This window comes from Solanum stenotomum, chromosome 7 (assembly GCF_019186545.1).
Source record: "Solanum stenotomum isolate F172 chromosome 7, ASM1918654v1, whole genome shotgun sequence".
Taxonomy (NCBI): Eukaryota; Viridiplantae; Streptophyta; class Magnoliopsida; order Solanales; family Solanaceae; genus Solanum; species Solanum stenotomum.
The window spans coordinates 61,522,154-61,594,242 of record NC_064288.1 but is presented as its reverse complement, the minus strand read 5'-3'; the positions used below and the strand labels follow the sequence as shown (position 1 = coordinate 61,594,242).

Genomic DNA, 72,089 nt, shown 5'->3' with positions numbered 1-72,089 from the left:
AAACAAGTTTAAAAGTTTTGCAAAAAGACTTTTCAATTGACTCAAAGAACTTCCTCGAACTTTACTATTAACTCCATCTTAAATTTGAATTATGAATTCAAAAGTTATGACTTGGATATGCATGATCTCTCAAGGATTAATGAAGATTTTAAGCATGGATATCAAGTAGATAGCATAGGTACGATTCGAGGAAACACACACGGAAAGAAGTATAGAAGTGTAGGGGACCTGGCGAACCTGGCTGTAACACCCAACTACTAGAAAGACATAGAATTAAAAAGAAGACATTTTTGGAAATTATCAAATTTGGAAAGTTTGACAAAGTTAAGCCCAGTATGAGTTTTGGGTCAACTTTAAATGACCATAAATCCTAGCTCATGATGAGTTAGGTATTCTACAAGATACCGTAGGAAAGATCTTTGAAGTATCTTTCCAATGCCGCTGAGTTTGCTCAATTTTGAGTTCGTATAAAGGAAATATGCCCATTTGAAGTCGGGCTATCTAGATAAGGAAAGTCTAAACCAGATTTTGGAAGGGTATTATGGTCTTTTCCATACCCCAAGTAATTTATTTCGTTTTTAGATGTTTCAGTGGGGTGTAAACTGACTTATTTCAGTCCACTCATTTACCAAAATATGCTAGGGTTTTTGGAGAAAGAATTCAAGAGGAGAAAGGAGAAGGAAAGTTCAAGATTCGTCAAGTTCTTGCGATTTTGGTTGTGGATTTCACAAAGGATTCAATCCTACGAGGTATGTGAGACTTTCATAATGTTGAGTTCGTTCACCCACGAGCCAAACATGTTTATTTCAGTGTGAAGTCGTCCTAAAAGATTGGAAGTTTGAATGTTCATGATGTTTGTTCTTGAATTGCTTTTGTTCTTGAATTTGGATTGAGATTGAGGAGTTTCTTGAAGTTATAATGTTGTTTCCTTGAGTTGTTTGAGTTAGATTCCTGTGCATATATATTGGGTATCAGAATCTAAAGAGAATTTGAGAAAAAAAATTGAGTTTAGGCGAATTAGGGTTAGAAAACGATGAAGGAAAAAGTCGGATGAATCTGGGTACTAGGTTCGTGTCACGCACCTCTTCCTCAGGATAGGAAATTTTCTCTCTACATCGTGGAGCGTTCACGGACCCTTCTACCTCAATATTTATTTCGCGACCAAATATTTAAATGCATCTCCACGCCGCGGACTTGCTTTCAGACAATGATTTCTTGATCGTTTCTCATGTTTAAATATCTAAAAACACTCCTAAACATCACAAGATCTTTCCTATCACAAATCACAATCCTTGAATCCATAAATTCAAATTCAAGGAAAGTTAAGAGCCAAGTCTAGAAAGTTCATAGAGTCTTTCCAAGAAGTCGTTTGCAAATGTTTTAAACTTGTTTTAAGACTTGAGTTGAGTTGAGTTGAGTAAGAGAAACAAATGAAGTTCTTGTCTTCAAAAGAGTATTTGGGGACTAAGTATTCCCAAATGAGTAAATGTTTTCACATTTTAAACAAGAAAGGAAACACCGATTTCCAAGAGAGACTTTGAGCTAGTTTTTGAGTAATTATCTCTAACCGCAGAAAGAGTTCTTGTCTTTAAACATATGAGTTGAGTATTTTGGGAGTAATATTGAGCACCTATGTGGGGACGAGTTCATAAAAACTCAATGTCTCCATAAACCATGTAGCCAATGTAGGTATAAAGGGTCATACTTTTTAGATGATTCATTAGTGCCTTTTAGCATAGATTAGTGAATCCACATAGTTGAGGCATTCTATATCCCGACAAGTTATAGGATAGTTTTGGCAGCGTGCACGAGACACTGTATCATCACAAAGCTCATACTGGTGGTGGTTGGTTAGAGAAACTCCCACAGGATTATATTACTTTTAATATATGTATATTGAGTTGTTCCTTACTATTTTAAATGCTTTATATAAATTGCGCCTTCACTGTTGTTTAATTCTGTATTTGAGTTGAGTATCTATGAGTTGAGTAAAGATGAGGTAAGGTGTAACATCTCGCTATTTGAAAGAACTAGAAAGAGTTAGAATTTGAAAGAGTCATTTTAGGAAAAGATGAAAATTTTGTAAAATTTGTTAAGTAAAGTTTGAGTTTTTGGTCAACTTCAAACGACCATAACTCCTAGCTCAGGATGAGTAAGGTGTTCTTCTAGATATTGTATGAAATATCTTTGAGTTATCTTTCCAATGCTGCCGAGTTTAAGTGATTCTGAGTTCGTATGAGTTAGTTATGCCCATTGGAAGTTGAGATGTTCAAATAAGGAAAGTTTAATCCGGATTTTTGAAGGGTAGTTTAGTCTTTTCCTTACCCAATTATTTTAATTTCATTTTTTGATAATTATTTGGGGTCTAAACTGAACTTGGTAAGTTTACGCTTTTCAAAAAGAGTTAGGGTTTTGAGAGAAGAGAAGAGAAGAGAAGAGAAAAGAAGAGGAGAAGAAGCAAGGATTCGTTGATTTCTTGGAGATTATCGTTTGGATTTTGCCAAGGGTTAATCCCTACGAGGTATGTGAGTTCACATAGCGTTGGGTTTGTTCACCCACGCGCCAAACATGTTTATTTCAGTATGATTTTCGTCCTAAAAGATTGAGACATTGATGTTCTTGAGTTGTATTCTTGAATTTGGGATGAGATGGAGGAGTTCTTGATAGTTTAAGGTCGACTTTAGAGTTGTGCTTGATTAGTTTTTTGTGTAAATATGTTGGGTATCTATATCTAAAGAGAAATTGAGAAAAAGAATCGAATTTAGGTGAATTGGGGTTAGAAAACAAAAAAGGAACAAGTCGGGCAAATCTGGGTACCAGGTCTGCGTCGCGGACCTGTTCCTCAGGATTGACAAAATTTTCTCTGTGTCACAGAGTGGTCACGGACCATTTTACCTCAATAATTATTTCGCGACCAAACAATTAAATGCATCTCTGCATCATGGACTTGCTTCCAGACAGTGATTTCTTGATCTTTTCTCATGTTTAACTATCTAAAAACACTCCTAAACATCATGAGATATTTCCTATCACAATCCTTGAATCCATAATTAAATTCAAGAAAAGTTAAGAGTCAAGTAAAGAGAAGTTAAAAGCCAAGTCAAGAGAAGTTCATAGAATTTTCCAAAAGTCTTTTACAAACATTTTAACTTTGTTTTAAGACTTAAACTTTTAGTTTAGTAAAGACTAGGATTAAAGTTCATTTCTTCAAAGACTATATGGGAACTAAGTACTCCCAAGAGTTAAAATGTTTTCACATTTGAGCAAGAAAGGAAATACTGATTTCCAAGAGAGCTTTTAAGCTAAATTTTGAGTAATTATCTCAAACCAAAGAAAGAGTTTTGTTTGAAAAACATATGAGCTGAGTATATTTTGGGAGTAGTATTGAGCACCGATATGGGGACGCGAGTTCATAATAACTCAAGTCTCCATAAACCATGTAGCCATCTTGGGTAAAAAAAGATCATACTTTTAGATAATTTCTTAGTGCTTTTTAGGATAGACTAATGGATCCACTTAGTCTATGCATTCCATATGACGGCAAAGTATAGGACAGTTCTGGCAGCGTGAGAAAGATGATGTATTATCACTTAGGCTCATAGTAGTGGTTGGCGGTTAGAGAAACTTCCACAATATTATATTACTTTAATATATGAGTAAATTGAGTTGTTATTGAATTTCGTTAACACATTGAGTTACTACCTCTTGTTTTAAATGCTTTGTATAACTCCACCCTTATTGTTGTTTTACTTTGCATTTCAGTTGAGTTATTCATAAGTTGAGTAAAGCCAAGGTAAGTGTTCTTTTCACATTCCTTTCAAGCTTATGTCTTGTTTAGTATTCCCATCGCATACTCATATATTCAATGTACTGATGCCATATGGTCTGCATCATTTTATGATGGAGACATAGGTAACCAGGATCAGCATCCAGCGCCTTGTTGATCCAGTTGAGCACTCAGAGTCAGTTGATAAGCCTCCTTTCTTTTCAGAGAGCTCCTTTTACATTGATTTACTACTTTAGTTGTTAGGATGATCGGGGGTCTTGTCCCGACATCCATAATTGTTTTAGAGGCTTCAGAGACGGTTAGTAGTTAAGTTGTCTTTACATTGTTGTTTCTTATGTTAAGACTTGAGTTGCCATCTATGACTAGTTGAATGTTTAATCCTTAAACGTTCTGAGTCTAATTTGAGACAGCTGTTTTATAAGTGTAACATTTCACTACTGCAAATGACTAGAAAGAGTTAGAATGGGAAAGAGACATTTTAGGAAAGAATGAATAATCTAGAAAAAATTGTTAAGTTAAGTTTGAGTTTTTGGGTCTACTTCAAACAATTATAACTCCTAGCTCAGAATGATTTAGGTGTTCTTCCAGATACCGTAGGAAAGATCTTGGAATTATCTTTCCAATACCACCGAGTTTGGTAAATTCCGAGTTTGTATGAGTGAGATATGCCAATTTGAAGTTGGGTTGTTTGGATAAGGAAAGTCTAAATCGAATTTTAGAAGGGCATTATTGTCTTTTCTATACCCTATTATTCTAATTTTCATTTTTGGTAATTAGTTAGGGTCTAAACTGAACTTTGTCAGTTTACGCTTTTGCAAAAGAGTTAGGGCTTTGAGAGAAGAGAAAAGGAGAGGAGAAGAAGCAAGGATTCATCGATTTCTTGGAGAATTGCGTGTGGATTCGCCAAGGGTTAATCCCCACAAGGTATGTGAGTCTTTCATAGCGTTGGGTTCGTTCACCCACGCACCAATCATGTTTATTTCAGCGAAGTTCATTCTAGAAATTTGAAAGTTTATGAATCTTGAATGGTGTTCTTGAAATTGGCCTTCATTCTTGAGTTAGGTTGAGATTTAGGATTCCTTGAGGTTAAAATGTTGTTTCCTTGAGTTTTTGGAGTTAGATTCTTGTGTTTACATGCTGGGTATCTGAATCTAAAGGGAATTTGAGAAAAAGAATCGAGTTTAGGTGAATTGGGGTTAGAAAATGAAGAAGGAATAAGTCGGGCAAATCTGGGTACCAGGTCCGCGATCCTCAAAATTCACAAAATTTTCTTTGCGTTGCAGAGGGGTCACAGACCGTTCTGCCTCAAAATTTATTTCGCGACCAAATAATTAAATACATCTCCGCGTTGCGGACTTGCTTCCAGACAGTGATTTCTTGATCTTTTCTCATGTTTAACTATCTAAAAACACTCCTAAATATCATGAGATCTTTCCTATCACAAATCACAATCCTTGAATCCATAATTCAATTCAAGGATCAGTTAATAGTCAAGTCAAGCGAAGTTCATAGAGTCTTCCAAACGTCTTTTACAAATATTTTAACTTTGTTTTAAAACTTGAGTTTTGAGTTGAGTAAAGAGTAAAGTTTGAAGTTCATTTATTCAAAGATTATACGGGAACTAAGTATTCCCAAGAATTAAAATATTTTCACATTTGAGCAAGAAAGGGAACACCGATTTCCAAGAGAGCCTTTGAGCTAGTTCTTGAGTAATTATCTCAAATCACAGAAAGAGTTTTGTTTTTAAAACATATGAGCATAGCATATTTTGGGAGTAGTATTGAGCAGCGATATGGGGACACGAGTTCATAATAACTCAAGTCTTCATAAACCATGTAGCCATCATGGGTAGAAAGGATCATACTTTTTAGATGAATTCTTAGTGCTTTTTAGCATAGACTAGTGGATCCACTTAGTTAAGACTTTCTATATGACAGCGAAGTATAGGATAGGTCTGGCAGTGTGGGTAAGATGTTATATCATCACTTAGGCTCATAGTGGTGCTTGTTGGTTAGAGAAACTCCCACAATATTATATTAATTTATATGCAATTGAGTTGTTATTGTATTTTCTTTAATACATTTAGTTGTCACCTACTGTTTTAAATGCTTTGTATAAACTGCACTATTATTGTTGTTTTTACCTTGCAATTGAGTTGAGTCATTTATGAATTGAGTAAAGCCAAGGTAAGTGTTCCTTTCATATTGATTTCAAGCTTATGTCATGTTTAGTTTTCCCCTCACATACTCGTACATTCAATGTACTGATGCCATTTGGCCTGCATCATCTTATGATACAAACACAGTTAACCAGGATCAACATCCAATGCCTCATTGATCGAAATGAGCACTCAGAGTTAGTTGGTGAGCCTCCTTGCTTTCCGGAGGACCCCTTTATCATTTGCTTTAGTATTTTAGTTGTTAGGATGATTGGGGGTCTTGTCCCGACATCCATACTTCTTTTAGAGGCTTCATAGACAGTTAGTAGATTTTGAGTAATTATCTCAAATCACAGAAAGATTTGTGTTTTAAAATATATGAGTTGAGTATATTTTGGGAGTAGTATTGAGCACCGATATGAAGACACGAGTTCATAATAACTCAAGTCTTCATAAACCATGTAGCCATCATGGGTGGAAAGGATCATACTTTTTAGATGAATCCTTAGTGCCTTTTTGCATAGACTAGCGAATCCACTTAGTTAAGGTGTTCTCTATGAAGGCAAAGTATATGACAGTTCTTGCAGCGTGGGAAAGACGTTGTATCATCAGTTAGGCTCATAGTGGTGGTTGTTGGTTAGAGAAACTCCCATAGTATTTTATTACTTTATATGTAATAGAGTTGTTACTGTATTTGTTTAACACATTGAGTTGTCACCTACTATTTTAAATGCTTTGTATAAACTACAATATTATTGTTGTTTTTACCTTGCATTTGAGTTGAGTAAAGCCAAGGTAAGTGTTCCTTTCATATTGATTCCAAGCTTATGTCATATTTAGTTTTCCCCTCGCATACTCGTACATTCAATGTACTGATGGTATTTAGCCTGCATTATTTTATGATGCAGACATGGGTAACCAAGATTATCATCCAGCGCCTCGTTGGTCCAGTTGAGCACTCAGAGTTAGTTGGTGAGCCTCCTTGCTTTCCGGAGGACCCCTTTATCATTTTCTTTAGTATTTTAGTTGTTAGGATGATCGGGGGTCTTGTCCCGACATCCATCCTTATTTTCGAGGCTTCATAGACAGTTAGTAGTTCATTTGTCTTTACATTGTTATTTTTTATGTTAAGACTTGAGTTGCCACTCTGACCAAATTGAATGTTTGACCTTTAAACGTTCTAAATTATTTTATTAAACAGTTGAGTAGAGATGCATTGAACCTTTGTATTAATACTATAAGTCTTCCGCTATAAGTTAAGCCAGGACAAGGGTCCGCTTGGAGCTAGAAATAGTTCTCGATTGCCAATCCCACTCAGGGTGTAGGCTCTAGGCATGACAATAAGTGAATTTGATCATTGTAATAATGCTTAGAGTCTTCCGCTGGGAGTTTAGCCAGGCCAAGGGTTCACTTGGGGCCAGAAATGGTTCTCGAGTGCAAGTCCCACCCAAGGTGTAGGCTTGGGGCGTGACATAAGTGTTCTTTCAGAATTCAGTTCAAGCTTATGTCGTGTTCAGCTTTCCCCTCACATGCTCGTACATTCAATGTACTGATGCCCTTTGGCCTGCATCGTTTTATGATGTAGATACAGGTAACCTGGATCAGCATCCAGTGCCTCGTTGATCCAGTCGAGCACTGAGAGTCAGTTAGTGAGCCTCATTGCTTTCCGGAGGATCCCTTTGGTTATGTTTTGTTTTATTGCTTTTGGCTATTTCAGTTGTTAGGATGAACGGTGGTCTTGTACCGACATCCCTCTTAGTGTCAAGAGGCTTCATAGACAGTTAGATATGAGTTCCTTAGTCTTGGTATTTCAGTTGTTTGATTTAAAGACTTGAATTGCCATTTTGGTTAAGTTGAACTGTTATTTTCTACACATTCTCAATTTATCTATTCATACAGTTTATTTAAGAGTGTATTGAAGTACATTTTCTGTGAGTAGGTCTTTCGTTGAGAGTCTAGCCAGGACAAGGGTCCGCTTGGGGCTAGAAATGGTTCTCGAGTGGTAGTCCCTCCCAGGGTGTAGGCTCGGGGCGTGACAATAAGTGAATTTGATCATTGTAATGTTGTTTATATTCTTCCGCTGAGAGTCTAGCCAGGCCAAGGGTTCGCTTGGGGCCAAAAATGGTTCTCTAGTGCCAGTCCCACCTAGGGTGTAGGCTCGGGGCGTGACATAAGTGTTCTTTCAGAATTCAGTTCAAGCTTATGTTGTGTTTATCTTTCCCCTCGCATGCTCGTACATTTAATGTATTGATGCCATTTGGCCTGCATCATTTTATGATGCGGATACAGGTAACATGGATCAGCTTCCAGTGCCTCATTAATCCAGTCGAGCACTCAGAGTCAGTTAGTGAGCCTTCTTGCTTTTCGGAGGATCCCTTTGGTTATTTCAGTTGTTAGGATGATTGAGGGTCTTTTCACGACATCCCTCTTAGTATCAAAAGGCTTCATAGACAATTAGATATGAGTTCTTTAGTCTTGATATTTTAGTTGTTTGATTTAAAGACTTGAGTGCCATTTTGGCTAAGTTGAATGTTATTTTCTAAACATTCTCAATTTATCTATTCATCAGTTTATTTAAGATTGTACTTAAGTACATTTTCAGTGAGTAAGTCTTCCGTTGAGAGTCTAACCAGGCCAAGGGTTCTCTTGGGGCCAGCAATAGTTCTCGAATGCCAATCCTGCCCAGGGTGTAGGCTCGGGGCTTGACAAACTTGGTATCAGAGCAAAGAGTTCAATAGTCCTATGGAGTCTATGAAGCCGTGTCTGTAGATTCCTAGTTATCAGTGTGAAGCGAGCCACATCTATAGTTAGGAGGCTTCAACATTTAGGAATTTCCTTCACTTCTTTCATACTCATTTCATGCGATAGAGTTCTTCTCTATAAAGTCTCTTTCTAACGTGTGCTTGTGCGTGTCTTTCAGTTGATCATGCCTCCACGAAGAGTTGTCTGAGGTCGTCCTACAAGGAGGAATGTGGAGGAACAAGGGGTACCTAATGCACCTGAAGTGCAACCCCAAGGAGAGATCACCAATGATGAATTTCGAGAAGCTATCCGAATGCTGAGTTAAGTTGTGACCAACCAAGTGGGACATAGAGGGGTTCAACAAGATGTAGCTAATACGTCTAGGATTCCAAGAGTTTCTAAGTATGAATCCTCCGAGCTTCACTGGTTCAAGCATCACTGAGGATCCGAAGAACTTTGTTGAGGAGCTTCAGAAGGTTTTTGAGATTATGCATGTCACCGATGTTGAGAGAGTGGAATTAGTTGCATACCAACTAAAGGGTGTTGCTAGAATTTGGTTCGATAAATGGAAGAAGGGTAGAGCTGAGGGTGCACCGAATGTGAGCTGGGCTATGTTTGAGAAGGCTTTCTTGGGGCGTTACTTTCCCCAGGAATTGAGAGAATCTAAGGTACGAGAATTCCTCACCTTTAAGCAGGAAATAATGAGTGTTAATGAGTACAGTTTGAAGTTCACTCAACTGTCCCATTATTCCCCAGAGATGGTTGTGGATATGTGAGTAGAATGAATCTGTTTGTTGCTGGATTGTCTCGTTTTTCGAGTAAGAAAGGTAAGGCTGTGATGCTAATAGGTGATATGGGCATAGGGAGGTTGATGATTCATGTGCAGCATGTTAAGGAGGATAAGTTGAGGGATAGAGAAGAGTTCAAAAATAAAAAGGCTAAGACATCTGGGAATGAGTCCGAGAAGCAGAAAAGAAATGCCAACCGGGCATCCTTCCAACAAAAACAAAAGGGACCAACTCCATCATTTGCTAGTGCACCTGCACCCAGAAACAAAGGTGAGTACAATAGTTAGAATTCACAGCACTTTAGAGCTAGACCTACACAGTCTCAAGGTAGTGTGGCACAAAGAGGTAACTGGGCTCCTACATGTGCTAAGTGTGGTAGAAACCACCCAGGTGCTTGTCGTGATGGCTCTACTGGTTGTTTCAAGTGTGTTTAAGAGGGTCACTTCATGAAACAGTGTCCCAAGAGCATGAAAGGTAATGGGAATAGGGACAATAGAGTCCAATCTTCTTCAGTTGCTCCACCAGACAGGGCTGCACCTAGAGAAACTATTTCAGGTACTAGAAGAGGAACAAATTGCCTATATGCGATCACTAGTCATCAAGAGCAAGAGACTTCTCCAGATGTTGTCACTGGTGTGATCAAAGTCTTTACTTTTGATGTTTATACTTTGCTAGATCCAGGAGAGAGTCTATCTTTTGTGACTCCTTATGTTGCGATAAATTTTGATGTTCTTCTTAAGAAACTTTGTGAGCCCTTTTGTGTTTCTACACCTGTTGGGGAGTCTATTCTAGCTGAGAGAGTCTATCGTGATTGTACTATTTTCGTTAATCATTAGAGCACCATGGCTGATTTAGCCAAGTTAGACATGGTAGATTTTGATGTTATTCTGGGTATGGACTGGCTTCATGCCTGTTATGCCTCCATTGATTGTAGAACTCGAGTCGTCAAGTTCAAGTTTCCTAATGAGCCAGTCTTTGAGTGGAGTAGTTCTGTAGTGCCTAAGGGTCAGTTGATTTCGTACCTTAAGGCGAGAAAGTTAGTTTCCAAGGGTTGTGTCTATCACTTAGTCCAAGTTAATGACACCAGTGTTGAGACACCTTCCATTGAGTTAGTTCCTGTTATGAGTGAGTTTCCAGAGGTCTTTCCAGATGATCTTCCTGGAGTCCCTGCTGTGAGAGAAATGGACTTCGGTATAGATACTATTCCTGATACTTGTCCAATATCTATTGTGCCATATAGAATAGCTCCAGCAGATTTGAAAAAGCTAAAAGAACAGTTGAAAGATCTCCCTGATAAGGGTTTTATTCGACCAAGTGTCTCACCTTGGGGCGCACCGATCTTATTTGTGAGAAAGAAAGATAGTTCCCTTAGAATGTGAATCGATTACTGTCAGTTGAACAAGGTTACTATCAAGAATAAGTATCCTCTTCCAAAAATTGATGATCTCTTCGATCAGATTCAGGATGCCACTTGTTTTTCTAAGACAGACCTCAAATCTGTCTACCATTAGTTAAGAGTAAGGGAATGCGATATTCCCAACACAACTTTCAGGACCCGTTATGGCCATTATTAGTTTCTGGTCATGTCGTTTGGTTTAACTAGTGTGCCTTCAGCGTTCATGGACCTTATCAATAAAGTATTCAAGCCTTATTATATATGTTTGTTATCGTGTCCATTGATGATATTCTAATCTATTCGAGGAATAAGGAAGATCATGCTAGACATCTCAGAATAGCCCTCCAAACTCTAAAGGATAGAAAGTTGTATGCTAAGTTCTCTAAATGTGAGTTTTTTCTTGAGTCTGTGACATTCTTAGGTCGCATTATTTCCGGTGATGGAATTAGAGGTGATACCCAGAAAATAGAGGCTGTGCAGAATTGGCCTAGACCCACATCTCCAACTGATATTAGGAGTTTCTTAGGGTTGGATGGATATTATAGAAGGTTCATAGAGGGGTTCTCATCTATTTCGTCCCTTTTGACCAAGTTGACTCAGAAAACAGTGAAGTTTCAATAGTCTGAAGCTTTTGAGAAAAACTTTCAGGAATTGAAAAAGAGGTTGACTACTGCCTCAGTATTGACCTTACCAGAAGGTACACAAGGCTTTGTTGTATATTGTGATGCATCTAGAGTTGGTTTGGGTTGTGTGTTAATGCAGAATGGTAAAATTATAGCTTATGCATCCAGACAGCTGAAAGTTCACGAGAAGAATTACTCAACCCATGATCTAGAGTTGGCTGACATAGTATTTTCTTTGAAAATATGGCGTCATTATTTTGTATGGTGTTTATGTAGATACATTCACTGATCACAGGTCTTCAGTATGTGTTAGTCAGTAAGGGCTTAATCTCTGATAGAGAAGGTGGTTAGAGTAACTCAAAGATTATAACATGAGTATTCTTTATCACCCAGGTAAGGCTAATGTTGTTGTTGATGCCTTGAGTAGATTATTTTTAAGGAAGATAAGAAAGAGTTAGCAAAAGAGGTGCATAGACTTGCACTATTGGGATTTCTACTAATGGATTCCATAGAAGAAGGAGTGGTGGTGATGAATGGGGCTGAATCATCATTAGTGTATGAAGTTAACAAGACCAAGATCCTATTTTACTTGAATTGAAGGTAAATGTTCATAAGCAAAAAAGTAATGGCTTTTTGAACAAGGGGGAGATGGTGTATTGAGGTATCAAGGTAGGTTATGTTTACCAAGGGTGGGTGAACTCCAAGAGAGGATCATGGAGGAAAATCATAGCTCAAGATATTCCATTCATCTGGGTTCCACAAAGATGTATCGTGACTTGAGAGAAATATATTGGTGGAATAGTATGAAGAAAGGTATTGTTGGGTTCATTGCTAAATGCCCGAATTGTCAACAAGTTAAAGTAGAGCACCAAAGACCTAGTGGTATGGCTTAGAATATAGAACTTCCAGAATGGAAGTGGGAGATGATCAATATGGATTTTATCACGGGTTTACCAAGGTCTCGTAGGAAACGTAATGCTATTTGTGTGATTCTTGATAGAATGACCAAAATCAACCCACTTTTTACTGGTAAAGACTACCAATTTAGCATAATATTATGCTAAGTTGTATATTCAAGAGGTAGTCAGACTTCATGGGGTTCCGATATCGATTATTTCAGATAGAGGAACACAATTTACTGCACAATTTTAGAAGTCATTCTAGAAAGTCTTGGGTTCAAAGGTGAACTTGAGTACTTCTATTCATCCTTAGACATATGGTCAAGCAGCGCGCACTATTCAGACTTTAGAAGATATGTTGAGGGTCAGTGTGATTGATTTCAAGGGTAATTGGGGTAATCACCTACCTTTCATTGAGTTTGCTTATAACAATAGTTACCACTCTAGCATCTAAATGGCTCCTTATGAAGCTCTTTATGGGAGAAGATGCAAATCTCTTATTTGATGATTTAAAATTGGTGAAGTAGGGTAGATAGGACCAGACCTAGTTCATCAAGATATGGAGAAAGTGAAAGTCATTCAAGAGAGGTTTAAAACAGTGCAGAGTCGTTAGAAATCCTACACTTATGTTAAGAGAAGGGAGTTAGAGTTTGAAGTAGATGATTGGGTATACTTGAAAGTTTCACCCATGAAGGGTGTTATGAGATTTGGTAAGAAGTGGAATCTTATTCCCCGGTATATTGGTCCTTACAAAATATCCAAGAGAATTGGCAGTGTAACTTACGAGTTATAGCTACCACAAGAGTTAGGAGCGGTCCATCCGGTATTTTACATTTCCACGTTGAAAAAGTGCATGGGATATCCTTCACTTATCATACCTACTGAAGATATTGGTATGAAGGATAGCTTATCTTATGAGGAGATTCCTGTTGAGATACTGGATCGCCAAATTTGCGAGTTGAGAATGAAAGAGGTAGCATTGGTCAAAGTTCTGTGGAGAAATTAGTTTGTTGAGGAAGCTACTTGGGAAGCTGAAGAGGATATGAAGAAGAGATACCCACTTCTCTTCGAATTCGGAGAAGTTTCAAATTAAGGTACTAATCCTTTTCTTGGCTTTTATTTTAAGTTGGCATGTTGTATTTACATTTTTGGTTGTTGGGTGTTTGAGCTAGGTGCTAGATGTTACACCTTAGCCTACTAAGAGTAATCTCATTCGAGGACAAATATTCATAAGGGGGAGATATTGTACCACCCCGCTACTATAAAGATTTAGAATTAGAAAGAAACCGTTTTTGGAAATAATCAAATTTGGAAAGTTTGACAATGTTAAGTCAAGTATGAGTTTTGGGCCAACTTTTAATGACCATAACTCCTAGATCAGGATGAGTTAGGTGTGCTACAAGATACCGTAGGAAAGCTATTTTAATTATCTTTCCAACGCCACTGAGTTTTCTCAATTTCAAGTTACTGTGAAGGAGATATGCCCATTTGAAGTCGGGTTGTCTAGATAAGGAAAGTCTAAATTGAATTTTCGAAGGGTATTATGGTCTTTTCCATACCATTTAATTTATTTAGTTTTTAGAAGTTTAATTAAGGTCTATACTGAGTTAGTTTAGTTTACGCATTTACCAAAACACGCTAAGGTATTTGGGGAAAGAACTCAAGAGGAGAAAGGAGAAGAAAAGTTCAAGATTCGTCAAGTTCTTGCGAATTTGTTTGTGGATTTCGCCAAGGATTCAATCCTACGAGGTATGTGAGACTTTCATAACGTTGGGTTCGTTCGCCCATGTGCCAAACATGTTTATTTCAGCGTGAATTCTTCATAAAAGATCGGAATTTGAATGTTCTTGATGTGTATTCTTGAATTGCTTTGTTCTTGAATTTGGGTTGAGATTAAGGAGTTTCTTGAAGTTATAGTGTTGTTTCCTTGAGTTGTTTGAGTTTGATTCTTGTGCATATATACTGGGTATCTGAATCAAAAGAGAATTTGATAAAAAGAATCGAGTTTAGGTGAATTGGGGTTAGAAAATGAAGAAGGAAAAAGTTGGGTAAATCTGGGTACCAGGTCCGCCATGCGGACGTGTTCCATACGATAGGAAATTTTCTCTCCATGTCGCGGAGTGGTCACGGACCCTTCTGCCTCAAAATTTATTTCATGACCAAATATTTAAATGCATCTCTATGTTGTGGACTTTCTTCCAGACAGTGATTTCTTGATCGTTTCTCATGTTTAACTATCTAAAAACACTCTTAAACATCATGAGATATTTCCTATCACAAATCACAATCCTTGAATCCATAAATTCAAATTCAAGGAAAGTTGAGAGCCAAGTCTAGAAAGTTCATAGAGTCTTTCCAAGAAGTCTTTCGCAAATGTTTTAAAATTGTTTTACGACTAGAGTTGAGTTGAGAGTAGTAACAAATGAAGTTCTTGTCTTCAAAAGAGTATATGGGGACTAAGTATTACCAAATGAGTAAATGTTTTCACATTTTAAACAAGAGAGGAAACACCGATTTCCAAGAGAGCCTTTGATCTAATTTTTGAGTAATTATCTCAAACCACAGAAAGATTTTTTGTTTTTAAACATTTTAGCTGAGTATTTTGGGAGCAGTATTGAGCACTGATGTAGGGACGAGTTCATAACAACTCAATGTCTCTATAAACCATGTAGCCAATGTGGGTATAAAAGGTCATACTTTTTAGATGATTCCTTAATGTTTTTTAGCATAGACTAGTAGATCCACATAGTTGAGGCGTTCTATATCCCGACAAGTTATAGGACAATTCTGGCAGCGTGGGTGAGAGGCTATATCATCACATAGCTCATAGTGGTGGTTGTCGCTTAGAGAAACTCCCATAGAATTATATTACTTTTTATATATGTATAATGAGTTGTTTCTTACTATTTTAAATGTTTTATATAAACTGCACCTTCACTGTTGTTTAATTCTGCATTTGAGTTGAGTATCTATGACTTGAGTAAAGTTGAGGTAACTGTTCTTTCAGAATTCAGTTCAATATTATGTCGTGTTTAGCTTTCCCCTCGCATGCTCGTACATTCAATATACTGATGCCATTTGGCCTGTATCATTTTATGATGTAGATACAGGTAACCAAGATCAATATCCAGCGCCTTGTTGATCAAGTCGAGCACTTAGAGTCAGTTGGTGAGCCTCCTTGCTTTCCGGAGGATCCCTTTGGTTATGTTTTGTTTTATTGCTTTTGGTTATTTCAGTTGTTAGGATGATTGGGGGTCTTGTCCCGACATCGCTCTTAGTATCTAGAGGCGTTATAGATAGTTAGTTATGAGTTCTTTAGTCTTGATATTTCAGTTGTTTGATTTAAAGACTTGAGTTGCTATTTTGGCTAAGTTGAGTGTTATTTTCTAAACATTCTTAGTTTATCTATTCAGACAGTTTATTTAAGATTGTATTTAAGTACATTTTCTGTGAGTGAGTCTAGCCAGCCTAAGGGTTCACTTGGGGCCAATAATGGTTCTCAAGTGCCAATCCCGTCCATGGTGTAGGCTTTGGGCGTGACATTGGCGCACTGAGTGGCGCAGAGCGCCAACCCCTAAGCTACATAAAATGGTTTGGGGTGCATTGAGTGGTGCAGCGCCCCACCCTATACCCAGGTTTTGATGAATTTTCTTGCTTCAATTTCATCTCTAACTCCCCTAGAATCGAACGGTTTACCTCAAGATCTTTTAGATTCTTAGACTTAACATAGTTACAATGAAATCCACTCATAATTACTCAAGAAAAATACTTAACCACAAGATCCTCATCGCAAGATCTCAACAAAACCTCATATGAAAAAATTAAACACAAACTTCAAAAGACTTATCAAGAACTCAATATACCCAATCTTATGGATGAAATTCGTAAAAGAAACTCATGATTGACTTGTGTGTGAATGAACCCATCACTATGAAAACTTAAATACCTCATTAGGATCAAATCCTTTGCAAAATCCCTCGACGATTTGTAAGAAACCTTGATTACTCGAATATTCTCCTTTCTTCCTCCTCTTGAACCTTTTTCTAAGATCCTAAGCGTATTTTAGAATTGTGAAAAATGATCTAAGTTATTTAAAACCCCTAAAATATTACTAAAAATGTTTAAAGCTAATGGGGTTAGGAAAAGACCAAAATACCCCTCTTTAATTTGGATGAACTTTCCTTAATCGGACAGGCTGAGCTCGAATGGGCATATCTCCCTCATCTGGATTCAAAATTTAGAAAACTTGGTGGTGTTGGAAAGAGGACTCAGAGACCTTTCATTTGATTCCTTATGGGCCACCTAGCTCATCATGTACCGAAAGTTATGGTCGTTTGAAGTTGACCCAAAACTTAAATTGGCTCTTTCCAATTTAGTTCTTTCTAAAAATAGCTCTTTCTAAGATCGAGGTGTTACAATATCTCCCCTTTGGGAATATTCGTCCTCGAATGAGATCACTCTAAGTAGAAATAAGGGTGGCAACATCTAACACCAAGGTCAAACACCAACATGCAATTTAACACAACATAGCATATCAACTTAAATAGTGTTTTACAAAAAGTTATTAACTTGGTCTGGAATTTCTCGGAAAGAGAAGATATGTGGGTGTCTCTTCTTCATATCCTCATCAGCCTCCCAAGTAGCTTCTTCAATGAATTGATTCCTCCATAGGAGCTTGACTGATGCAGCCTCCTTGGTTCTCAACTTGCAAACCTGACGGTCAAGTATTTCAATGGGTATCTCCTAATAAAATAGGTTGTCCTTAATACCAATATTTCCAGTAGGTAGAATAATTGAAGGATCGCTTATATACTTCTTCAACATTGAAATGTGAAACACCGGATGGACTGCTGCTAACTCTAATGGTAGCTCCAACTCATAGGCTACATTGTCAATCCTCTTAGATATCTTGTAAGGACCAATATACCGGGGACTAAGCTTCTCCTTCTTATCGCATCTCATAACACCCGGGTGTCGTTAACTCAATCATCTACCTCAAACTCCAAGTCTCTTCTCCTAACATCGATATAGGATGGCGACTTTGCACGGTTTTCAACCCTTCTTGAATGATCTTCACTTTCTCCATAGCTTGATGAACCAAGTCTGGTCCTATCAACCCAGCTTCACCAACCTCAAACCAACCAATAGGAGATCTACATCTTCTCTCATAGAGAGCCTCATAAGGAGCCATCTGGATTCTAGAGTGATAACTATTGTTGTAAGAAAACTCAATGACAGGTAAGTGATCATCCCAATTACACTTGAAATTGATAACACAAGCCCTCAACATATCCTCTAGAGCCTCAATATAATACTTGATAATAATTCTAAGATTATGTCAGGATAAAAAATTTATACGGTAATTTAATCTTACATATCTCACCTTATCTTGAGTAGCAAAATAAATTGATAAAAGGAATTTTATACTTGGATTATGAAAAGTGTATATATGGTCTAATTGTGTAATGATGGGGGTATATATGAGTTATTTTTATAATAAGGGGTATATCAGTTATAAATTGCAAAGTTTAGGGTACATCAAAAACTGTGTTCATATGCAGGACGTTTTAGATTTAAATATAATGTCGTCCAGGTATTGCCAAATGTTTGTGAATTCTATTGCATTCAATTTGTAAAGGTCCCCTGTTTTCAGCTCCCCGCTTATGAGTTCCACAAGTTGCCAGCTCTCATTCTTCCCATCAAATTTGCAAGCTTTTACTTCTTTTAATTGACTAAGTTGAAGCTTGCTTCCATGAGAAGTAGAATGAATCAAACTCTTCATATACAGTAATCGATCGATGAAACATATAATCATTTTGATTGTTGATGATATGTTGAGTATCCTAGGATGAAGAAAGCTTTCTCAAAGAACGACAATTCGCCACATGACTAGCAGTTAATGAAAGATCACACTGAGTCAGGACCAGTTCTCTTAAAGAGTTTGAAGCCTGAAATTTAAAAATAGGGAAGGGGTATGATGAAAGATATGTATAATTTTTATAAATTATGAAGAGCAATACCAAGGCACTTATCAATCTTGCTAACTTGAGAAATTCAAACTTGTCAATTGAGTAGAACGGACTGCGAATTTCAAGTTGATGTGTTATCTACTATATTGATGTTTTGATGAGTAGAACGAACTGCGAATTTCAAGTTGGGATTAGTCAACTATGCCTGTAGCCATATTTTGGAGAGAATACTCATATGTGCTGCTTCTATATAATTAAGATAACAGAGTATTTTGTGAATCACAGGTTCAGGCAATATGTCAACTCTTGTTGTTTCACTTTTACTCTAATGTTGTTTCATTGATCGATTAATGTATATGAAGAATTCGAGTCATTCTACTTCTCATGGAAGCAACTCTTGGCTTAGTCAACTACAATAAGTAAAAGTAAAAAAGCCTACAAATTTAATCGGGATAGCAAGAGATATACCCCTCTAGTTCTACTTTTGGTTCAAATATACCGTTTTCATTATACTGTCGGTTCAAATTAGATTGGAAGTGATTTTGTTCGACTTATTAAATTTTGGTGAAGGGACAGGATGAAAAAGCCACTAGGTGTGTTCGAATTTTGCACATGTTGTTGATCTTGTTATGGAAGAAAAGAGCATTGATCTCACAAAGCTCCTCAACTGATAGGTCTTAGGTTCAAAACTCAACGGAGACAAAAAATTCTACATCTGTCTTAGCTTTGGTGGACAGAGTTACTTAGAATCTGTTGCTGGTGGGAGGTGGAAGGTATCCCATGGAATTAGTCGAGGTGCTCAAAACGAACACCACGGTCTTAAAAAAATAAAGAACCTCCCCACGAACTTTGTTGTATGCTTTTTCTAGGTCAATGAACATCATATGTAAGTCCCTCTTCCTCTCACTATATTGCTCCATCAATCTACTTATGGGATGAATGGCTTATGTAGTTGACCTTCGCGGCAGGAATCCAAATTGGTTCTCGGTAATAGACACACCGTCCTCAACCTTATCTTCACCACCTTCTCTCGAACTCCCCGAGTGTGGGTTAGTAGCAAAATACCGCTATAGTTGTTGTAATTTTGAATGTCACCCACATGAATGAACATCATAAATTGCATTTCCAAAGTGTTCTTTATTACTATTGAGGTCATCAGTTGTCTAGTCATGATTCCATCTTGCATGTTATTTTGTCTTTTACTCCCTTAACAGACCTGACGGCTTCATTATCAAGAAAAAATACAATTCTTCTTAATAGAAGCCATACTTTATATGTCATCAAGTATTCAAAACCATCTGACTTGAATTTTGTTCACTGTTCTTTTAACAATTTCTTTGGTATCCGTTCTGTTTTTATTAAACAATTATATCAATGAGCATTTAATTGAAGCCAGATATATTTTATGAATATGTTTCCTCTAAATTGCCAAGCATCTTAAATCATATGCATAGCAGGTCATATTGCTCTTTCACCTATCTATTAAGCACATCATATCGCTACTCGTGAAATATCCATAGCAACTTGACAGATGCATAACATGATTCGATTGAATAGGTCAGCCTAAAGCACTAAGCTCCCGCTATGCATGGGTTCGGGGGAAGGGCATGCAACCCAGAATACCTAGCTTGTTAAATTCTTGTTATTACTTGACCGCAACTGAAACAATATACATTAGTCTCAGAAAAGAGCGTATTAGCGACAAAGCCCACTCAAAACTACAAGCATTAAGATATAAGAAATTACCTCCTTTTGGACCCAGTTCTCTCTTTACTTCTCCGTCTCTTTTACTTTTTCCTCCAAGCTCACCTGATATTCATGCCAAAGTTATTCTCAGTCTTTATTTTGACCAGGAAAATTATCAAAGAGAAACACAAATAAATTGCTTATCAGCATGAATGTAAACAGGTATGAGACTGAAGTCAAAAGCAAGACAAAACTCCACTATCAAGTGAAAGAATAGAAGTGATCAAAAATTTACTAACAGTGATATTAAATTTTTTACCCTCGTTGAATTCAAATTTTTCACTTCATCCACCAACAGACTGATTCTTTCCTCCAAGCTAACCTGCAAGGACGAAGGTATTAGACCAAAATCTATACCATCTCATAAATCCTGCTCTACAAAGCATGCTAGCTTCTAGTTATTTCTTTTCCCCACATGGAACCAACAACAAAAATAAGGAGAAACAAAGGACAAAACAAAAACGAAAAGTATCAGTGCAGTCGATATTAGGAACAGCTGAGCATTGGAGGAACGATAGGATGCAGGAACGGTAGGCACAAAGGTATTCAATTACAAGTGGCTATTTTGCACTGTTTGGTAACCAAGCTAAACCGGATGTGTAACACTAGAGGTATATATGAGTTATTTTTATAATACGGTGTATATTAGTTATAAATCTCAAAGTTTAGGGTACATTAGAGACCCTTTTTCCCTAGAATAAGTGTCAATCGGAAAAGTCAGGGAACATATGCAAGCAATTAAGAAAAAGAGAAAAAATTATGCAAACACGTTTGAATTATGTTTTAACGGAGCTTTAAATTCAAGAATCATGTAATAGGACAAACCCTAATAATTTTTCCATAGAGATCAACCAACTAATCGTGATGAAAGCCACATCTGACATATTGTCTGATTGTCTCATTCACAAAATACGCTGTTTTCTCAGTTTTAAAGAAGCAACCAAGATGAGCATTCTCTCCAAAACATGGCTACGAGCCTGGTCGACTCATCCCAATTTGGAATCCAGAGTTGATTATCTTAATGGTAATATGAAAAAAGTGGATAATATCATAGAGAGATATCGGGATGGAAAAATTCCTATAGAAAAGTTTGAATTATCAGACTCTAGTTATTATGATGAAATTTTCCCTTTGTTTGATGAGTGGCTTCACATTGCACTTCAGAACGGTGCGTATTTGGTGTAAAAGATATCGTATTTGGAGTTCCTCGGTATACATCATACACCTTACCTATTTTCACAATCTTGGCAGCGAAATCTTGAAGAGAATTGGTTCTGAGGGGTTTTAATTTGAAGCATGTTTCGTTATCTAGTGGTGGTGTGGCGAACTACAATTCATTGAGAAAGCTTTCTCTTTCTTCTATAAGTTTAGACGATAACATGCTTCAGACACTACTTAATAGATGTTCTTTGATTGTCAATCTCGTCCTTGAGTATTGTTATGGGTTGGAAAAGATTGAGTTGTTGAATCTTCAAAGGATCAAGTCAGCTACTATTAAGACATTTAGAAACCAGCGTGTTAAAATTGACACCCCAACTCTTGAACACCTATACTATTTAGACGTTGGGGAAGCGTATCCTATGTTGGATATTATCAATGCTCCAAATTTGGTATCACTGCAGTATATAGGAGATCAAATTCCTAAGACTTTTGTGGATGCGAATTTGCAATGGAATTGCCATCCTAGAAAAGTCATCCTTTTCACAACTAATAAAATGATTTCATGTTTTATGGATCGTTTAATGAATATGAGGAGTTCGAGTCATGAAAGCAAGCCTTTGCGTGATAAATTACAAGAAGTAACAACCTACAAATTTGATTGAGAAAATCAAAACTGGTATCTGGTAGAGTTCGAAAGTGGAAAGCTGGCTCTTTCTGGGATAAATTTTATTTTTTATTGGATTGGTGATGCAGTCACTTTACTCGAAATGCACTGTTTCATTTCCAGGCTTGATTCTAGATATTTAAGAACTTTGTCAAATATGTTCAAATTTGGAATATCATTGCACGGAGACACTACAGTCGGTGTTCTGTTTTTCTCTTCAGTTCATGTGACTTTACTATTCTAGTTTCATTTTAAGGCCTTAAAGTAGGTATGTTGTGTGTCGAAAAGGGAAGTTAAGTTGCATATAGAACCATAAAGCATCCTTTTACAAGATCTCTTGATCAGTCCATTGCTTTTATTAACTTCAAAAGCTCTGTTTTTCTTGTATTAACTTCAGGATGTTCACAGATCATTAACTTCAGAAATATAGCTCTCCTTTTCACGCATTCCCATTTTCCGTTTCATTTTCTAATAATTCCACTCATAATATATTCAAAATGAGCATAGCTTCTCTGTATCACCGCAAAATTAGCCAGTTGATAGCCACCATATTGCCTTCCCAATAAATATGAACAAAAGAGAATTGATAAATAATGTCCTTAATCTGCCAAGGGCCATGCATTTTGTTGTTAATCAGGTTAACCATCAGTTTAGGAGTTACTATATATACTGATGATACAGTCAAGTCCCTTGAGCATACATCACTTCAAAGTTACCATGTATACGATGACATGAATCGTGGTTGCTATATATATAATTTAAGGCCTCAAAGTAGGTATGTAGGATTGTCGTAACGGAAGGTTTCCTTCCCTTGATTGCCTGCTGTGTATAATCAATCTGAGGTTGATCTTCTAATTACAGATGAAGTAAATGCTAGTAGTTCCTTTTGTTCTATTTCTCCCTTTTAATCGTTCATGTTTCAGTTTCTTTTTTATGGTTTCTGCAAATTTATTAAACTAAACATCCTTGTAGGGGTGCATCAGAAAGATGCATAACCCTTGTTTCAAGAGATCAAGCATATTCAAAAAGTTATTCTGAAGCTAGCACATTGCAGGAATTAGAAGATGTCGAGAACAACTTGATCAAAGAATCTCCATTTTATACTCAATGAATTACTCCAAAGTTTAATAAGTTTGTGTCTGGCAATTTACTCAATGAATTACTCCATTATATTTAAATTGGTTTAATTTTAATATTTTAAAAATTGATTAAATTGGTTTGGTTGTGATTTCAATCAATAATCAATCCCAATCGATGTGGAGGGTGATCAGTTTTTTCTTCATGAATTTTATTCTTTTATTTTGTTGATGTCTTTAACTTGGCCATGCTGTTCCTTGATGTTTTCTTCTATGTTTGACAGGATTTTGAGTCCTGCTCCGGCAGTCGGAGACTCCATGAAATATGCCTGCTTTGAGAAACTCGAAGAATAACATATGTATGAAGGCAGATAGACATACATAAATAAAGTTTCCTTGAACATTTCATTGTATTTTGATTATTATCGATTCACTCCAAAAAAGCATTTTATTCCCCACACAAATTCAAACTAAAGAGAAAAGTAACAAAGTATCAATGTCTGCATTTGTTGGTTCATAAATCATATTATCTATTCAGTTGATCTACATCTTCCTTCAGTTTATTGGCGAGACTCTATATGCATCATCTTGAACAACATTTTTCTCATTAGCACCTTTATCTTGATCATTAGCGCCTCCATCTTGACCATTAGTGCCTACATCTTGTTCATTAACACCCCAATCTTGATCAGCAATTTGTTCATTCGCACCTCCAACTTTTTCCTCGTAATGCTTAAGCAACGTTACCTCATTCCAGTAAGGCAAATCAGCATATCTCTGCCACAAAATACTCATTCATATCAACACCTTACAAGTTTCAATTCACAAATTTAATTTGTTAATTAGAACCTTACAATTTCATCAAAAATCATCCTACTTTGTATCGTCTCTTCCTGTACATTGCGCGATGCAATCTGGAGATCATAGATTTTTGTATTTCAAAAAAAAAAAAAAAAACATAACAAAATTGTCTTGTTCAAAAGAATCATACACTTCTTACAATTTCATAAAAAATCTTTCTACTTTATCTTGTTTCTTCTGTACTTTGGGGGCAAAATCATATACTTCTTACAATTTCGCACTCCACATCATATACTTCTTACAATTTCGCACTCCACATTGGGCACAATAAGCATCGACTAGAACACCTAACCGCACGCGGGCCGGGCTTAGAGCGCGTCAAATAGGGACCATGATCCGTAGTAACCTAACGGTTGTCCTGTTAAGAAGGCAATCTCACTCACCCTCTTGACCATCGGAGGGACGATCAAGAAAGTGTTGAGACCCAAGAAACTGTTGACTATTGATGATGCCAGTGTACTCCCCCACATGCAGGGCATGAAGGTATATATGACACTCAATGGCCAACGGTCCATTGCCGATTGTGATTCAGGAAGACTAAAGAGCAGTCCCAGTTGGCAGCGACGGTCATCTACAACATATGGTGCATGAACATTAAACCTGCATATGCATACACAAACCGCGTAATCATCTGTAAAACTCAATTTCCAAATATATATATGAGACTTACGCGCCAATAAAGAGACCTTCCTAAATGTTTGGCTCCAGAAAGATGTACAAGACATAAAGATTAAGTATAGAGAATTCAGACTATTACTAGTTTTCTGGAAAAATGGAAGCAGAGAGTGATGAGAATATCCGTACAAGGCAAAAAAAAAATCCTCGATGAATCCAACAGATGCAATAATGAACAGGGAGATCACTGCATTCAAGTGTATTCTATCAACTTTGTTGATTGAATCAAGAAGTTGTTGTTGGGTTTAGAAGACAAGAATGGAAAATGATGTGATTTTTTTTTGGATGAGTTGTGATTTTACCACATTACCCCTAGTAACTATAGTAAGTATTTTCTTTAATTATCATTATTATTTTAGTCTATTGAATTTAGAAGTAACTAATAGAGAAATAAATAAATGAATGTGGGAAATAAATATAGATGACTCTCATAAATATTAGGGTTTTCAATATTGTAAGGAACTCTCAACTCTCAAAATAAATATAAAGAAGACTTTTTTGAATTTTACGGTTACCACAATCGCAGTAAAACTCTTGTATTTCATGCAGAAGTAAAACTCTCAAAATATTTGCAACAACTAAATTTCATTCTCTCGATTTTCATCAATTCCAATGCTAGAATCGATCTTGGGAATCCCTACTCTTCCATCAGAGCTCATCACGGAAATCCTCTCTAGGCTTCCGGTGAAATCCCTCTTAAAATTCACTTCCGTTTCAAAATCTTGGCTTGATTTGATATCTAGTCCCGAGTTTATCAAGTCTCAACTTAACTTATCAGCTAATAACAAGGACAACACTCACCATAGGCTCATGTGGTGTGATTATGATGATGATAATCTTAAGGATTGGTCTCTTAGGCCTGTACTTTATGAGTCTAATGCGACGGAAGCATCTTACTTTAATTTTCCCATGAAAAAACAGCAACAGATTCGTTATATAAATCATGTCAATGGGTTATTTTTTGTTGATTGGTCAAACAATTTGTTTCTATGGAATCCATCCATTAGAAAGTACAAGAAAGTACCCCATTGTACAACTAATTCGAGGGATGCTATATGTGTCATATATGGTTTTGGATATGATAAATTTTGTGATGATTATAAAGTAGTGGCATGTACTTACTATAATGGACAATATTCGTATGATACTCAGGTCCATATATATAGTCTAAAGACCGATTCTCGGAGAAACATTCATTGTCTTGATCAGAAAAGGGATTTTATAGAAAATTCAGGTAAGTTTGTTAATGGGAAGATTTATTGGGTTAATGATGACTCTAGTGATCCTAACATATTTTATATTGATTTGGTCAATGAGAAATTGGAAAAGATGGAGCAACCACCTCACGGAGAAGGAAACTACGATTTGCAATTGGGACTATTGTAACATCCGGCAATTTGAAATAGCTATGAAGAAGCTTAGAATTGGAAATAGTCAATTTTTGGAAAGAATTCAAAAATCTGGAAATTTAGTCAAGTATGGAAACAAAATGAGTTTTTGGTCAACTTCAGACAGTCATAACTCCTAGCTCAGGATGATTTAGGTGTATTTCAAGTTATGTTTGGAAAGCTCTTGGACTGATCTTTCCAATGCCGCTGACTTTGCTCGATTCTGAGTTCGTATGAGTGAGTTATGCCCTTTGGAAGTTGGGTTGTTGGCACCTGGAAGTTCATCCGAATTTGTAAGGGTATTTTGGTGTTTTCCCTAACCATTTCTTTTGGTTATATTAAGGATCTAGACTGATTTTAAATCAGTTTTCCCTTTTAAAAAGTGAGGGTTAGGGCTTTGAGAGAGAAGAGGAGAAGGAGAACAAGAAGCAAGGTTCGTAGAGATTGTCGTGGATTTCGTCAGGGGTGATCCCTATTAAGGTATGTGAGATCATAGTGTTGGGTTGGTTCATTCCCCCACGTGCCAAACTTGTTTAATTCCGAGAAAAGATTGGTTGTGTTTGTTGAAGTTTGTGGTTGTGATTGTTGAAGTTGTGGTTGTGTTGTTGAAGTTTCTTGTTGATTTGGTGCATGTTTCCGATTGTGATTTTAAGTTGAATCCATTGTATATTAAGGGGTTTTATGATTGTAAGTGTTTGGGGCTGGAACCTTTGAAGTTAAGGAGATTTAGAGTTGGAAAAACTAAGGAGAAAAGTCGGATTTTTTTGGGGAAAAGGTTGGGGCGTCGCGCCAGCCAACGCACCCCAAAAGGGGCTCTGAAGTTCCAACCTTGGGGCAGCACGCCTTGCAAAGCGCCCAGCAGGCCCCTCTAAAGTCTGAAGGCTGGCGCCCCGCGCCACTCAGAGCGCCAAGGACGCCAATCTTTCCCATTCCTTCCCCACTTTTTCGTACATGTTCCTTGGTAATGTACCTATGTTTTCTAGTTGTTTTCAACACTCTAAGGTACATCTAAAAATCACAAACTGATCCATAAACATGAGATCATTACCCTTGAATTCCATAATTCAATTCGAGGAAAGTTAGGATCAAGGTCAAGTGAAGTTAGAGTCAAGCTTAGAAGTTAAGCAGTAAGTCAAAGCAAGTCTTTAAAGTTTTTCAAAAGTCTTCATTGAATGTTTTAACTTCATTTATAGGCTCAAGTTTCAAGTTAAGTAAAAAGTATAGAGTTTCAAGTTAAGTAAAGAGTATAGAGTCAAGTTCATTTCTCAAAAGTTATTAGGGAACTAAGTATTCCCAAAGAAGTTTATAAATGTTTTCACATTTAAGATGAGAGGAAACTTAGATTTCCAAAAGATTTTTGAGCAGTTTGAGTACTATTTGTTTTAAGAAAAAGATGAGTTTTGCGAAAGAGTTTCTAAAACATGATTAGTATGACAACCGAGTATGTCAATAATGTTTAAACAGTATGGTCTCTAGATATATCATCAATGTTTATGCAGTATGACTTCCCGAGTCATCAATGATCATATTAAAATATGGTTTTGATATGTTCTTTTTAGAAAGAGTTTTCAAGAGCTATTACCTCTTTTAAGAGGGTAGTTTGAGCAATTAATTCAAACTAGAGAAAGAAGTTTGTTTTTAAAAACATATGAGCTAAAGTATATTTTGCGAGTACTTTTGAGCACTAAAATGGGGACGCGAGTTCATATTAACTCAACTCTCCATAAGAACCATGTAGCCAAACATAGGATTTAACAGGTCATACTTTTTAGATGATCACGTAAGTTAAGCTAGTGGATCCACTAAGTTAAAGTTAAAGCGTTCTATATGACGGCAAAGTATATGACAATTCTGGCAGCGTGGGCAAGACGCTGTATCACCACTTAGGCTTATAGTGGTGGCTGTCGGTTAGAGAAACTCCCACAGTAGAAATTGCATGGTTCCTCAAGGGGTTTTGCTTAGTATGGATGGGGGTATGAGACTTCATTCATGCATTGCACAAGTAGACTTTGAGAGGGAGCATGGTATTTTTATGATATTATAAATATGATTTTTGACATCATGTTTTAAATAGTTTTACAAGCTTTATATATTGCATGTATCTTATTACATTATATTGAGTTCAGTTACTCATGAGTTGAATAGAGCCAAGGTAAGTTCTCTTTTGTACCCCTTTCAAGATTAATTTGTTGTTTAGTTGTCCAGCTCGCATACTCGTACATTCCATGTACTGATGCCAGTTGGCCTGCATCTTATTATGATGCAGACGCAGGTACCCAGGATCATCGTCCAGCACACCGTTGATCTAGTTGAGCACTCCAGAGTCAGTGGTAAGCCTCCTTGCTTTTAGGAGGACTCTGTTATTTCGTTTTTCCAAGTTTTGTTTTATTAGGATGTTGTAGGGTCTGTTCCAACATCCATCTCAGTATTATAGAGGCTTCATAGACAGTCAGTCAGCTAGTATTGAGTCTCTCATCTATGTATATATATAAATATTCTATTTTGAAACTCGAGTTGCCTTTTTGGCTAGATTTTATCAGTTAGGTTATTTTATGACCTTTTGTTGCATGGCGTTATTCTGTTGAGTTAAGGTTTCCGCTGAGTTAAGTAAGCCAGGCCAAGGGTTCACTTGGGAGCCAGCAATCGTCTTCGAGTGCCGGCTATGTCCAGGGTGTAGGCTCGGGGCGTGACAACTATATGGAAGTGATCTTTGTGGCTATGCTAATAATTGGGGAAAATGTGTGTCTCTTTGGGTTATGAAAAACTCTTGGACAAAGATATTAACCATCAAGTATGATTATTCCCTATTTTTGCAAGTTCTTCCATTATTTTCACACATTCTTCCATCTTTCATGTCAAATAAAGGTGAAATTGTGGTTGGTTTTGAATCAACTAATATAATTATATATGAAGAAACCTAACCTCTATACAAGAACCAGGTTTTGGTACTTTTGTTGCAGCACAATAAAACAAAGATTTTATCGTGGAAACCTTCCTACCTCAAGAAAGGTAAAACCCAAACCACAATCTTATTAACTTCAAGATTCACGTCCGTTTTCAGGATTACAATTTAAAAGGAACTAACTCTAGTAGTGACTTCTACTTTGCTTTCCCAAGACTTTAGAAGAACACTCAAAAGTTTTTTGATTGCCTTCCCATTGGGAACTATTTCTCCTAGAGAGTAGATTTCATTAATGAGAGCAGTGAACCTGGTGTGCATCTCTTGGATTGTTTCACCTTCTGCCATTTGAAATATTTCGTATTGTCTATTCAAATTATCAATTTTAGACTTCTTTACCTGAGTTGTTCCTTCATGCGCAGTTTGTAGAGTTTCTCATATTGCTTTTACATCTTGACATGATGAGATTCAATTGAATTCATCTGGACCTATTCCGCATATCAAGATCTTTTTTGCTTTAGCATTGTTCTGAATTGCAAGTTTATCCGCAACATTCCATTCTTTCCTATCCTTTGGTACTTGAGTGGTTCCATCAGTTCCATTCTTCATGGGTATGGTTAGATCGTCCAACACAACTTCCCATAGGTCTGGGTTTTCTCCTAGTAAGTGATCCATCATGCGGTTCTTCCACCATCCATAATACTTTCCATTAAACAATGGTGGTCGAGTTTGAGAAACTCATTCTTGTGGTGTAGGTGGTGTAACCATTGATCCTTTTCAATATGTGAGTCCTTTAATGAAAAGACATGCTCTGATACCAATTGAAGAAATCTAACCCCAATACAAGAACTAGGTTCTTGTACTTTTGTCGCAGCACAATAAAACAAAGATTTTATCATGGAAACCTTTCTAACTCAAGGAAGGTAAAAACCACACCACAGTCTTATTAACTTCAAGATTCACGTCCTTTTCAGGATTACAACTCAAAAGGAACTAACTCTAGTACCTTTAACTCTCCAACGATTAACTATAATCGAACATTCAACTCTCCAAGAAGTCAAACTCACTTCTTGTTACAATTCTCTCACAGCTCTCTCTTAACTCTACCCCCAAGAAGTCAAACCCACTTCTTGTTACAATTCTCTCAAGAAGTTAAACCCACTTCTTGTTACAATTCTCTCAAGACTCTACTCCCCAAGAAGTCAAACCCACTTCTTGTTAAACAATCTAGGAATTATTACTACTCAATAATAAACCTAGAAAAAATCAACAAACACTAATAACCCTAGACTTTAATCGACCGGACTTCCACATTAAATAGTTCAGAGAGGAACAAAACTCATGAACCTGGTCCCTACGTTTCTGTGATGAAGCCCTGTATTTTTTCTCCAATAACTATTGCTCTCAAGATGATAAATTTCATGAATATGCAATAGGTATCGTTCTGGCTTTGCTGGAAAATTCTCTCAATTTGTGTTTATGCAAAGACAACTTTTTCCTTCAATGTCTTGAACCTTTTATAGAATTTGATTTGCCTTCATCAACTTCTACAAGGAAAGGAATAACAAATCCTTTTCCTTGTTGAATTTGTGTATATATACTTCTTTCCTTTGACTTGAATTGTTACTTTTTTATTTCTTTCCTTATTTGACTTGAATTGCTACTTCTTTATTTCTTTCCCTATTTATTTCTTTCCATATTTGTTTCCTTCTTTTCCTTCTTTATTTTTGCTCTTTTTCTTCTTTGCCGCAATCTCTCATAATTGTGCAGGTCGTCTGCAGTCACGTCTAAGAACCTGGTTCACCTGGTAGAGTACACATAAGACAACAAGTAGTGAACCATGGTCACTTTATCAATCATCAAAACTACTTTATATGTTCTCCTACTTCCCAACATTTCCCCCCTTTTTGATGTTGACAAACAATGATTTGTTACACATCAAGACTCTCTGTCAGTCATCACAACTACAATCCATCATGACTCTTTGCCAATCATCAAAACTACAGACTTCATGTTCTCTCATTCCCCAGCAATATACAATCCAAAGGATGATTCACTCCGTCTTGCCGCTATTGACTTTAATAACTCTGAAAATGACTGCTGCTACGCAGAAATTTGCTGCGCGAAAATTTACATTGAAAGCCTAGTGTCTCATTTTTCTATCGGAAGGACTACTGATGCAACAATTTTGGGATCCTGTTAGGGATTCTTCTCTTAATTTTATTTTTCTTCAATGTAACTATAGATAAACACAAAATTATCATGCTCCAGGGCTTTGATATCTATATAATTTGTTAATATCTTGTTCCTAAGTAGAGTTGTAAATTGTATGTAAGTTGAACTTCGAACTAGGTACAATTGTTATGTATCACCAAGTGAGATGAAAAACCTCGTCTTATGTCGTTTCAATTGAAACTCTAGTTCGGTTGTTATATGTGAATATTGGATGCTTTCAAGTTACATAGGATTTTAGGATTTGTTTATTTTATTTCAATTACAAAAGTGTTTCTAAGATGAATTACTTGCTCCCTTACATGGATTGACTATAACTTTTCTGCATAGTTTACAGCCCATGAAGTAGTTAAGTTACTTTATAACGCTAACTTTTCAGTTTTGGCTAATTGCAGGTGCCTCTTCCAGAGGCTGAGTATTCCAAAGGTTATCCATATCTACGGAGAATAGAACAGACAAGTTGATAGCTTAGCAACAATGGCCACCACCATGTAGGAAGCTCCTTTCTAAGGCCTTTTTACAGGACACTCGTACATCCTCAGAAGATATTTTGAGCGGGTTAATGCACTGACAATCAGCCCTACTTAATTCTGTGTAATATTAGCAGAAATGGTGGCACAACCACAAATGGACATAGCATAATATCTTAGATGTGGATTCGTACTGTTACTGCTCATAAATATTATGTTCTATATTTCAAATATTAGCTGTTAAAATCTATAGGTATGGTTGTGTTTCACCGAGGGAAAGATGAAAACCATTGTTTAATGCATTTCAAGTGTTGATCAATTCATCATGCTATCAAATATCTATTGTGATATTATGAAAAAGTGACCATAGCCAAGACAAATGCATGGTATTTATCTAGGGAGGAAGGACCATTATTCGTCCTATCAACCATGGGGATTTCTCGATAATCAAATAAAATAAAATCTAGCTTCTTAAATCCACACATAGTATGTATTTTTTTCCCTATACTGCTAATAAATGATTGTATATTTTGTGTCGAACTTGTTTTGATGTTTTCCTTCTATCAAGTGATAAACAAATATTCTTCAGTTTGACAGTAACATTGACATTTTCAGCAAGGCTGAAAATTTTCTTTTTCTCTAGTTTCGAGCGTGTTTTAAGAGGACATGTCCTGTCTTTTGAAAAAAAAATATATTGTAAAGTTACTTTCATCATTTTTCCCTATAAATTCAAAGTGCTGAAATAGAGAAAGAGAAAATCAAAGTGCTTTTTCAATGATTCAACTTTTGGGTAATGATTTCTACACCTCTTAACTCACTTCCCCACTTATTAGATAAAAGATATTGTAGAAAATATGCACAAGTTGTCCGTCTATGGATGGATAAATTTATGAAATATAACTTGAGAGCATGAATTTCCAAAGCATAAGCAAGTAAATTTCTATAAGTGAATGAAAATAAGACGAGAACAAAATTTGCGCATCAAGCCTCATGAAACCTATTAATACACATTATTGCTACTCACTAATCATGAATTTCCTTAAAATGGTTGAACTTCAAATTTACTTTATCTGATTTGTGTCTCGTATCTGATGATGCATCTTCGGAGCTAGGTGGGGTCACATTGTGGTGTCAATCTCTTAGTCAGGCCTGACTTGTTGCTTATGCCATATGTCACTTTATGATTTATCTATCTATCAATCTTGATTAGTTTTACCCTATATAGATTGTCATGCCTCTATCCTACACCCCGGACATTGCCGACACTCAGAAACCATTGTTGGTCCCAAGCGAACCCTTGGCCTGGCTGACTACTGAGCGGAAGACTAAACATACAAGCAGAAGCCTTATAAAATGAACATTTAAAATCAATTAAATATATTTCATACTAAAGTCTGAAATAAATTTGAATATGAATAATGATAATAATGTTTAAACTTCTGAATACAAAAGACTGAATTGACTAATTGACTTTGTCTATCTATTAAGCCTCTACTAACTAAAGATAGGTGTTGGGACAAGACTAGTGACTACCTGACTATTCAACTAACAATGACTGAAAAATTAAATAAACTATACTAACTAAATTAGAGCCCCTCGGAAGTGAGGAGGTCTCACCAAATGCTAGTGGAAAGTGGTCTTACTGAACGTTTGCTATCAAGAGTACCTGAGACTGCATCATAAAATGATGCAACATTAAATGGCGTCAGTAAATGAAATGTACGGTATGTAATAAGACTGAATGAAATAAATTATTAAACTGAAAAGAAAGCATGAACATGAGGAGAAATCATTAAATCTTTACAACGAGATATGCAATAATAGCAAAATACTAAAATAATATACTTTACTTTTCTTGGAGAGTTTTTTTAACCGAAAACCATCACTATGAGTCTCATGATAATACAATGTCTAGCCCATGTTTCCAGTCATCCTATACCTTGCCGGAGTATAGGACAACAAAATTTAACCTATGGATCCATCTGAAAAGCAATAAACAAGGTTGTGAGGATTCGCACGAATCAACGACAGGATACTATTGTCATGACCCGAGAGCACTCCCTAGTCGTTACACGGTGTACTCGACCCCCGAAGGGGTCTTATACAAGCCTCATTGAATTCATTCATTACATAGGTAATAGAAATAGTACGTAATTAAAACCTTTTTCAATAAAACCATACGATTCAAAACATTCATTAAACAATCTTTCAAAAGACACAGCGGAAGACTAAGTCTCACATGGCCGTCTTAGACACAATCACAAAACATAGTAGGGACGCGGCCCTTTACAATCGAAATGACTACTAAAGGTGTATTACATGAATAAAAGGAAACATAAACGTCTTGTCCTCAAATTATGAGGACATATCGAAAGATGTCATGGAAGGAACTCTATTCCAAGCTTCACTAGAGAGAACGATCACTTGCCGGAACCTACACTTGTAGTAAAACATGAAGAATATAGGTTAGCACATAGAAATGTACCAAGTATGATGACCATGCAAAAACATGCTTAAAACGGACATTTCATTTGGATGTCATGCTTCTATGCCATTTTTGTAAAACTTCATGAACATTGATACAAGAGGTATAATATAAGTCACAACAAATATACAGTCACATAATTCACATTTGAACTAAAATCACATACAACCCTTTACCTTTATCTTGAGCCTCCACCTTAAGTAACCCTCCAGTTATACCTTGTACAATGTATGAGTAGCGTCCCATACCACCACCCACACTAAGGTACCACCTTAAGATCACCAAAGGTGAACTTACCATTTATCAATCTTCACATTACAAGTAGTCATGCTCAACTAGTACCAACATATAACATCTAAACATGAAGTGGTAGCCCATACTACCTCTTTATACAACACCTAGGTATTCCTCAAGGCTACAATAGATAAGAACCTTTACACAATAAAGCATTCAAGAGATATAAACCTTACATGAATCACATCATCATATTAGGATCAATATCTAAGACCACCCTAAGTCATACTTGTGCAATCTGCAAGTAGCATCCCATACTACTACTCAAACTAAGTACCCCTTTGAAGTCACCATAGACAAGGCACATATATATACAATAAGACATGACAAGGAAGTAACTCATAATAAAATCCAAGTATAGCATGCGTCTTTACATTTAAGCATTTAGAGGTCTTTCATGCATTTAGACATTAGCTCAACATTCTTCATTAATACATCATCACAAGAGCCCATTCATTCATTAACATCATAAGAAACACACCGTGAGCTCTCTCAAATGCCTAATTGTGCAATGCATGAATGGCGTCCCATTCCACCACCTACACTAAGTAGTACATCCTTAAGAAGCCATGGTTCATCAACATTCTTCGTGGGGGTAAGCCTTAATCGACATAGACCATGTGAGCTTGACATGGAATCCCGGTGTCACCCTCACCGAATAAAGGGATTCCTACTTGCCTAAGGTAGAACCATCGTTTGTTTAGCCTTAAATGGATCCACTAGCTAGATCTATGTGGGTACATAGTTTAAGGGATAATGTGATTGCTTCTAGATGCCCTGCCTCAACTCAGATGATCATCCATCTCAAGAGATTGCTACTAGGTGCCTCGCCTCAACTGAGATGAGCACCCATCCCAATCCATATTCACTCGGTGCTTGGCATTATTCTCAACGGAGTACATTTCATTCATCACATTTGTTTATTATGGGATAAGGGATTGCTACTAGATGCCCCGCCTCAACTCAGATGAGCATCCATCCCAAACCCAACATTCATTCATTCAATGGAAATCTCATAGATTCAAAGATGACAATAGCCTTTCACCTAGGAATCTCCTTATTGTGAGAAAGTCCTTTCACAACAAGTCTTTTCATTCATTAGAGTACAATAGAGAATAGTCTTTCAAATAGTACTCAACATTCATTAACATTATACTTCTTTCATTTATCCATGTGTGTGTGTATGTGAGAATAGCCTTACACATACTCACCATCATTTACAAGTGTCAAAAGAGAGATATTATTCAATCCTAACATAATTAGCTTCTAAACAAGATCATCTTCCATTCATTTAGATCACACGCATGCTTCACATCACATTTATATATACAACATTATGAACATCGTTCAATTACTCACAATATGCCTTCGAGGCCATAAATCACAATAAGCATAGTAAGTAAACACCTCCACCTCTCAAGTGGATCAACAATTCAAACACAATTCTATTTCACAAGTAATATAACCATAACTTGCCCTTTCATGGCCATGCTTAGAAGTCGTTAACAAACCTTCAATTTAATATAACCAAAACATACATAATGATGCAAATCTATATCCTAAAGCATTTTTGACAAGTTTCATTCATAAACCTTCATAATCATCAAAACCCACTTCATAAAAGTACATTTTAGGAGTTGAAGGAAAATCATGGATTCATGGAGTATTTTCATCATAAAACATCAAGTTAACATCAACACAATCAATATATGCCATTAGAAACCATTTGAAATCATTTGGGGAAAGAACCCATGAGATTGAGTAAAACCCTAGATTTTTCATACTTTGAAATCACTTTGGATTTGGCTCCTTGAATGGAAAATTAGACAAGGATCAAAACCACCATACCTTTACTAAGATTCTCCAAGAAATTTGAGGAACAACCACCTTGAAGTCACCAAACCCTAGCTTTCACCTCTTCTTCTTCTTCCTTGAGCGAGAGACAGAACTATTGAGAGAGGAAGACTTTCTTTTGATACTATTTGGAATGACTTAAATAAGAGGAGTTTAGGTCTTAAGAACGTTATATTGTTGCTAGGAAAAGAATGGAATAGTTTAGGGTCAATTCTGGAAAAGAGCCAAGGACCCCCAAAGTCTTAACTTAAAATTTCAACCCTTGCCCGTTTTAGTTCGCCCATTGGACGCTTGGGCTTGCCAAGTGAACCCTTGGTCCGCCCTTTATTCCAGTGAGCTCACTAAGTGGACTGATTATTGGGCGATAGGAGGGGAGAAGGGCGACACACCAAGCTAGTTGGCTATCATGCACCTAGTTCGCCCTTTGGAACCTTGGGCTTGTCAAGTGCACTAGGCGATTCGCCAAATGCACACTTGGTTCGTCCAATTTTCCAGTAGGCTCACTAAGTGGGAAGTCCAATAGGCGAAGTGGGGGGGGGGGGCATTGGGCGACTCGCCCATCCCATTGGGTGACCAAACAGCCCCATCGCCAAAAGGCCTACCAAAGAACAAGACTTCTTTCACTCTATCTTGCTAGTCTAGATCCTTGCTTGTACCCTAGGCTATTTCCTTGCTAAAATAAGTTGTAAAACAGTCTACACATCCTCCTAAAGTCACACTAACCCAAACATCAAGGCTCTAGTTCAACCTATCATTTTCCGGGTCGTTACATTATCCCCCACTGAGGAACATTCGTCCTCAAATGACACTTAAAACACATTAAGGGAGAACGAGTCGAGACTAACAACCTATTAATCATGCATGCAACATCAATATAAATGCATAAGCATAGGAGGAAATATCAACTCCACATCAACAAGCTCAAAACACGACAAGAAAGTAGGTACTACGTCTACAAATGCATTTTGCAATCAAAACTTCACATTCTTCATTTCATTGGAGGTACTTCCTCCCCCAAATTTCAACATGCTAATTACAACATCATTAAGCACAACAAGCAATTTTTTTCTCATAAAGCACATTATGCAACTTTTCAATAAAGCATATTTAGGGATGTTCAACAAGTCAACTCATGAAATAATTAAGCAACTCATTATAGATGCATATCAACATGAGGAACACATTTATGAAAAATCATTTTCTCATTTAACAAGAATTCAAATAGAACATGCATAAAATAGGGAGACCATGGAAACTCATTTTCACAAAAGACTCCAACACATGAAACAAGCTACTAGGAACTCTTGGTCTCAAGCTTGAATAGGAATAGAAGGAAAGGTATAAGGATATCAACACTCTCATCAACCTTACTATTCAACATACCATCCCCCACTAAGGAGAAAACCTAACTAAGGCTAACACAAAAACAACATAAGGACCTCATCACAATAAAAAGGGTCTATATCTTACCGGTACCTTCATCCGGATTGGCTCATTTGTCCTTGTTTTCTTGAAGAACATATAAACGATTCTTCCTTGGAGCATTAAGATCCGGGCTCTAGAGAAGTTGGTTTGGCCTCTCTCCATTTTACCGAAATTGTTGGACAGTCTCTCATCTTATGACCCTTCTTTCCACACCCAAAGTACCCATCCGTGCCGGCAAGGCACTTACCCAAATGTGGCTTCCCACACTTGTCACATCTAGGCCTCTAAAAAGAAAAACCACTTCCATTGGGGTTAGACATCCTATCATTGTTATCCATTGGGGACTCTTGGTTGTAGAAACTCTTTTTGGACCTTGGTTAACTTTGTTCCTCGGGTTTTGCCCTTTTTGCCTCTCTATTCTTCTTCCTAGGCTCAACTTGTTGAGCATGTACCATCAAATTTGAGATATCCATGTTGTCATGGAGCATTGCCGCTCGACACCCTTGTTCAATAACATCCGAAACACCGGTGACAAAGCGGCTCATCTCCTCCCTCAGATCAGAAACCAAAGAGGGGGCATATTTGGACAACTTAGTAAATTTCAAGGGGTATTCTTGGACACTCATACCTCCTTGGCGAAGGTTGATGAACTCCTCGACTTTGGCTTCCCTCTTCTTATGGGGAAAGAACCTATCAAGGAAGGTCTTCTTAAATACTTCCCAACTTATGGGACCTTCCCTTAAAGGCCTATTGTCTTTCCATTGCGTGTACCACACTTCGGCCACATTTTTCAATTGATACCCGGCCAACTCGGCTTTCTCAATAGCAGTGACCCCCATAGATTGCACTATCTTATAAACCTCATCCAAAAACTCTTGTGGGTCTTTATTCATTTTGGAACCCAACAAGATAGGAGGGTTCATCCTAGTGAAATCTCTCAACCGTGAGGCCATGGTACTCACATTGGGCTCTACACGGAGTCTAACTTCTTGGTTGGCTTGGGCCATCAATGCTTGAGCTTGATTTGTGACGGTTTGACTTTGAACCGTCATGAGTTAGGTCAAAGTTTGGTAATCCGCCCTTATCTCCTCATTAGTCATGGCCCCTTCATCATTAGGAGCTTGAGGGTCTTGCGGAGCTTGAGGGGGAACCTCCACATTCACATTCTCCTTTTGTGCCCTCTTTTCGTTAGCCCTTCTTATATGCATATCCTATAAACACAAGAGAAGGATTAGGAAGAGGACACTTATAAAACCACACTCTAAGGCACGACTTCAAGAATATGAAAGAAGGGTAACTTTCTATCGTCCTATAGCCTCTCGCTCATAGATGTGTCGCGACTCACACTGATGAAAAAGACTCTACTAGATGTGGCTTATGATACATCAACCCTAAAACCATTCCCAAAACCTTGTGCTCTGATACCATGTTTGTCACGACCCGAGAGCACCCCTAGTCATAACACGACGTACTCGACCCTGAAGGGGTCTTATACAAGCCTCATAGCATTCATTCATCGCATAGGTAATAGAAATAGTGCAGAATTAATAAAACCATACGATTCAAAACATTCATTAAACAATCTTTCAGAAGACACAGCACAAGACTAAGTCTCACATGGCCATCTTAGAGACAATCAAAAAACATAGTTGGGATGCGGCCCTTTACAATCGAAATGACTACTAATAGTCTATTACATGAATAAAAGGAAACATAAACGTGTTGTTCTCGAACTATGAGGACATACCAAAAGATGTCTTGGAAGGAACTCTATTCCAAGCTTCACTAGAGAGAACGGTCACTTGACGGAACCTACACTTGTAGTAAAGCATGAAGAATATCGGTTAGCACACATAAATGTACTAAGTATGATGACCATGCAAAAACATGCTTAAAATAGACATTTCATTTGGAAGTCATGCTTCAATGCCATTTTTGTAAAACTTTATGAACATTAATACAAGAGGTATAATATAAGTCACAACCAATATACAAAGTCACATAATTCACATTTGAACAGAAATCACATACATCCCTTTACCTTTATCTTGAGTTCCACCTTAAGTAACCCTCCAATTATAGCTTGTACAATGTATGGGTAGCGTCTTATACCACTACCCACACTAAGGTACCACCTTAAGATTACCAAAGGTAAACTTACCATTTATCCTGCTTCACATTACAAGCAATCATGCTCAACTAGTACCAACATACAACATCTAAACATATTCGTCAAGTGAGTCATTTCATCATCTTAGGACCTCTATCTAAAGTTACCCTAAGATACACCTAAGTAAGACATGAAGTGGCAGCCGTACTACCTTTTCATATCACACCTAGGTATTCCTCAAAGCTACAATAGATAAGAACCTTTACACAATAAAGCATTTAAGAGACATAAACCTTACATGAATCACATCATCACATTAGGACAAACATCTATGACAACCCTAAGTCATACTTGTGCAATGTGCAAGTAGCATCCCATATTACTACTCACACTAAGTACCCCTTTGAAGTCACCATAGATAAGGTAGATACGTATACAATAAGACATGGCAAGGTAGTAGCTCATAATACAATCCAAGTATAACATGCATCTTTACATTTAAGCATTTAGAGGTCTTTCATTCATTTATACATTAGCTCAACATTCTTCATTAACACATCATCACAAGAGCCCATTCATTCATTAACATCATAAGAAACACACCATGAGCTCTCTCAAATGCCTACTTGCGCAATGCATAAATGGCGTCCCATTCCACCACCTATACTAAGTAGTACATCCTTAAGAAGCCATGGTTCAACAACATTCTTTGTGGGGGTATGCCTTCACCGACATAGACCATGTGAGCTTGAAATGGAATCCCGGTGTCACCCTCACCGGATAAAGGGATTCCTACTTGCCTAAGGTAGGACCATCATTTGTTTAGCCTTAAATGGATCTACTAGCTAGACCTATGTGGGGACATAGTTTAAGAGATAATGAGATTGTTTCTAGATACCCCGCCTCAACTCAGATGAGCATCCATCTCAAGAGATTGCTACTAGGTGCCCCGCCTTAATTGAGATGAGCACCCATCCCAATCCATATCCACTCGATGCTTGGGATTAATCCCCACGGAGTACATCTCATTCACCACATTATTTTATTATGGGATAAGGGATTGCTACTAGATACCCCACCTTAACTCATATGAGTATCCATCCCAAACCCAACATTCATTCATTCATTGGAAAGCTCATAGATTCAAAGATGACAATAGCCTTTCAACTAAGAATCCCCTTATTGTGAGAAAGTCCTTTCACAACAAGTCTTTTCATTCATTAGAGTACAATAGAGAATAGCCTTTCAAATAGTACTCAACATTCATTAACATTATACTTCATTCATTTATTCATGTGTGTGTGCGTATGTGAGAATATCCTTTCACATGATTACCATCATTTACAAGTGTCAAAAGACATATAATATTCAATCCTAACACAATTAGCTTCTAAAAATGATCATCTTCCATCCATTTAGATCACACACATGCTTCACATCACATTCATATATACAACATTATGAACATAGTTCAATTACTCACTATATGCCTTCGAGGCCATAATCACAATATGCATAGTAAGTAAACACCTCCACCTCTCAAGTGGATCAACAATTCAAACACAATTCTATTTCACAAGTAATATAACCATAAATTGCCCTTTCAAGGCCATTCTCAGAAGTCAGCAACAAACCTTCAATCTAAAATAAGAAGAACATACATAATGTTGCAAATCAATATCCCAAAGCATTTTAGACAAGTTTCATTTATAAACCTTCATAATCATCAAAACCCACTTCATAAAAGTACATTTTAGGAGTTGAAGGAAAATCATGGGTTCATGGAGTACTTTCATCATAAAACATCAATTAAACATCAACACAATCAATATATGCTATTAGAAACCATTTGAAATCGTTTGGGGAAAGAGCCCATGAGATTGAGTAAAACCCTAGATTTTTCATACTTTGAAATAACTTTGGATTTGGCTCCTTTAATGGAAAATTAGACAAGGATTAAGACCACCTTACCTTTACTAATATTCTCCAAAAAAATTGAGGAAGAACCACCTTGAAATTACCAAACCCTAGCTTTCACCTCTTCTTCTTCTTCTTTGAGCTAGAGAGAGAACTATTGAGAGAGGAAGACTTTCATTTGATTCTATTTGGAATGACTTAAATGAAAGGAATTTATGTCTTAAGAATGTTATATAGTTCCAAGGAAAAGAATAGTGTATGGTCAATTTTTGAAAAGAGCTAAGGACCCCCAAAGTCTTAACTTAAAATTTCAGCCCTTGCCCGTTTTAGTTCTCCCATTGGACACTTGGGCTTGCCAAGTTCACTAGGCGACTCGCCAAGTGAACCCTTGGTTCTCCCTTTGTTCCAGTGAGCTCACTAAGTAGACTGGTCATTAGGTGATAGGAGGGGAGAAGAGCGACAAGCCAAGCTAGTTGGTGATCATCCACCTTGTTCGCCCTTTGGAACCTTCGGCTTGCCAAGTGCACTAGGCGATTCACCAAATGCACACTTGGTTCGTCCAATTTTCCAGTAGGCTCACTACGTGGGAAGTCCACTAGGCGAAAGTGGGGAGGGGGTCATTGAGCGACTCTCCCATCCCATTGGGTGACCAAACAGCCCCATCGTCAAAAGGCGCACCAAAGAACAAGACTTCTTTCACCCTATCTTTCTAGTCTAGGTGCTTGCTTGCACCCTAGGCTTCTTCCTTGCTCAAACAAGTTCTAAAACAGTATACACATCCTCCTAAAGTCACACTAACCCAAACGTCAAGGCTCTAGTTCAACCTATCATTTTCCGGGTCGTTACACCTATCTACGCTAGCGACACAATTTATGGGTTTTGAGTTGTTAACTCTTACCCAAATCGGTGCTCAATACTGTTGACCATGTCATCTATGATTCCAAATCACATCTGATATGATTCCAAATCATATCTGATATGATTCAAAATTATATCTGTTATGATTCCAAATCATATCTGTTATGATTCCAAATATCTGATATGATTCTAAAATATTCGGGACAAATTATGTACATGCAAGATAAGATATGATATTGTGATAGAATCATGCTTGTACCTTTGTATATAAAAAGTGGATAGTTTATCAATTGTAAAGGATAGAAATACAAAATAGTTTTCTACTCTTTTTGGTCTCTAATTTCTGAATTGTTATCATGGTATCAAGAGCCTAATTTTTTTTCTTCAGAAACTAGTTTAATTTGATCCTTATTGTTGTTTGATTTCTATCATCAGATATCTCCTGTCTTTCTATTCGAGTCACATTCTCACGACATTTTGTCTACCAAATTTGATGGGAAAAATTATCCGATGTGGGAATTTCATTTTCGGATCTATGTTCAAGGGACAAGCTTGTTTGGAATCCTGGATGGATCAACAACTGAGCCAAATGAAGACAAGGAAAAACAAGTTTGGCACTCTAACAATGCTCGTGTAATTTTTTGGATCCTCAATTATGTACATGCAGATGTTGCACTCAGTCTACGTCCGTTCAACTTGGACGTAGAGATGTGGAAGCATCTCAAAAAAGTATATTCTCAATGTAATCATGCTTGGGATTATGAGTTGGAGCATACACTTTCATAATACAAACAGGGAGATAAAGACATTCAGATTTATTATTCGAGACTTATGACAATTTGGTCAGAACAAGACCAAAGCGTTGGAGGAAACCTTTCTTCCACAGGCTCAAGGAAGTTAAGTTCGAGAAGAAGAAGACTCGAGTTGTCCAATTTCTCATGAAATTGAGACTTGACTTTGAGCCTATTAGAGCTAACATATTTAATAGAGAAACTCTTCCGGACATCGATGTAGTTTTTGGAGAACTCATTCGTGAGGAGACGCGCATCAATACTTTGGCATCCATGGATTCGTCCTACACAATTGACGCGGCTATGTATACATCAAAATGTACTCATAAATCATATACTTAGAGCTCATTTCAAAAGTCTGGACCATAATGCTTTGAGTGCAAATAGTATGGCCATATTACGTCACATTGCAAGAAAAGAAACATATGCAACTATTGTAAGAAGCCTGGCCATATAATTTTGGAGTGCAATCGACGGCCAAACACGCGTCAAAGAGAGGACAATGTGTATCAAGTGTCTGAAGCTTAAGTGAGTCAAGTAGAGATCACACCATCTTCTTTGGATCCGAAAGCACTTCAAAAGATGATACAAGATTTAGTTGCAGCTGCTCTCCCCAGGGTTATTTCCAGTGCTCTCAATGCTGCCTATCCTGGTAAGAAATTAATTAAGAATTCAAAGGTTTGGCATATAGATTCGGTCACATCTAACCATATGACAAGAGATATCCATAATTTACACTCTTTATCAATTCCATCAGAAAATCCAATGGTGATACTTTACCTACCTCTAAGATTGGAAAATCATCTTGCTTCACTAATGTCCTTTTTGTCCCTAAACTTACTGTTAATCTTATTTTGGTTGGACAGTTGGTGGAACAAAATTGCCTTGTTGTTTGCTCACATATTGGTTGTGTTGTTTAGAATCTGGAGACAGAGAAGGTGATCATCTCACCATGCATGCTATCTATCTACCAATAAAGTTGGGAGAATGTTCCAGTTGTACATGTCTTAAACACCTCACCATGCATGTTATCTATCTACCAGTAAAGGAGACATCGCTAACTTAAATAAAATGTGGTACTTGTGGCATCATCGTCTTGGACATCCACATGCTCAAAAATTTTCTTCCATGTTACAATATTATCTTCATTTGAATAAGAAATCATGGGTTTGTTAATCAAAATTTCCTTGTGAAAATTGTGCTAAATCCAAAAGTTATAAACTGCCTTTTCCTTGTAATACTACTGCATACAACTCTACTTTTGATTTGATTCATGTGATGTATGGGGTCCTGCACCAATTTCACCTAGATTGGGTATCGATACTTTATCTTGTTTATTGATCATGTTTCTCAATATACATGGGTGTTCTTTTTTAAAACAAAAGTGATGTTCCTAAAATCATACAACAATTTGTCACCTATGTTGAGACTCAGTTCAATAAACGAATTAAAAAATTTCGATCTGATTAAGATGGGGAATACATAAAGTCAAAATTCATAGATTTTTTTAAAGAGAGAGGCATTACTTCGCAACACTCTTAGTCCATACACACCTGAGCAAAATGGGGTTGTAGAAAGAAAAAATAGACATGTTCTGGAAACCACATTAGCTCTTTTTGATACATCAAATGTTCCTAAAATATTTTGGGTTGAAGCCATCCAAACTTCTGTCTATTAAATAAATAGACACACCATTACCATTAACAAATATGATAGTCCATATTCTGTTCTTTTTGATAAACTCCCTGATTATTCTCATCTAAAAGTTCTTGGTTGTGTTTTTTTTGTCCATTTACCTAGGCATGAACATCATAAATTATCTGCTAAAGCTGTGAGGTGTGTTTTTTTTGGGTTATTATGATGTTCAAAAGGACTATCTTTGTCATGATTCTTCGAGACGACAATTGCTTGTTTCCAGACATGTAATTTTCTTTGAGCATCTGTTTGCTTACCCTATTACCTCTTTAACAAAATCAGGCTCTGTCTCCTTTCTGTACAAGTTTGAGAATCAGTAGGTACAAAATCCGACATCTCCCAATGAAGACCCTAATGGCATTACTGATGATCCTAAGTGAATCAAATACATTTCCTACGGATAATTCAGGTAATAGTACTTTGTCACATAATTTATTGAATACCACTTTCATTGACTCATTTGACAACAATGATTATTCTGATGGTGAACCTGTACCAAGTGACCAAATAAATTTTTCCATTCCTTCTCTCCGTCACTCTGAACGTAAAATATCTGCCCTAGATCGATATGGATACTCTTCCAGGTAGATACAGTCGATCGTATGCCTTACTTGCTACTTTGAATTCTATTTTTGTCCCAACTACTTACCAACATGCATCAAGTCATGAATGCCGAATAAAGGCAATGGAAGAGGAACTTTAGACTTTAGAAGGAAATCATACATGGGATTTGATATCTACACCGGCTGAAGTTTTTGTTATTAGGAGCAAATGGATTTATTCTGTGAAAATGAAGTCTAATGGCACATTGGAGAGGGAGAAAGCTTGACTAATAGCTCAAGGATATAAATAAGAATATGGTTTGGACTATGAGGAGACTTTTGCTCCTATTGTAAAGATGACTACAATTCGTGTGTTGCTCACTATAACATCCATCAAATGGTGGAAACTTTATCAAATGGATGTGAAAAATGCATTTTTGCATGGTGAAATACATGAGGTTATATACATGAGGCCTCCCCCAGGGTACAACCAAGCTCAACCTGATATGGTTTGTCATCTTCGGAAATCTCTTTATGGTCTCAAGCAAGCACCACGTGCACGGTTTGAGAAGCTTCGATCTACCATCATGAATGCTAGATTTTCTCAATGTGTTTCTGATTATTCATTATTCATCCGGCACTTTAATACTAGTATGACAATTTTACATTTGTATGTGGATGATATGATTATAACTGGCAAAGATGAGAATGGAATTGTACAACTCAAGAATCTTCTTAATGTAACTTTCAAAATGAAGGACCTTGGCAAGTTAACTTATTTTTTTGGGGTTGGAGGTTGAATATTTGCAGGATGGTATCATGCTAAACCAAAGGAAGTACGCAAAGGATATTGTCACACAAGCATGTCTAAGTGATCAGAAGGTAGCTCACAAACCTATGAAGATCAATGTGAAGTACAAAAATGACTTGTAGAACCAACATTGTACAGGAGGCTCATTGGTTGTCTAATTTATTTGATAATAACAAGACCTGACGTCTCTTATCCAGTTCAAGTCTTGAGCCAATTTGTTACAAATCCTTGCCAGCATCATTTTTCTTCCCTCCTCAGAATCATTCTCTATGTTCGGAGTACAATTAATCGAGGTCTTTTCTTTCATTCAACATCATCTCAAAATCTCAAAGGGTATGCAGATGCAGATTGGGTAGGTTATCCAAATTCACGAAAGTCTATGACATGATGGTGTATGTTAATCGGATCATCACTTGTCTCATGGAAGTGCAAGAAGCTACCAAGAATTTCAAAATCATCATCGGAGGCAAAATATAGATCAATGTCAGCTACTTGCTCTGAAATTATATGGATACATTGATTGATGGCAGAACTTCATATCTCAGTTGATGGCTCCACTACATTACATGTTGACAATACTGGTGCACTACAAATAACAACAAATCCGGTCCACCATGAGAACACAAATCACATTGAAGTGGATTGCCATTATATTCGAGAACTTGTTGTTGATCAAGTCATTAATCATCGACATATCACGTCGCATGATCAATTGGTAGACTTGTTTACAAAAGCGATGACAAGGAGCAGACACCAATTATAATTATCCAAATTAATGCTTCTTGACAAGTAGCATCAATTTGAGAGGGGATGTTAACCATATCAAATATGATTCCGAATCATATATGTTATGATTCCAAATATTTGATATGATTCTTAAATATACAGACCAATATTCTAATTGAACTAAGCACAATCACACCACTGATATTGTGCAAGATATGATATGATATTGTTTTAGAATTATGCTTGTACCTTTGTATATAAATAGTGGATAGTGTATCAATTGTAAAGGATAGAAATACAGAATAGTTTTGAACTCTTTTTGGTCTCAGATTTATCAATTGTTATCAAATATTACTCCCAAAACATGCAATAATGTTCATACTATAAAGATGTCCCCCTTTAGGGGAAAACTAAAAATTTGATACTTTGAGTCTATGCTCAATAATATTTCTTTAAAACTAAACTGAACTGAACTTAAATGACTGGACTATGCTTTTCTGAAAATCTTATTTTGACTTATTGTTCTGCATACTCTTTTATCAATGCATTGAAATTACTTTAAAGATTGATTGAAAATCCTTTCTCTAAAACTGATTATGTTTTCTTGAAACTAGCCTTGTTTTCTTCATGAAGGTAATGCATAAGAACTGATATATCAAGGCTTTCATAAAATTCATAATAAAATATGGTTAATGGGGTGAAATAAACATGATCAATGATTAAGAATTGTCCAATCAATTAATATGCTGAAATAGACACAACAAAATCAATAATTCATGATAAGAAAGTAAGTAGAACCCTCGAATGTAGTAAGCCTTGGGTTTGAAACCCTAGTTGAACCTTGCTAACTGAAATTTAGATGTAGGGCATTAACTCATTATAATAGCCTTACATACCTTTAATCACTCTAATTGAAACTCTATGTTCGAAGAGGAGCCCTAAAAGTCTCTTCTTGAATTTTAGGATGAGTTCTTGTTTTGGCTAGATATGAGAAAAATATTTGATGTAGAATCTTATTAAGAATTTTTTATTAGAGATTGAAATTTTTTAGAACTAATTTAGATACATGAGAGTAACATAGTTTGGTATTAAAGATGCAGGAGATTAGAGAATTTGAGAGAAAATAAGCCCCAGGTCGTCCAAGATGAATTTTATAATGACCCACCAACTTAACTTAATAAATAGAGCATTTTGAAATCTAGACTCTCGAAAATTTGTTTGGTGCGGTGCGCCCAACCGGGCTGCTGGAAAAATGGCCTAGCGTGGTGCGCCCACGCTACCAAGCACGCGAACCACACGGTCAATTTGACATCTCTCTAGTCAAATCAGATAACGTTTTACTCGAGAGTAGAGTTGACGAGAAGTCCGTGACGTTGGAAATAATTATTATAGACCTTTAATTCGATAGGTCACGGGTCACCTAAATTTTACTATTTGAGAGGTATGGTCGTTTGAAGTTGACCCTTGTAGGAACTCATGTGAAAACATAGCTGATAGAAATGTTTTCAACTTGGCTTGGTGTTTGAGATTCCTTACGACCCTAAACCATATCTAATGTACTTACTACACTTTGTTAAGGACCTTAATATATATGAAAAACTTAGAATTCATTGAGTTCAGACCTATACACATACAAAGGATGATTCAAATCATTGTTTAGAAGTTGTTGGACGTTACATAGATTGTCCCACATTTTTTTGGGTACTCAAAGAATTGTGATATAAAGATGGAAAAATCTTCAATTCTTGGCCGAAAGAAAATGAAAAGTCCTTTGACATTTCTTGATGTGACACATGTCCCTCCACTTTTAATGGTCCGAGTAGGTGTGTTCCTGTGATTGGTTAAAACCCCTGGCCGACCATCCAGGCAATGCTAGTGTTTCTTTTCCAAAATCTATATATGTTCTTCCATTTTCAATTTACTTCCTTCACACCTTCTCCTTAGAAATTTCTTTTCATTCTTTCGACTTTCAAGTTTTACCTGAGTTTCATCAAAGATTACCACCTTCATAACTATCCTTTAACTTGATTTGTCTAGAATCTACGATATAATTAAAACCTAATAGGGGAGGGTGGAGGGATAATATCGACAATAGCAATTTGAAGGCACAAACCACAATTGAGGATGAGGATCATTGTTGGAGAATATAGATGTTGGGTGAATCATTTTACAAATGACCCATGACTTTTTACAAATGATCCGATTTATATATTTATCCAAAAATATTAACCCCTTAAGTTTTAAACTAAAAATTATTTTAGTTGTGCATAAATGGAAATATTTATTCATGTGGACTATTACTTGACATCTTTTTTTTAATACAATTAGAGAGTGCACACTACATACAATCATCTATTAAATGATGTGTGTTTTAAAACATATATGGTTATAGTTTAGGTAGAAAAAAAGAACAACTTTTAATGGAAGTGTGACTTTGACCATTTAACTTTATTTTTTAAAAATGTCTACTTTCACTTGTCGAATTTAAAAATCAAGAGATATTTTATCAATTAGTTCTTGATAAATTGGATTTTGACAAAAACTTGTTGCTCCCAATTGCACACGCAAGTGTATGCAGTCGCGCAAGTAATATAGTGGCTCTTAAAAGAACCAGATTATCGAATCCAAAGGACTTGTCAATTAACTATTTTTACTAAATTATACTGATCTAATTTATTTAGTTAACAGAACCAAAAGAGAAGAATGCAAGAACAAAATAATAAAATTTCTTACAATAGTTGGAAAATCCCAGGGATGCAGCATGTATAGGATTTCATGTATCATATTTTTTGCTTAGAATTAATTTCAATTGTCAAGTTACTGGTTTATAGGGTTGATAGTATGATCCGGGTGGTTCGCCTCTCGCTGCCTACCCCAATTAGCCATCTAACTACATCGTTGAGCGAGGATAGATAATCTAACTAGCGAGCATTTATATTTCATCCTATTTCATAACCAAGCAAGGTGTTCGTCTGGGCGTCACTCCTGAACACTAATCACCTCAATCTAATGGGTGGACCGAGCTCTCTATATCCTCTGGTCTATCTAATCCCTCCTCGTTCGATTTTAAGATTAGACAATATATTTATCTCATGGTGATCAAGCACAAAATACTAAAACAAGAATATAGAAGTAACTTATAATGACAACCAAGAATTAATTCGAAAACCTTAAATAATCAACATTGAATCCGTAGCTACAGCCCAAGAACAAGGGCTTTAGCTACTAATCTCTAAGAAAATAAGAAGAAGAAGAAGAAAAGAACCCTAAAAAGTATTGACGACTTTCTCTTCAAAAGTGCCTCCTCCTTATTCTATATTGGTTTTTTTTTTCCAATAATTATTTCTATGGACTATTTATAGATGCAGAAAACCCTAATTAAAATAATTGAATCCAAGAAAAATTAGGAAATCAAAACGCAAACGGAATTGAATTCCTATTTCACGCTGAACCGCCTCAACAATTTGCGGGGCTTCCTTGGCTGCCATGTGGCAGCAGTAATATTCTCCATTCAAGTTTCCGGTTGAATGTGCACTTTGCAGCATATAATTTTATATATTATTATATTCAATTTAATCTCATTAAGTTGTTTGCTTGATTTTCTTCTATAATCTTTCATCTTTAATTCGTTTTAGCTTCAAACTTCTTCAACTTTACTCCAATTTACTCCTACAAATAAAATACATTATTTAGCACAATCCATAAAATTAATGCACAAAAAGGACAGATTTAAATAATAAATGTGAGGCAAATAATGATTAAAAATATGTATTTTTTGCCTCACATCAACCATCAAGATGAACAAAAGTCCATGTAATCAACCAACTTAACTATTAAGATTTGTTCCCTCTAGTCCATATTAAGTGAACTGTCATAAGTTTTTTCTACAGTTCAAAATAAGTGAATTTTTCAAAGTTCAAGATATTTGTTAATTGGATTTTTTTCTTCATATTTACCCTTTCTTTTAATGATGTTGTTAATTACTTTACATTTTTAGGAGAATAGTTTAGGAATAATAATAATTAAAATAACATTTAATATCTGTCCTTAATAGTTTTCTTTAAGAGGAGTGTTATATTCCAACAATTCACTTAATATAGACTAGAGGAAGTACCATTCCATTCCCCAATATATTTGTCAAAATATTGACTTAATTATATTCAAAGAATGATATAGTAAAATTAGGGAAAAGGTACAAGTACCCCCCCCTCCCCCCTAAACTATGACCGAAATCATAGAGACCCCCCTTAACTAAACTAAAACCCTTTTCCCCCCCCCCCCCCCCGCTGAACCCTTTTTTTTTGTAAATTTTTTACACCTTTTTGGCTTACATGGAATCCAAATATTTCCAGCTAAATGTCTGCCAAAGATTAGGTTGGGCAGAGTCGTGCACATGTTGTATATAATGGGAATGCTTCTAGAATCAATGAAATTGGGCTTCAACTTTATCCAGTTTCAGAGTATGACTCTGGCGAAGGACTACTGTATGCTCAAGTAGATTGGCCAAATGCTGGTGATAAATAGGGCAAGCGGGCAGGGAAAAGAGTCACAAGTTCAGGCACCTTTAGAGATATAATTTATTTTTTCCGAAGCATTTTAAGGCTCCAAAAGGTGGAAAGAAAAATCCTTTTCAAAGTAAGATCTTAGTTAAAAAGTATCTCCAGTCTGAGTATCCTGACATGGATATAAACCATTTTTTTGCCTCATTTAGTTGGATGATTCCTTCGAAGCAGTCGCCAAGCTCAAAAGGTTAGCTTCGACAGGTCTCTTTGGTATATAGCATGTAGATATTTATTCGGTTCTTTGCATCAATTAAAAAAAATACTTACAACATCATTTTATTGACCTGATGCCAAATTTGTTTTCTTTTTAATTAGATATTGATTTTGACTCAGATATGAAAGAGAGGACTACATCTTCAGGGACTAAATTGCAGTCTTTACTACCTGATTCCCCTAGAAGATCCATTACTTGTAAGGCTGGTAAGAAAATTTGTAGCAGTTTAACAGTAGAAAATCCTTTTCCGGCCATTCTTTGTGATATTTGTTGTATTGAGCCTTGTTTTGCCGAGCCTGTTGTTGTATCCTTTGTTGCAAAACTATTAGTTCAGACTATGATGGTTACAGTTACATTCGATATGAGGCAACAGTAGCTGGCTACATATGTGGACATGTTTCCCATCTAGACCGTGCTCTATGAGCTTACATGGCTGGGACAATTGGAGGAAGCATCAATTTGGATGCACAGTATTTATGTTGATACTGTGATTCATGGATGGATTTGGTTCCACATTCTCTGAAGCTGTTAAACAACTGCACATCTGTTGCTTCTCGTGCTGACATCGAAAAGATTTTGAATTTTGGCATTTGTATTTTACGTAGCTCACAAAAAAGAAGTGGAAAAGAGTTGTTGCATCGTATTGAATCAATCAAGGCAAAGGTATAACTAATTGATGAATTGTACTTTTTTTTCTTATGATGTTATATTTTTTACATTTGAGGTTTACAGTTACCAGAATGACCAATTTGATAATCATATCAGCTTATGAAAGGAGTCTTCATTCAAGATGCATCCAAAAAGGAAAGTTGTGTGGATAACACTAGTAATTTATCTGCCCTCTTTATCATCTTGTTTGTGTTAAACTGGTACTTTGATTTGAATATTTGTATCTGAGTAGGACATTTCAGTATGTGCAAATGTGATTCTCTTTCTACAAGTATTGTTTAATCCAGGACACAAATATATACATTTGTTGATTTTTTCATGTTAACTACCCTAGAGTTTAGACGATTAGATAAAAAAAACATATTATGTAAGGTGTAAAGAGAAAAAAGATACAATTGATACAAAGATTTTTCTACTTGTTCGAATCACTGATGAGGTGCCTAATCCAATCCCCTTGATTTCTTTCGAGCTTGAATGTTTCTGATTAGACAAATAGCCTATTGTGAACTCCTTGACATGAAAGATTACAATTCAGTTGTTGGTAACATCATCTACTCGTATAGTTTTCTAATCTCTCCTTTTCTTTTCTTTTCACAAGTTAACTATATTAAATACAATATTTTTACAAGTTGAAATAGTGACTAGGATAAGTGTGTTCTAACTTGCTTCCATCTTTAGAAAAGTCATTCTTCCTTGATGCAAATCAATCTTCCTTGATTCTGATAGGGTATGCTTTCCTTCTAGTAGGTTGCTCACTCGTCTTGATTTCATTATTACTCGAGTCAATCTCCTTGATTCTAGTACAATTGGTTATGAATCATTCTTAATTCTGGTAGTGTTTGGCTTCCTTTCGTGTTTAGATTTATGCTTTCTTTTCACAGAATTTGGATGTATCTCTTTTTTTTTCCGATCATTTAGGATTAGTTTCATCATTACAACATATAGTTAATAGAGCTAACAATATGTGTTATTTTGTTCTGCCATTAACTATACTACCAAGATTTACTTGAGCGTATCTGTCATGCTGATATATCCAAATATTGTTGTTATTGTGCTTGTGATTCTTCTTACTAGGCTTGAAGTGCAACCATATTTTCTAAGGGGGGAAATGCAAGTTTAATCTGATGAATGGTGAGCTTTGTCAATCGACTTAATTGTTGAGTATAAGATGATTAGATTATTATTTGAACAATTATATTTAGTGGTAAAACTATAATGCTATTAAACTTCACCGTTTGATTGATTATTTTATATTTCAACGACATATAATTTATATGTGCATAAGTGACGTCGACTAGCTATAAATACTTTACATCTCTCTAGTAAAATCAGATAACATTTTAGTCGAGAATTGAGTTGACGAGCAGTTAGTGACGTTGTAAAGAAATATTTTAGAGCTTTAATTCGATAGGTCACGGGTCACCTAAATTTTACTATTCTGAGAGGTATGGTCATTTGAAGTTGACCCTTGTAGGAACTCATGTGAAAACATAGCTGATAGAAATGTTTTTAACTTGGCTTGGTGTTTGAGGTTCCTTACGACCCTATACCATATCTGATGTACTTACTAAACTTTGTAAAGGTCCTTAATATATATATGAAAAACTTAAAATTCATTGGATTCAGACCTATACACATACAAAGGATAATTCGAATCTTTGCTTAGAAGTTGTTGGATGTTCCATAGATTGTACCACATTTTTTTGGGTACTCAATGAATTGTTACAGAAAGATGGCTGTAACATCCGACAATTTAAAAATGAATATGAAGAAGCTTGAAATTTGGAAATAGTCATTTTTTGGAAAAATTTAAAATCTGGAAATTTGGCAGTCCAGAATATGGAAAATTTGGCTAAGTTCAAAAATCTGGAAATTTGGCTAAGTGTGGAAATCAGTGAGTTTTTGGCCAACTTTGAGCAGTCATAACTCCTATCTCAGGATGAGTTAGGAGTAGTTCCAGTTATGGTTTCGAAGCTTGTGGAACGATCTTTCCAACGCCACTGAGTTTGCTCGATTCCGAGTTCGTATGAACGAGTTATGATCTTTGAAAGTTGGGCAGTTGGCAGGGATTCCGTTCCGGAAATTTAAGGGCATTTTGGTCTTTTCACAAATCATTTCTTTTGAGCTTATATTGTTGTATTAGGCTGATATTTGGATCATTTTGTCCCATTTTGAAAGAGAAAGAGTTAGGGTTCAAGAGAAGAAGAAGAGAAGAAGGAGAAGAAGAAGAGAAGAAAGAGGAGATCAACAAGATTTGTCAAGATCATTGTGGATTTTCGTCGGGGGTGATCCCTATCAAGGTATGTGAGTCTTTAGTGTGGGTTTATCCTTTCCCCCCACATACCAAGCTCGTTTTTATGATTTGAGAAGAGATTGGATTTGTTGTTGAAGTTGTTGAAGTTGTTAGTTGTTGTTGATGTTGTTAGTTGTGTTGTTGAAGTTATTGTTGGTTGTGGGACAGGATTGGGCTGTGTATTTGAGTTGTGACCTATTGTATATTGAGGGATTTTATGATCCTTAGTGTTGGTTGGTTCATACCCCCACACACCAACTCGTTTTTAATTCCAAGAGAAGATTTATTGGTTGTTGAAGTTGTAGTGGTGTTGTGTTGAAGTTCTTGCTGATTTAGTACAGATTTTTGGCTGTGATTTTTGAGTTGAATCTATTGTATAATAAGGGTCTTTATGATTCTAAGTGTTGCTGCTGAAACCTTGAGGTTGAGAGGGTTTAGAATTGGAAAGAAACAAGGGGAAAAAGTCGGATTTTTGGGGAAAAAGGGGCTGGGCTGTTGCACCTCTCCTAGTGCCAAGGACACCAATCCTTCCCTTTCATTTACCATTTTTTTTTATATACATGTTCCTAGGTATTATACCTATGTTTCCTAGTTGTTTCCAACACTCCAAGGTACTTCCAAAAGTCAAGTAAAACTACAATTCAAGTGAAGTTAGTTTCCAATTCAAGTGAAGTTAGTTTCCAATTCAAGTGAAGTTAAGCTTAGAAGTAAGTAAGTCAAAGCAAGTCTTTAAGGTTTTCCAAGAGTCTTCATTGAACGTTTTAACTTCATTCTAAGGCTCAAGTTCCAAGTTAAGTATTGAGTTAAGAAAGCCAGGCCAAGGGTTCGCTTGGGGCCAGAAATGGTCTCCGGGTGCCGGTCCCGCCCAGGGTGTAGGCTCGGGGCGTGACAATGGTAAACTTCAATTCTTGGCTGAAAGTATATGAAAATTCCTCTGACATTTCTTGATGTGACACATGTCCATCATGCTTTGAATACGTGTCTTCCTGTGATTGGTTAAAAACCATGGCCGACCATCCAGGCAATGCTGGTGTTTCTTTTCCAAAATCTATATATGTTCTTCCATTTTCAATTTACTTCCTTCACACCTTCTCCTTAGAAATTTCTTGTCATTCTTCCGACTTTCAAGTTTTACCTGAGTTTCATCAAAGATTACCACCTTCTTAACTATCCTTTGACTTCATTTGTCTAGAATCTATGACATTATTAAAACTTAATAGGGGAGGGTGGAGGGACAAAATGGACAATAGCAATTTGAAGGCACAAACCACAATTGAGGACGAGGATCATTGTTGGAGAATGAAGATGTTGGGTGAATCATTTTACAAATGACCCATGAATTTTTACAAATGATTCGATTTATATTTTTATCCAAAAATATTTACCCCTTTAAGTTTTAAACTAAAAATTATTTTAGTTCTGCATAAATGGAAATATTTATTCATGTGGACTGTTACTTTTTTTTCCATACAATTAGAGAGTGCACACTACATACAATCATTTATTAAATGATGTGTGTTTTAATACATATATGTTATAGTTTAGGTACAAACGAGAACAATTGTTAACGGAAGTGTGACTTTGACCATTTAACTTTATTTTTTAAAAATGTCTACTTTCACTTGTCGAATTTAAAAATCAAGAGATATTTTATCAATTAGTTCTTGATAAATTGGACTTTCACCAACAAGATGAACAAAATCAATGTAATCAGCCAACTAAACTATTAAGATTTGTTCCCTGTAGTCCATATTAAGTGACTGTCATAAGTTTTTTTTATAGTTCAAAATAAGTGAATTTTTCAAAGTTACAGATATTTGTTAGTTGGAAATTTTTCTATATATATATCCTTTCTTTTAATGATAGTGTTAACTACTTTACATTTTTAGGAGAATAGTTTAGGAATAATAATAATGAAAAATAGCCTTTAATATTTGTCCTTAATAGTTTTGTTTATGAGGAGTGTTATATCCCAACAGTTCACTTAATATAGACTAGAGGAAGTACCATTCATTTCCCCAATATATTTGTTATAAATGTTGAGTTAATTATATTCAAAGAATGATATAGTAAAATTAGAGAAAAGGTACAAGTACCCCCCCCCCCCATCACCCTAAAGTATGACCGAAATCACAGAGACACAACTTAACTAAGCTAAGATCCTATTACCCCCCCCCCCCCCGAACCCATTATTTTTTGTAAATTTGTACACCTGTTTGACTTACATGGTATCTGAATATCTCTCATGCGCCTCAATTGGGTAGAGTCACGGAGTGTGCCACGTAAGACAAAAGGTGTAAAAATTACAAAAAATGAGTTCGGGGGGTGGGGGGGGGGGGTGGGAGGGTAATAGGACCTTAGTATAGTTAAGTTGTGTCTTTCAGATTTCAGTCATAGGCTAGGGGGGTACTTATGCCTTATCCAAGTAAAATTACGCTTTTATTTATTTCTCGTTAAGGAATGTGACAGGTGTGTACCAAATCAAGTATAAAAGTTCTTAAGTAGTAAAAAAATACTTATTACAGCCTTTGCATTTCACAAGGTTTTAGGGTTTTGATTCCCCTTTTTCCTTTTCTTTTGAATTTTCAATTTTTCGTCTTCGTCTAGGATTACCTGGAGACCGAGTTTATTCAAGTCCTTAATCTCCTCAGGTATATACCTAAATTCAATCAGAGCTTCCTATGTTAATTGATATACACGTCCTCATTATATATGATAATGATTTATACTATGTTTTTTTCTTGAAGTAGGCAGATATACTCATTTGTGTCAGATGCATTTTTATTGTGTTTTTTACTCTATGCTATTTCATGTTCTCCTTGATTTTATCGATGATATGAGAGTCATATCCATCACCCTTCGTGTCCACCGTTCCAGGAAGGTGCTGACCACCCAAATCTAGAAGGGCTACCTCAGAAAAAGTTGCCTACTTGTGGTAGAGTGAATACTACCTAGTGTGGAGCCGTTGAGGCTATCCCACATTAATAGCTAGCTTTTGCAGAGTGGAAGAATGGATATTTATAGTTCCCAAATTTTGTATAAGAAAGTTATTGTCTTTATATATGGTCTTGGGAAATGAGTAACTTTTGAGTCGAGTTAGGTGCAAATGTTCATTAATTTCTTTGTATGATAAAATGTAACATGGAAGGAGAATGTATCGGTTGCTATTTATAAATAGTTAATCTAGAGTTGGCAGATGGTATAAACAGGACTCTCGGTGAAATTATAGTAGTGGCAGAAGGAGATTCAAAATATAAACTTTGAAATAAATACTGGAATGTATACCTAAGATTTAAATATATGATCTGAAACATATTTTGAACCCCATTTGCTACTACACTAGCATCTTCCCTTATGTCAAAGGGGATTTAACAATTTACATATAACGAGGAAGATTATGTTTTCCTTAATTACATAGTATAATTTTTTAACGAAGGGGATCATATTAACAACATTACCAATACCTAGTTCCACCACTTAATAATAGTGCTAACTGCTAACTACCTATTCTAAATGAAACCGTCTTCTATAATTAGTACTTAATAAGTTTAATAAAATATATAGGCTAAGTTGATTGTTTTCTTCTAAAATTAGGGGGGAAGTATATTCAATAATAGTGCTAACTGCTAACTAACATTTCTAAAAACTTAGGGGTGAAGTAAATTCAAAACATAACATTAATGGGTTGAAACCAAAAATCTATTGTATAATTTTTGACAGAAAGGATATTTGTTTATTTTATTCTGCTTTCTGAACTCATGAGAACCTTAAGTTTGTACCTACTGAAAGGATTTGAGACCATATTAGGACTGGCCTGTTGTTGGATCTACTAAAAAGAAACCTTCAAGGCCACAATTTATATGATTCCATGAGTAATTTTTGGGTTTTAAAAGATGTGAATGAAATTGAAGATTTGTGACTTTTATAAAGAGTTTTGACTTTCCTAAAGAGTTGTGAATCTTCTGAAGAATTGTGACTTTTCTGAAGAGTTGTGACTTTTATGAAAAGTTACGACTTTTCCGTAAGATTGTGACTTTTCTGAAGGGTTGTGACCTTTCTAATATGGCACAATAAGCAGTCATTCACACTACCATCTATTGTCTATAAATAGAGGGGTTCCTCTTATTTTTCAACAACATATTTTTGAACTTCTTTCTGTTCTACTAAATCTAGTATTCTGAGTGTACTTTACTTTTGTTGAGTGGTTTGCTAACATCGTGGTTTTAAGTATCGATATACCAGTGAGTTAGATTATTCTATTATGAGAGAATATATTCCATTAACCTCGGGTACTTGAGGGGACTAATTTCCTTAAGAAAACATTGTGCATTTAGTGGGCTTAATTTTATTTTTTGAGAAAATATTTTGTTTATCAAGTTTTATTTGTTTCAGTTTCTATTTTCTTTACTGGTTTTAAGTTTCTAGTTTTGAAAATATTCTTTAAATTTTGTGTTTTCTTACCAAGTTCTTCAAAATTATTGTTCTAAGTATCTTTCTAATAATTTCACACCAAAGGTGGCTTTGAACATTAGGTATTTATGTCAAGCTTGCTGCATTATACACAAAGATTCTGCTGATCAACTTTGATGTTTCATTTGGAGGAGAGTGTTTTTGTAGCTCATGCTGAAAGGTCTAACATTTATCTTCATCTGAAGCATAACTTCTTCAGGTAGAAAATTAGCTATCTTGTTTTCCTGAAGAATATGCCCAATTTTGGCTTTTCTCCTTTAGTTGTGTTTTTCTCCAATATTTTATAGCGAAAAATGGTTTACTTTCTACTGTGGACTTCTGACATTTCTTTATTTTTTCTATGGTTTTAGACTTCCCATGGTATCAACAAAGTTAGAGATTTCCAGCTAAATGTTTGCCAAGGAAGAGGTTAGGGAGGGTCATGAATTGTTGTATATAATGGGAGTGCTTCTAGAATCAATGAAATTGGGCTCCATATTTATCCAGTTTCTGAGTATGACTCTGGCGAAGGGATACCATATGCTCCTGTAGATTGGCCAAATGCGGGTGATAAGTGGGGCTGGCGGGCAGGGAAAAGAGTTACAAGTTCTGGCACCTTTAGAGATAGATATTTGTATCTTCCAAAGAATTTTAACGCTCCAAAAGGTGAAAAGAAAAATGCTTTTCGAAGTTAAATTTCATTTATAAAGTATCTCCAGTCTGAGTACCCTGACATGGATATAAACCAATTTTTTGCCTCATTTAGTTGGATGATTCCTTTGAAGTAGTCGCCAAGCTCAAAAGGTTAGCTTCGACAAGTCTCTTTGGTATATAACATGTTGATATTTACTCAATTCTTTGCATCAATTAAAAATCACTTCCCACATCTTTTTATTGATCTTATGCCAAATTTGTTTTCTTTTTTATTAGATATTGATTTTGAATCAGATATGAAAGAGAGGACTACATCTTTAAGGACAGAATTGCAGTCTTGACTGTCTGATTCTTTTATAAGAGCCATTACTTGAAAGGCTGGTAACAAAATTAGTAGCAGTTTAACAGTAGAAAATCCTTTTTTGGCCATGCTTTGTGATATTTGTTGTATTGAGCTTGGTTTTTGCCGAGACTGTAGTTTTATTCTTTGTTGCAAAACTATCAGTTCAAACTATGATGGGTACAATTACATTCTATGTGAGGCAACAGTTGATGGCTACATATGTGGACATGTTTCCCATCTAGACTGTGCTCTACGAGCTTACATGGCTGGGACAGTTGGAGGAAGCATAAATTTGGATGCACATTATTTATGTCGGTACTGTGATTCAAGGATGGATTCGGTTCCCTTGGAAGCTTTTAAACACCTGCACATCTGCTACTTCTCGTGCTGACATCAAAAAGATTTTGAATGTTGGCATTTGTATGTTGCGTGGCTCACAAAAAAGAAGTGGAAAAGAGTTGTTGTATCATATTGAATCAATCAAGGCAAAGGTATAGCTAATTGAAGAATTGTACATTTTTCCCTTATGATACTATCTTTTTTCCATTTGAGGTTTTACCAGAATGACCAATTTTATAATCATATCAGACGAAAGGAGTTTGCATTCAAGATTCATCCAAAAATGATAGCTGTGTAGATAGCACTGGTAACTTCTATGCCCTCTCATCATCTTGTTTGTGTTGATATGTTACTTTGACTTGAATATTTGTATCTGAGTAGGACATTTCAGTATGTGCAAATGTGGTTCTCTTTCTGTAGGTATTGTTTATTTCAGGACAGAAATATATACATTTGTTGATTTTTTTCAAGTCAACTACCCTACAGTTTAGACGATTAGATAAAAAAACTTATTATATATGGTTTAAAGAGATAAAAGACACAATTGATATAAAGATTTTTATACTTGTTCGAATCACCGATGAGGTTCCTAATCCATTCCCCTTGGTTTCCTTAGAGCTTGAATGTTTCTGATTAGACAAATAGCGTATTGTGAACTCCTTGACATGAAAGATTACAGTTCACTTGTTGGTAACATCCTCTACTCGTATAGTTTTCTAAACTCTCCTTTTCTTTTCTTTTCACTAGTTAACTTTATTAAATACAATATTTTTAAAAGATGAAATAGTCACTAGGATAAGCGTGTGCTAACTTGTTTCCATCTTTAGGAATGCCATTTTTGCTTGATGCAAATCAATCTTCCTTGATTCTGATAGGGTGTGCTATCCTTTTAGTTGGTTGTTGACTCGTCTTGATATCATTTTTACACGAGTCAATCTCCTCAATTTTGGTACAATCGTTTATCAATCTTCCTTAATTCTGGTTGTGTGCGACTTCCTTCCTTATTTAGATTTATGCTATCTTTTCACAGATTTTGGATGTATCTTTTTTTTCTCTGATCATTTAGGATTAGTTCATTATTACAACATAAAGTTAATAGAGCTAACAATATGTGTTATTTGGTTCTGCCTTTAGCTATACTACTATGATTTACTGGAGCGTTTCAGTTAGGCTGATATATCCAGATATTGTTGTTATTGTGTTTGTGGTTCTTCTTACTGGGCTTGAAGTGGAACCATATTTTCTAGGGGGGAAATGCTAGTTTAAACTGATGAATGGTGAGCATAGTCAATCCAGTTAAACTGCCTTTAGCTATACTACTATAAATAGAGGGGTTCCACATATTTTTCAATAACAAAATTTTGAACTTCTTTCTTTTCTACTAAATCTAGTATTCTAAGTGTACTTTACATTTGTTGAGTGGTTTCTTGACATCGTGCTTTTAAGTATCGATACACCTGTGAGTACGATTATTCTGTTATGAGAGGATATATTCCATTAAACTTGGGTACTTGAGGGGACTAATTTCCTTAAGAAAACATTGTGCATTTAGTGGGCTCAGTTTTCTTTTTTTTTTGAGAAAATATTTTGTTTAATATTTTAAATTTGTTTCAGATTCTATTTTCTTTACTGGTTTTAAGTTTCTAGTTTTGAAAATATTCTTTAAATTTTGTTGTTTCTTACCAAGTTCTTGAAAATTATTGTTCTAAGTATCTTAGTAATAATTTCACACTAAAGGTGGCTTTGAACTTTAGGTATTTATGTCAAGCATGTTGCATTAAACACAAACATTCTGGTGATCAACTTTGATGTGTCCTTGGGAGGAGAGTGTTTTTGTATCCCATGCTGAAAAGTCTAACATTTATCTTCATCTGAAGCATAACTTCTTTAGGTAAAAAATTAGCTATCTTGTTTTCCAGAAGAATATGCCCAATTTTGGCTTTTCTTCTTTGGTTGGTGTTTTTCCAATTTTTTATAGCAAAAAATGGTTTGCTTTCTACTGTGGACTTCTGACATTTCATTATTTTTCTATGGTTTCAGACTTCCATGGTATCAATAGAGTTAGAGATTTCCAGCTAAATGTATGCCAAGGAGGAGGTTGGGGAGAGTCGTGCACATGTTGTTTATAATGGGAATGCTTCTAGAATCAATGAAATTGGGCTTCAACATTATCAAGTTTCTGAGTTTGACTTTGGCGAAGGCTTACCATATGCTCCTGTAGATTGGCCAAATGCTGGTAATAAGTGGGGCTGGCGGGCAGGGAAAAGAGAAACAAGTTTAGGTACCTTTCAAGATAGATATTTGTATCTGCTGAAGCATTTTAAGGCTCCAAAAGGTGGAAAGAAAAATGCCTTTTGAAGTAAGATTTCAGTTAAAGAGTATTTGCAGTTTGAGAATTCTGACATAGATATAAACCAATTTTTTGCCCTATTTAGTTGGATGATTCCTTCGAAGCAGTTGCCAACCTCAAAAGGTGAGCTTCGACAGGTCTCTTTGGTATATAGCATGTAGATATTTATTCGGTTCTTTGAATCAATTAAAATAACACTTACTACATCTTTTTATTGACCTGATGCAAAATTTGTATTCTTTTTAATTAGTTATTGATTTTGACTTAGATATAAATGAGAGGAGTACATGTTCAGGGAAATAATTGTAGTCTTTAATGTCTGATTCTCCTATAAGAGACATTACTTGTAAGGGTGGTAACAAAATCTGATGCAGTTTAACAACAGAAAATCCTTTTCCAGCCATTCTTTGTGATATTTGTTGTATTGAGCCTGGTTTTTGCCGAAACTGTTGTTGTATCCTTTGCTGTAAAACTATCTGTTCAGACTATGAAGGGTACAGTTACATTAGATGTGAAGCAAAAGTAGATGGCTACATATGTGGACATGTTTCCCATCTAGACTGTGCTCTACGAGTTTACATGGCTGGGACAATTGGAGGAAGCATCAATTTGGATGCACAGTATTTATGTCGATACTGTGATTCAAGGATGGATTTGGTTCCACATGCTCTGAAGCTTTTAAACACCTGCACATATGTTGTTTCTCATGCTGACATCAAAAAGATTTTGAATGTTGGCATTTGTATTTTGCGTGGCTCACAAAAAAGAAGTGGAAAAGAGTTGATGCATCGTATTGAATCAATCAAGGCAAAGGTATAGCTAATTGATAAGATGCACTTTTTTTTCCTTATGATGCTATCTTTTTTCCATTTGAGGTTTTCAGTTACTAGAATGACCAATTTGATAATCATATCAGCTTACGAAAGGAGTCCGCATTCAAGATACATCCGAAAAGGAAAGTCGTGTGGATAGCACCGATAACTTCTCTGTCTTCTTATTATCTTGTTTGTGTTGATCTGTTACTTTGACTTAAATATTTGTATCTGAGCAGGTCATTTTAGTATGTGCAAATGTGGTTCTCTTTCTATCAGTATTGTTTATTTCAGGACACAAAAATATATATTTGTTGATTTTTTCAAGTCAACTACCCTACAGTTTAGACGATTAGATAAAAAAACATATTATATAAGGTGTAAGGAGATAAAAGACACAATTGACACAAAGATTTTTATTCTTGTTCGACTCACCGAAGAGGTGCCTAATCCAGTCCCCTTGGTTTCCTTAGAGCTTGAATGTTTCTGATTAGACAAATAGCCTATTGTGAACTCCTTGACATGAAAAATTACAGTTCACTTTTTGGTAACATCCTCTGCTCGTATAGTTTTCTAATCTCTCCTTTTCTTTTCTTTTCACTAGTTAACTACATTAAATACAATATTTTTACAAGATGAAATAGTGACTAGGATAAGCGTGTGCTAACTTGTTTCCATCTTTAGAAAAGTCATCCTTTCTTGATGCAAATCAATCTTCCTTGATTCTTATAGGGTGTGCTTTCCTTTTAGTAGGTTGTTGACTCGTCTTCATTTCATTTTTAGGCAAGTCAATCTCCTCGATTCTGGTACAATGGTTTATCAATCTTCCTTAATTCTGGTAGTGTGTGACTTCCTTCCATGTTTAGATTTATGCTTTCTTTTCACATATTTTGGATGTATCTCTTTTTTCCGATCATTTATGATTAGTTTCATCATTACAACATAAAGTTAATAGAGATAACAATTTGTGTTATTTCGTTCTTCCTTTAGCTATATTGCTAAGATTTACCGGAGCGTATCTGTTAGGCTGATATATCAATATATTGTTGTTATTGTGCTTTTGATTCTTCTTACTGGGCTTGAAGTGCAACCATATTTTCTAAGGGGGGAAATGCAAGTTTAAACTGATGAATCGTGAGTTTAGTCAATCCACTTAATTGTTGAGTATAAGATGATTTGATTATTATTTGAACAATTAAATTTAGTGGTAAAACTATAATGATATTCAACTTTACCGTTTGACTGATTATTTTATATTTCAACGACATATAGTTTATATGTGAATAAGTGATGTCATCTAGCTATAAATACTTTACATCTAATAGTTTTATATGATGTATCATTAAGAAATTGTTCCATCTTTTTTTGTAAAATGATCAATTTTTTGTATATAAGGAAAGCTGAAACCAATTCTCAACATGCATAAAAACTTTTCAGTAAGATTTTTAGACTGCCGATAAAGGAAGATCAACCGATCAAAGATGCAGAGTGATTATGGCATAAGAAAAGTAATTTAACCACTTTGATACTACAATACAAAAAACTTCAATATGTGAAGTCCAATATCCACATTGATTCCAAAGATGTTCAAGGTGATTCAGCAGCTTCAAAATATCATCAAGAGCAAATTGCCTATTGAAGCTTCTATCTCTATTAAGTTGTAAAAGAAAAAATAACGATGGGTGTGTAATGTCTCATTTCTTGTGATTTTGTTTTAAATTGTGAAATGACCATTTTACCTTTCCCCGTACCGTTTTCATGCTTATTTGGTTTTTCGGGAATGGTTGGTGACTGGTGAGGTCCCTGATGTGATCGGGTGTGTTTTTGGTAATTTGATCCCTCTTGAGTTGAGAATTCTTGATAGGGTTAACTTTGGTCAACATTTTGAGTTCTGAATGTCGGATGGGAATTTCGTCAGTTTCATCGCTTTTGAAACGCCGAGTTTGAGCTAGTAGAGTGGTTGGTAAGGTTTTCAGGGCCTTAGGTTGAGGGTTGGGAGTTCAGGTGAGAAGTCGATCTTTAGGCCTAAACAAATGTCCGAGAGGGTATTTTTGTCTAAATGAACTTTTTATTTTGAAATTCAAAGATTTCATTGTGTCCGGAATGTCAAGTTTAGTGGGGTAGCATATTTGATTTATTTTTATTGGGTCTCGAATAAATCCTAAGGGTTCGTTTAGAGATTATATTGTGTTGCCCGTCTGGGGGATTGATTATATTGTGTTGCTGGTGTGGGAGCTTGATTATATTCTGTTGCTTATGTGGGGGCATGTATGTGTTGCTTAACCTATGTTGAGGCCTTAATTGTTGTTCTATTTGCTTTGAGAGCATGTGATTCATGCGTTGCATATGGGAGAGGCTTGTAATGCTATTTGACCTGTAATGCCCGAGTGAGTGGCTGAGTTGGAAACATTATAATGCTTTGAGTAAACGAAATGCTTTCTAAATGGAATTCACTTATTTCAAATGAACTCGTTCTTATTATTTTTCATATGAGGGTGTATATCATGATTCAACTAAGTTTTGAGAAATGTAGACTATTAATACATGTTGAGTTGATTATTGCCACCATGTTATATATGTATTTTGATGCATCCATCCTCATTCATCATATCATGTTCTTGGGAAATTTAGAAAAATGTGGAGATTCGTTTTGAGAAAGAAAATGAGACACCATTTTATATCCTTGACCACGCTAAGGTGGCAAGTTGATGAGATATTGAGATTGTGATTTGGTATATGAACTGCGATCCTCCATGGGTCCTTTTCTGGAAGCCTTAGCTCTACTAGGTGTATATGACAGGTTGTGCGACAACCTTGATTCCACCGTACCACCACATCATTACATCTTCTCCTTACATTGCATTAATTATTTGAGTTGCTTGAGTTGTGTGTGTTATGGGAATTATTGTTACCTTATGCGTTTACTTTACTCATGCCGTTCATTATAAATTGGTGGAACTAATTCCGTAGTGAGGCTTTTTTCTATGCAGGTGGAAGCGTTCCTTAGTTAATTTATAAGCTGATTAATTCCTTTTACTCGATTGGCCAAGCCTAATTAGTATTTGTGGGTTGTTCTCACCACTACTTCTGAATCACTTTTTATGCAGATTCTAGTTAGGGTACTCCCTGCGGTGGCTGATCATTTGTAGCTTCGGAGATCTTTTCAAAGTAGTGGTGAGATCTTGTTTTTGGATCACCATTAGTTCCATCTGATATTTCCAGTCTTTATTTCTTATCGGAGACTTATGATGTGTTTCATACTCTAAAGTTGTATTAGATGCTCTTTATACATATGCTACCTGGTTTTGGGATATTCTTTGTTGTTCTTTTCTATCGTTTGTGGCCTGACCATCCTTTTAGAGTCTCGTATCTGTGTTATTTTTGGCCTACACACTTTTTTTGAGTGGGGGTGGGGGGTTAGAGTGTGTGCTATCATAACCTCGACTTTTGGATCGTGACAAAATGCCTCTCAATTTGACAGGGGGACATATTTCAAGAGACTCAAACAATCTTATCTCCAATTCCACCTGTCATTATTCCTTGAGAAGAGCATATCTTGTATTGTTTATATAAAGTAGAATAAATACCAAAACTCCATTCAACTACATCTCACTTTCATTGGGATGCAAATAGCATCAATAAAATATGAATTATTAAATATTGAATAATTGTAGGTAGAGGTGTTCACGGGTCGGTTTGGATCGATTATTGGTAAAAATCAAAATCACACCAAATTAATCAATTTTAAAATTATTAAAACCAAACCAAATAAAAGATAATATACATTTATCGGTTTAGTTGTTATTGATTTGGTTCAATTATTTAGTTATTAACCATACAAAATAAAATAAAATAAAATAAACAATTCATTCAAAACGTGATAAAGGTGACAACAATCTATTCAAAACCAAAAATAGTTAGAATGACTGACATTATAGAAATTTCAATCATTGAATTTACTAAGAACAAAGCTTTAAAATTCACTATTTTGGGCCAGTCTAGAAGGAAAGAACAATGACATTTTCAATCCCACAAAGAATTGTTATAGACACTGTCACGCCCCGAGCCTACACCCTGGACGTGGCCAGCACTAGAGAACCCAAGCAAACCCTTGGCCTGGCTCAACTCTTAGTGGAAGACTTACTCAACAATAAAGAAACCTCAAATATAACTTAACTCATAAAGACATCATTACTAAAATTAGTTTAGCTCAATATAGTCTGAAGTGTTCAATAACATAACTGTTTAACTCAAGTCTTACACATTTAACAAAAGAAATGGAAAAGACTACTCAAAACACTACTATGTATGAAGCCTCTAATTATAATGATGGAAGTCGGGACAAGACCCATGACATCCTAACAAAACTAAAAGTTAATAGGAATCCTTCTGAAGCAAGGAGAATCACCAAAGCAACTTTAGAACTGCACGTTGTATCAACGGTGTGTATGTTGATGACCCTGAACTCCTGTATCTTCATCATAAAAGATGTAGGCTAAATGACATCATTACATGGAATGTACGAGCATGCAAGGGGAACTCTAAAGCACAGACATAAGCTTGAACTAATAACAATGAAGAACATACTCACCTCATCTCAACTCAACTTAACTCAAGCATACTTAAACTCAGAAGTGCTTAACTCAGTTCAAAATAACTCTTTTACTCTTATTTGGGATATTCTCTAATAGACAACCATCACTATGAGTTATGTAATGATACAACATCTCGTCCGCGCTCCCAGAATTGTCATATACCTTGCCGGAGTATAAGACATCCTCAACAATGTGTATCCACTAAGCTATGCTTAAAAATCAATAAGGAACAATCTAAAAAATATGACCCTTTCTACCCACGTTGGCATACATGGTTTATGGGGACTTTGAATTATCTGAACTCGTCCCCATATCAGTGCTCAATACTACTCCCAATAATATAACTCATGCTCATATGTTTAAAAATATTTCCTTGTCCTCAAACTTTGAGATTATTACTCAAAAGGTTCTTTTTAAAGAGAATATACTCAAAAACTCCTCATGAACTCATTTGGAAATTGATGTTTCCTCTGATTTTAAATGTAAAAACATTTATTCTTGGGAATACTTAGTTCCCATATATTCATTTTGAAAATTGAAAATAAACTCTCCTCATCCTCATACTCAAGTCTTAAAACATGTTTAAAAGTCTTGCAATAAGACTTCTCAGTTGGGTCAAAGAACTTTCTCGAACTTTACTATGAACTCTATCTTGAATTTGAATTATGAATTCAAGAGCTATGACCTAGATATGCATGATCTCTCAAGTATTAATGAATATTTTAAGTATGGATATCAAGTAGATAGCACATGTACGATTCGAGGAAACGCACATGGAATAAAGGACGGAAAGGTAGGGGACTTGGCGACCTTGGCGCACTGAGTGACACATGGCACCAACCCCTAACCTATAGAAAGTGGTTTGGGGCGCCCTGAGTGGTGCGGTGCCCCAACCCTCTACCCAGGTTTTTATGAATTTTCTTGCTTCAATTTCATCTCTAACTCCCCTAGTACCGAACGGTTTCCCTCAAACTCTTTTAGATTCTTAGACCCAACATAATTACAATGAAATCCACTCTAAATTACTCAAGAACAATACTCAACCACAAGATCGTCATCGTAAGAACTCAACGAAACCTCATATCAACGAATGTAACACAAACTTCAAGAGACTCATCAAGACCTCAATATACCCAATCTTATGGATGAAATTGGTAAAAGAAACTCATGATTGGTGTGTGTGTGAATGATCCCATTACTATGAAAACTTAAATACCTCGTTTGGATCAAATCCTTGGTGAAATCCCTCGACGATTTGCAAGAAAACCTTGAACGCTCGAATATTCTCCTTTCTTCCTCCTATTGAACTTTTCTCTAAAACCCTAACCGTATTTTAGAACTGTTAAAACTGTTCTAAGTCAGTTTAGACACCTAAAATATTACTAAAAATGTTTAAAGCTAATGGGGTAAGGAAAATACCAAAATTCCCTTCTTCAATTCGGATGAACTTTCTTTAATCGGGCAGGCTGAACACAAACAGGCGTATCTCCCTCATCCAGACTCAGAATTTATAAAAATCAGTGTTGTTGGAAAGAGGACTCAGAGACCTTTCAATTGATACCTTATAAGCTACCTAACTCATCATGTATGGAAAGTTATGGTCGTTTGAAGTTGACCCAAAACCTTAATTAACCCTTTCCAATTTAGTTCTTTCTTAAAATAGGTCTTTCTATGATCGAGGTGTTGCAATATCTCCCCCTTGGAAACATTCGTCCTCGAATGAGATCACTCTAAGTAGAACTAAGTTTGGCAACATCTAACACCCATGTCAAACACCAACATGCAATTTAACACGACATAACATATCAACTTAAATAGTGTTTTACAAAAAGTCATTACCATGATTAGGAATTTCTCCGGAAGAGAAAAGATATGGGTATATCTTCTTCATATCCTCTTCAGCCTCCGAAGTAGCTTCTTCAACAAATTGATTCCTCCATAAAACCTTGACTGATGCAGCCTCCTTGGTTCTTAACTTGCGAACCTGACGATCAAGTATTTCAATAGGTATCTCCTTATAAGATAGGTTGTCCTTAATACCAATATTTCTAGTAGGTATAATAAGTGAAGGATCGGCCATATACTTCTTCAACATTGAAATGTGAAACACCGGATGGACTGCTGCTAACTCTAATGGTAGCTTCAACTCATAAGCTACATTGCCAATCCTCTTGGATATCTTGTAAGGACCAATATACTGGGGACTAAGCTTCTCCTTTTTATCACATCTCATAACACCAGGGTGACACCTTCAAGTAAACTCAATCATCCACCTCAAACTCCAAGTTTCTTCTCCTAACAGAGATATAGGATGACGGCTTTGTGCTGTTTCCAACCTTTCTTGAATGATCTGCACTTTCTCCATAGCTTGATGAACCAAGTCCGGTCCTATCAACCCAGCTTCACTAACCACAAACCAACCAATAGGAGATCTACATCTTCTCTCATAAAGAGCCTCATAAGGAGCTATCTAGATTCTAAAGTTATAACTGTTGTGGTAAGAAAACTCAATGAGAGGTAAGTGATCATCCCAATTACCCTTGAAATTGATAACACAAGCCCCTCAATATAATACTTAATAATAATTCTAAGATTATGTCGGGATAAAAAAATTATATGGTAATTTATTCCTAGATTCACCTTATCTGGCGTACCAAAATAAATTGATAGAAGAAATTTTATACTTGGATTATGAAAAGTGTATAAATGGGCTAATTGTGTGACGTTGGGGGTATATATGAGTTATTTTAATCATAAGGAGTAGATCACATCTAAATTGCAAAGTTTAGTGTACATCAAAGACCGTGTTCATATGCAGGACATTTTAGATTTAAATATAATGTCATCCAGGTATTGCCAATTGTTAGTGAATTCTATTGCATTCAATTTGTAAAGGTCCCCTGTTTTCAGCTCCCCGCTTCTGAGTTCCACAAGATGCCAACTCTCATTCTTCTCATCGAATTTGTAAGCTTTTACTTCTTTTAATTGACTAATTAGTTGAGGCTTGCTTCCATGAGAAGTATAATGAATCGAATTCTTCATATACATTAACTGATCTCTCCATAATTTCATGAGTAGAACGAACTGTGAATTTCAAGTTGGGATGAGTCAACTAGGCTTGTAGCCATATTTTGGAGAGAATTCTCATTTGTGTTGCTTCTATATAATTAAGATAACAGAGTATTTTGTGAATCACAGGTTTAGGCAATATGTCAACTCTTGTTTCACTTTTACTCTAATCTTGTTTCATTGATCGAGTAATGTATATGAAGAATTTGAGTCATTCTACCTCTCATGGAAGCAAGTAATTGCTTAGTCAACTAAAATAAGTATAAGTAAAAAACCTACATATTTAATCGGGAAAGCAAAAGATATTCCCCTCTCGTTCTACTTTAGATTCAAATATACCGTTTTCATTATACTGTTGGTTCAAATTAGATTGGAAGTCATTGTCTTCGACTTATTAAATTTTGGTGAAGGGACAGGATGCAGAAGCCACCAGGTGTGTTGCTTGTTCGAATTCTACACTTGTTGTTGATCTTGTTAGGGAAGAAAAGAGCATTGATCTCACGAAACTCCTTTGGACAGTACAAATGATATTGGAGGAGCGATAGGATGCAGGAATGGTAGGAACAGGGGTATTCAATTACAAGTGATTGTTTTGCACTGTTTGGGAAAAGAAATTGTCTTTAGCATTCACAGACATGCAACTCAGTTTAAATTAAGGTGAAACAATTTAGTCTAAAGAGTGATTCGCGAAGACCTGT

The 72,089-nt window shown here is 36.0% G+C and overlaps 2 protein-coding genes and 3 pseudogenes across 2 annotated transcripts; 4 read left to right on the top strand and 1 right to left on the bottom strand.

Moving 5' to 3' along the window:
• Nucleotides 1-25,157: 25,157 nt before the first annotated feature.
• LOC125870133 (F-box/kelch-repeat protein At3g23880-like) lies at nucleotides 25,158-25,931 on the top strand. The gene has a single exon (XM_049550482.1). It carries the CDS (start codon nucleotides 25,158-25,160, stop codon nucleotides 25,929-25,931), a length of 774 nt encoding a protein of 257 aa, XP_049406439.1.
• A 12,038-nt stretch (nucleotides 25,932-37,969) lies between these two features.
• Nucleotides 37,970-38,599, bottom strand: LOC125870132 (uncharacterized). Its single transcript, XM_049550481.1, has one exon. The coding sequence runs from the start codon at nucleotides 38,597-38,599 to the stop codon at nucleotides 37,970-37,972; it is 630 nt and encodes a 209-aa protein (XP_049406438.1).
• A 12,799-nt stretch (nucleotides 38,600-51,398) lies between these two features.
• Nucleotides 51,399-52,715, top strand: LOC125870130 (uncharacterized; annotated as a pseudogene).
• Nucleotides 52,716-59,640: 6,925 nt separating this feature from the next.
• LOC125870129 (uncharacterized) lies at nucleotides 59,641-61,826 on the top strand (annotated as a pseudogene).
• Nucleotides 61,827-62,644: 818 nt separating this feature from the next.
• Nucleotides 62,645-63,930, top strand: LOC125870128 (uncharacterized; annotated as a pseudogene).
• Nucleotides 63,931-72,089: the final 8,159 nt, after the last annotated feature.

Excerpts from the sequence above, each read along its gene's own strand:
- LOC125870133 (XM_049550482.1), top strand. The coding sequence starts at position 25,158 with ATGCTAGAATCGATCTTGGGAATCCCTACTCTTCCATCAGAGCTCATC.
- LOC125870132 (XM_049550481.1), bottom strand. The coding sequence starts at position 38,599 with ATGGCCCAAGCCAACCAAGAAGTTAGACTCCGTGTAGAGCCCAATGTG.